Source organism: Triticum aestivum, chromosome 7D (assembly GCF_018294505.1).
Source record: "Triticum aestivum cultivar Chinese Spring chromosome 7D, IWGSC CS RefSeq v2.1, whole genome shotgun sequence".
NCBI classification, from domain to species: domain Eukaryota; kingdom Viridiplantae; phylum Streptophyta; class Magnoliopsida; order Poales; family Poaceae; genus Triticum; species Triticum aestivum.
In genome coordinates this window covers 576,772,620-576,844,708 of record NC_057814.1, presented here as the reverse complement: position 1 = coordinate 576,844,708, position 72,089 = coordinate 576,772,620, and the positions used below count along the sequence as shown (strand labels likewise).

Sequence of the window (72,089 nt, the reverse complement as noted above, 5' to 3'; positions counted from 1 at the left end):
TGCGGTTCTGTAATGAACAAAGATCTCAAGGATCCCGCGAGAGTGAGGCTCTTCCCCTATGTTGTGAATGCTTATAATATTTATGTCTTAATTAAAGAAATGGCAAGCCGTTGGCCCAGTATGAAAGAAAATGTGGGTCAGACCCTAGTTGAAAAGGGCAACAATGTCTAACTCCAGCTTACAAAAGGTACAAAAGCACAAGGATTAATTGTTCATTAGGTTTACACATAACCCAGATTGAATAGGACAATGACATCTAACTCAACCAAAGTTTTCGACAGTTACAATCAAATGGATCAGTCTGATCCATAAAATCAAGATCCCAACACAATAATTCTACTGCTCCATGATGACCACAAGCTGTTGTAAATAGAAGCCGAACACGCTCAGAAGCCCTTAGGTCCACCCGAAACTTCTTTTTATGCTCTTCAACACTTGCAGCCGTGAGTAATTTTTTGTTGAAAAACTTAATCCTCATGGACAATAGTGCCCTCACATTCAACATGAAGAATCTGACAAAGCTAGTGTTTGTGCTGTTGGATGAATATCGTTCCAACGTTACTTTCTTCAAACGAATGTCATGAGATCTGAGAAAATCCCCGTGCTTCATCAACCATCGATTGGTTATACCTTTTTCTCCATGTATTGTTGCCTAAATAGAGATGCAGATTGAAATAGTTAATGTCTAAAAAAGATTATGTTGAAAGAGTGATAGCTGAACGATTAATTATAGTACATTATATATGGGCTTTCAATGTGCGTGAAATCATCACCTTTATATACAAATTCTCCAAACATGGAAAGCATTGCAGCAAGCCAATAATGATGTTGAGATCAAAACACCACATACTGATATATAAGGTCTTGACAGAATCCACCACCACTGATACGATGGACAAGCACTTCATTGAGCATAGAACATAATATTAGCACGGAAAGTGTACTCCAAGATGATACTTAACTTATGCGCACAAATGAAAAATGCAAATTACAAAAGTGTACGTGAATAATATACAGTACCTCAGTAGGTGTGGAGGCAAACACCATCTCGAACCATTTAAACGGATCACGCACCCAAGGTCTCCAGTTTAGGCGCAGAGACCACATTTATTTGCTTAGGTTTATAACAACCATCAAGGACCAACCTTTGAAGTGAAGGGGCATCTTCGATGATGAGCTCCTGTCCTTCAAAACTAATTCCAATGCTTACAAGGTGAGGCGACTTTATTTTGAGACAAGGGATATCGATTCCTGCTCCAAAAACAAGCACCAAGCGCTCCAGTGCAGGGCAGCTGGAGTGGATGATGCTGTGTAGTGAGGCCTCTGACAGATGAACCAACACAAGCGCAAGTTTTTTCAGCAGTGGTAGTCGAAGAATTTGTACCAGATTGTCTGCTAAATGGCATCGGGTCAAGGTGGCGGTGCAGAGAGATGAGGAAAACCATGAGATGGGCATCGGTGGTGAGGGCACAGATGCAGCTATTGGTGGTAACCTATCGCTGTAGTAATGGTAGAACTCAAGCTGCTGGAGTTTATCGAATTGACGGGATGTCAGCCAGGCGGCCAGCGTGCAGGGTATGTCCCGCAGGTAGCATGCCGGGATGCAGATGCGTTGAACGGAGCCCCCGTGGGAGGAGATGATGGCTCCAGGGAGTTCAGAATCATCATCGACAGATAGCTGACGACAGTCGAGATTAAGAGGCACGGTGCACCACAGAGTGCCCCACCGATATGCGAGGACTTGTGTGCGGCATCCATCCATGGTGGGGAGAAGGGAGATGATCTCCCCAAGGATGTCGTCCGGGAGATCGCTGATGCGGTTCGCCAGAGATTCTATTGGTTCCTCAGGTCCACGGGGCGCTTCTAGCCGCACAGCCGGGTCCAAGATCTACATCCGGCGGCGGCGCTAGACGGAGCCTCATCTGTGTACTTACCAATCTGAAAGAAAAAATGGCATAACATGTAGGACATTTGAAATCAATTCTCAAGATCAGGAAGAAAATAGGCATAAACATATATGTAGGTGACTGACCGGTTTTTCGTCGGAGTCGCAGTTGTTGCCGGAGTTGCTGTTGACCTCCGGCTCTGGCTGGGGGGGGCACGATGTAGCGACCCGACCTCAGACGGTCAAGTCTCTGTGTATCTGTGCCATCCCTTGATCAGTATGCTGGCACACACAGTACATCAATGTATATATCAAAGTGCAATCACATGTATAAATTATGTAAAACTGATATATACCTCATAAGTCTCAGCGGAAACAGACAATCGGGTGTGGAGTCCCATCAACGCCATCGGCAGGTTGAGTGTAGACCGTAACCCAATCAATGAAACTCACTCGTCGTAGAAATAATCCTGCAACATGATACGTTGCAGCCGTGTAGGTCAATACATTGAATGTACCGGCAAGATCACTGTAATAAAAACAGATGATAAACTATACTATATGCAATATGGCTTTGTGGCTCTGTATCTGAGTTTTGTTTGCGTAAAAGCTGGTTTTATTTTCCTATAACAAAGGAACATCAGAAGTCTGTACTACGAAGTTTTCTATCATGACATGGTTCCGCCAACCGATGTCTCATAGCCCAAAATCATCATAACTTGCGCACAATTATGTTATCAATCCGGTGTTGAGAGTTCCGAGATAGATCCAAGTCCAGAGGCTCAAATTGTCCGTAACCGGGGACACGGCTAATCGATTAGGTTTTAACCCTATGCAGAGGTTTGTACACTTTACCCGCAAGATTCGATCCCTCTTTTTACGTTCTCGCACTTCAGGGTGTTTGAGAACAAGATGACCGAAACATGGTCTTCCAAAGAGTTCCTCTGACCACTGTCCGGTGCTCATCCAACCCTACCGTAGTTCTGCATCTGCTAGCACCGTCCCAGCCAGAGTCACCATTAAGGTCAACCAAGCCAGAGCCCATAGTGACTTGCAGTTGCACAGGTAAGCTTCCGGGCATGAAGTATTCTTCCGTCTCTTTGAGTCTGGATGAAGCTTTCCGCAAGATGTCATGGCGCTTCTCCATGCATCCCGGCCATCCACTGGTTTCTCCAGGGTGCCCGTCAACCATCCTTCACCCAGTAGTGTGTATTGAATTCTTGTCTCGAGTCTTGAAGTCTTGAGGCCTGGAAGATGTAGTCCTCGCATATGCCATCATTGAGTTGTCGTCATTGACGTAGAGTCCTCCTTCTTCACACCACTCTCGTGCACTCATACCAAACCCCGTCTACTATAGCGTAGCATTAAAATAAATAACGTCCCGGGCTTGGTAACAGGGTGATGGGTTCCTACCTCATGCATACTACTCAACTACAAGAATTCAATATCACTACTGGAGGGATTGTTGCAAAGATGACACTAAATGCAATAAAACATAGGTATGAAAAACATGGTCAAAGTGAACTTGCCTGGTAAGTTGATGAAGATAATAACGCTCTCGAAAATAGCTTGGTAGAACTATTCGTCACTCCGTTGAAAATCTATATAGTCCAACATAGCATTCATATAAGCAAACATACTAGCAAGCAATTCTAACACTCATCAACAAATAAAATGCAAACCAACAAGGGATACCAAATAAAAACCAAGGAAAACTACACGACGAAGACATAACACAAAATAGTTTTGTCCTAAGTAAAAACTTAACAACAATTAAAACACTAAACTAATTATCAGAAAAGAAATATAGTGTTTATTAAAATAACAGAAGGTATTTTTCATAAACTTTTACTAGCAAAAGGAAACACATAAAAAGCTAAATTAAAACTCTAACTATGCTTAAAACAAAACTAGTAAGAAAAATAAATAAAACATTTTAATTTCCTGTAAATAAAAGCTCACCCTCTATAACTACAGAAACAAAACTAAATTTGTCAAAAGTGACCAAAAAATAATAATTTAAAACTAATAAAAACAATAAAGAAAAGACTAAAACAAAACTATAACTAAAACAGTACTGTTTTGCTAAAAACTTAATTTAAAATAAACTAAAAATAAATCACTATATGCTACTGGATAGACAAAACTATAACAAAACAGTAGCAAAAAGAATCAATCAAAAATATTTTATAAAACTCAAGATACGACCAAATTGGTGATTTGAACAAATGTCATCAAATTCAATTTTGAACAACTCAAATATGAAATCCAATTGCACTAGAAGAAACTTCAATAAATTATAAAACTAATGCAAAAAGAAACACTAAATTTGGATCTAAAACATAAAAGTTATAAGCAATATAGAATCAGAACTATTCTGTTTTTAAAACAGAAACGAAAAAAAAATCGGGCACTAGCTACGTGGCCTACTGCTATCGGGCCAGGGAGGTGGGCGATCTGAACTATCTAGTGCTCGGTCGTAAAATAACACAAATGTGTACGGGCTAAAACAGAAAGACCGATTGGCTAAACCGGCTAGACTTGAACCGATCTAAACCGAATAAAAACCGTAACAAACCGGAACTAAACCGATCTAATTAAAAAAACGTAGCCGTTCGTTAGATCTAATCTATGCCGTCAATAACAGATCGGACGGTGGAGGTTGCTTACAGCGGTGGTGGCGTCTCCGGCGAGGTCGTCGTCGGCGGTGGCGGCTCGGACGTCGGTGGCGGTGGCGCTCCGGTCGTCGGCGATGAAGATGGAGGGGTCGGGGCGATGTAGCGGGCGACGACGAGTCCAACGGTGGTCGTGGAGTCGGAGGAGATGGTCGGCGGTGGTCGACGGCGAGCTCGAGGCGGCGGATGGCGTCGGTGATCAACGACGATGGCGATCCAGTGGTTTTGCGGCTCAGGCGAGTTGTTGGGAAGGTGTAGTCGAGGGAGGGGATCACGATGGTGGTGGCGGCGGGTCTCAGGGAGGTCGGAGGCGGGCTCTAGGGCATCAATGGTGCGGCGGCGGTGCTTGGCTCCAGCGAGAGATTACGGGCGAGGCAAGGGGTTTCGGTGAGGGGAAAGGATGGGAACGGGTCGAGGGGAGGAGTATATATAGGGGGAAGAGACTTGGAGCAGGGGACGGATCGGAAGATCGCGATCCCGAGAAGTTCGGGATTCCGGCGGCGGCGATGCCCTGCGTGGTTTGCGGGAGGAGGAAGAAGGGCGCGGGCGCAGGCTGGACCGCCGTGGGCCGCGGCGGAGGGAGAGAGAGATGGGCCTCGGGCTGGGCACTGCTGGCTTCGGCCTTTTTTTAAATAAGCACAGACAAGAAAATAAAGGGAAAACAATAAGACTTATATATAGACATATTCTATACCAAAATTTTCCTAAAAATAAATCCTAAAACTTGAACATATTTTCATGTACAAATAAAGTACACAAAAATTCACAAAACTCAAACAATGCTGTTGTTGAAAGAAAACCCAATAAAAATCATTTTTTTAAAACACCAGAATGATTTCAAATTTACTTTCCTCCAATTTTATATTGTAGGGAATCATTTTACCCAAATTTCCAAATAATTTATTTTTGGAGAAAAATAATTTGAATAAAACCCAAATAACTCCTAAATGGTTTTGAATTTGAATTTCAAACCACTTCCATCTCTATTTCATATAATTTGAAGAAGTCATTTTATCTTCTCTCATGAAAATCATTGAGTTGCATAAAGCTTCGGAATTTGAAATATGTCCAAATGGAATTCAAGTCTTTTCAAAACCCTTTTCATTTTTTTAAATGAAAGAAGTCATATTATCCTCACTCTAGGGTTTTGTGATGAAATGAATTTGAATTCATGAAGATCATAATGCAACGATGAAAGTTTTGGGAAAGTCCTTTTATTCCCTCTCGTTCAACTTTCAAAAAGTTTCAAATTTCACTCACTTTCAGTCAATCAATCACACAACAAACAAACAAACAATCATAAATATTTATTTAATATAACATTCCAAAATTTAGAATTTGGGGATGTTACACATGACGTCGCAGAGGAATTCAAGGTCGTGATGCTGCTCGCGCGAGACCTCGTCGGCGGCGACGAAAACCTCTGTAGCCAGCTTGACGCGTTGTGCGGGTGCTTCACTAGCCCCGATGTCGCCACTCCCTCCGATGATGCGCTTCGGCGGCATCGTCGTACACTCCGGAGTCCAGACGTCGGTGACCACTGTGGACCGGGGGTGCGGCCGCCTAATATGGCTGGCGGCTCGGGCGCGCAATTAATACGGACTAGTGGGAGCGAGGCAGGCTGCGGTCAAAAGTTGTCTCGCCTCCCGGTGAGCCTACGCGGCGGATGTCTGCCATTCCTACCATCATTTCACACAGCTACTCGCACGCCTCCCTGTCAATACACACACCTGCACGCACGCCTCCCGGTATGCCTGCGCGACGGACTGCTCGCATGCGTCCCGTGAACTGACGCCTGCTCGCACGGCACACGGGGCGTGTGGCAGCACGTATATTTTTTGGTTTATTTTCTGCCACTTTAGTGCTTCACTGAACCGTTTGCGTTGAAGAGATGCACAAATCCTGCGTTGAACATCTCGCACGCTTCCCGGTGAACCTGCGCACCGGACGAGTTTTGGATTAACTAGAATTTAAAAACCAGGCATCTCAATGTTTTGCCAGCAATCAACGGTGCCCCGGTGTTTGAAATTCATTCCCATTTCTTGCGTGGGACCTAAGCATGCACCCAATGACACATATTTGATTTTTCAACCAATTTATATGCACTGGAGCATGCACATGTAGTTCAAATTTGAATTATGCACATAAATGCATTGAAAACTCACTTAATGCATAAAAATGTCCAAACGAACCCTGAAAAATCACAAAAATTCACACAACACTCCTGTTGTTCTATGTTGACACAAGAAAAAAAATTGAAAGCAATAAGAGGCAATGGATATTGTTTCGTCCCCAAAGGTGGGACATTCCCTACCGAAAACCATCATGCTTGTTGTGAGAAGCTCCGGTTTGTGAGAAGCATATACCCCAACCTCCCCCAAATGGGACAAATTTGTACCACGACATGTTGATGCCGCTCCATGATAGCATGCCAAGTTTCATGAATTTCACACGAGTTTTGGATTTACTAGAATTTAAAAACGAGGCATCTCAATGTTTGGCCGGCAATCAACTGTGCCCCGATGTTTGAATTTCATTCCCATTACTTGGATGGGACCTAAGCATGCACCCAAGGACCCAAATTTGATTTTTCAACCAATTTATATGCACTGGAGCATGTGCATGTAGTTCAATTTTGAATTATGCACATAAAATGCATTGAAAACTCTTTTAATGCATAAAAATGTCCAAACGAACCCCGAAAAATCACAAAAATTCACACAACACTCCTGTTCTTCTATGTTGACACGAGAAAAAAATTTGAAAGCAATAAGAGGCAATGGATATCGTTTCGTCCCCAAAGGTGGGACATTCCATACCGAAAACCGTCATGCTTGTTGTGAGAAGCTCCGGTTTGTGAGAAGCATATACCCAAACATGCCCCAAAGGTACAAAATTTGTACCACGACATGTTGATGCCGCTCCATGATAGCATGCCAAGTTTCATGAATTTCAGACGAGTTTTGGATTTACTAGATTTTAAAAACCAGGCATCTCAATGTTTTGCCAGCAATCATCGGTGCCCCGGTGTTTGAAATTCATTCCCATTTCTTGCATGGGACCTAAGCATGCACCCAAGCACACAGATTTGATTTTTTAACCAATTTATATGCACTCGAGCATGCGCATGTAGTTCAAATTTTAATTATGCACATAAAATGCATTGAAAACTCAGTTAATGCATAAAAATGTCCAAACAAACCCCAAAAAATCACAAAAATTCACACAACACTCCTGTTGTTCTATGTTGACACGAGAAAAAAACTTGAAAGCAATAAGAGGCAATGGATATCGTTTCGTCCCCAAAGGTGGGACGTTCCCTACCGAAAACCGTCATGCTTGTTGTAAGAACCTCCGGTTTGTGAGAAGCATATCCCCAAACCTGCCCCAAAGGGACAAAATTTGTACCACGGCATGTTGATGCCGCTCCATGATAGCATGCCAAGTTTCATGAATTACAGACGAGTTTTGGATTTACTAGAATTTATAAACCAGGCATCTCAATGTTTTGCCGGCAATCAACGGTGCCCTGGTGTTTGAAATTCATTCCCATTTCTTGCATGGGACCTAAGCATGCACCCTAGGACACATATTTGATTTTTCAACCAATTTATATGCACCGGAGCATGCACATGTAGTTCAAATTTGAATTATGCACATAAATGCATTGAAAACTCACTTAATGCATAAAAATGTCCAAACGAACCCCGTAAAATCACAAAATTCACACAACACTCCTGTTGTTCTATGTTAACACGAGAAAAAAAACTTGAAAGCAATAAGAGGCAATGGATATCGTTTCGTCCCCAAAGGTGGGACGTTCCCTACCGAAAACCATCATGCTTGTTGTGAGAAGCTCCGGTTTGTGAGAAGCATATACCCAAACCTGCCCCAAATGGGACAAAATTTGTACCATGGAATGTTGATGCCACTCCATGATAGCATGCCAAGTTTCAGGAATTACAGACGAGTTTTGGATTTACTAGAATTTAAAACCAGGCATCTCAATGTTTTACCGGCAATCAACGGTGCCCCGGTGTTTGAAATTCATTCCCATTTCTTTCATGGGACCTAAGCATGCACCCAAGGACAAAGATTTGATTTTTCAGCCAATTTATATGCACTTGAGCATGCCCATGTAGTTCAAATTTGAATTATGCACATACATGCATTGAAAACTCACTTAATGCAGAAAAATGTCCAAACGAACCCCAAAAAATCACAAAAATTCACACAACACTCCTGTTGTTCTATGTTGACACGAGAAAAAAACTTGAAAGCAATAAGAGGCAATAGATATCGTTTCGTCCCCAAAGGTGGGATGTTCCCTACCTAAAACCATCATGCTTGTTGTGAGAAGCTCCCGTTTGTGAGAAGCATATACCCAAACCTGCCCCAAATGGGATAAAATTTGTACCACGACATGTTGATGACGCTCCATGATAGCATGCCCAGTTTTTCATGAATTTCAAATGAGTTTTGGATTTACTAGAATTTAAAAACCAGGCATCTCACTGTTCTGCCGGCAATCAACGGTGCCATGGTGTTTGAAATTCATTCCCATTTCTTGCATGGGACCTAAGCATGCACCCAAGGACAAAGATTTGATTTTTCAAAGAATTTATATGCACTGGAGCATCTGCATGTGCATGTAGTTCAAATTTGAATTATGCACATAAATGCATTGAAAACTCACTTAATGCATAAAAATGTCCAAACGAACCCTGAATAATTCCAATTCTTTTATGATCACTGTAGATAAAGGTCTAGCAATTCAAACACCGTCCATGGCTGCTGTGACCCCATTATGTAATTCAAATCAAGACCAAAAATCAAGTAGATCCCACACAGTTTATTATAACCAACCGTGTGAGATGCAACACAAAATATCTTTGGACCGTGTCTGAATAAGGGACCGTGTCTGATGACACTTTGTGCGCCAGTTTTTTGGCTGAAGCGATTCCAAATTTTCGGCTTCCGCGGAAATATCTACCTCCCCACCCCCTCCCCATTACCAAAAGCCACATTTCCCCTCTTTCCGCCTTCCTTTCCAAGTTGAAACCTTCACTCCTTGCTTGCAGCGCCGCCGCCTCCTCGCCGGCGACCCTCCTTCACGCTGCTCGGCCTCGCCTATCCAGGCAGGTAATCCACACCCGACCCCCATGCTCCTCCTCCTTCCACATCCCACATGCCCCGACCGCCGGCGCGAGCGCGACACCTTCCACCCAAATCACCGACCCCTCCACCAAATAAGCGCCGGCCTAAGCCATGGTGCACGCAGTATAGCCAGAACCTCAAGGAGTATTTGGTAGAAGAGAAGCAAATCGCGTCCGCACGCGCGGATGATGTCACGATGGCTGTCATTCGTGCCAACCCCTAGATCTTGGAGGAGCACCTCGCCGTCGATGCCACCATTGATGCCTCGCGGGCTGACGCCGGGACGCGGTTGGCTGCTTTAAACGACAGTTCGTGGCGTTTTCTCGAGGCCACCATCGGTGCCTTCGATGAAGATTACGAGGTGTTTTACCAGGGTGCACGTGCTTACGTCATCCAAGACCCAGCAGGTTGGTGCCCGGAGTGGCTCAGGTAACTCACCACTACAACGAGGGCACCCACGATGCGGAGGCCTCACCCTCTTCCATGTCCAAGGAGCCAATTGTCATCGATATCTCCGACAATGAGGAGTAGCTTGTCTTATTAGCTGACTATAAGGACCCACGTTCAGTTTGCTAGCTACCGCCTTTCCTTAACAAATTCTAGTGAATTGTGCTATCAACTTCTACCATGCAATCTTCTGCTATAGTGTATATGTTCTATATGTCGTGCAATGTGGTGTTCAATTAACTAATTGGTTCAATTCTGCAAATGTGATGTTCAATTCTTCAGGGTGCAATATTTCCAAGTTGTTAAGCATGCTTGGTTTGGTTAACTGTCTGATCTTCTATTAGGAGTATGTTATATTGTTCAATTGGTGTTTACTTAACTGCTCGGTTCATTTGTTGTGGCTTGGTTCACTTGTTGTGGCGTTTAGTTAACTGCTTGGTTCAATTCTGCAATGCGATGTTCAGTTGTTGTGGCTGCATTCTGTTATTGTTTACCATGTGAGGAATAAATCGAATTTGGCTGTACTAAATACATGAGAAACAAATACAATTGCTATATTTCCAAGTTGTTAAGCATGCTTGGTTTGGTTAACTATCTGATCTTCTATTAGGAGTATGTTATATTGTGCAATGTGGTGCTCAGTTAATGTTTGGTTCATTTGTTGTGGTGTTTAGTTAACTGCTTGGTTCAATTCTGCAATGCGATGTTCAATTGTTGTGGCTGCATTCTGTTATTGTATACCATGTGAGGAATAAATCGAATTTGGATTCAGTTAATACATGAGAAACATATACAAGTGCTATATTTCCTAGTTCTTAATCATGCTTGGTTTGGATAAATGGGTTTTCCATGTGGCTGGAATTAATCTGATGAATCCGCAATGTGCTTATTTATCATCAACATATTTTACTGATAGCATGCGAACCCTTACTTAACCTGATGACTAACTACCTTTTATGTGTTGCAGGGAAACAATGGGAAGCACTGAGGTTTACAATATGGTACTAACTATTATACCTCCCTTTTTGTATTCTTTTGCCCCATTTCCAATATAGAGAAGATATTCATGCACATCCTTGTTTTCAGGATTCACTGATGATTACCTCTCAAACGACCTCTATGGTCAGGAGGCGAGGAAAGTTTTCATACAACACCCACGGTTCAATATTGAAGTGTTCCTGAAGAGGCCGAAGGATGGACGGTCAATCATCCACAGGCACTGGCCTAAAGTTGCAAAGACCTTCAACATGAATGAAGGCTCAATATTCGCCTTCCGCTTCAGCAGTTTTCCAGATGAGATGCATCTCTCTATGTACCGTCTATGATGCTAATTTCAAAAGGTTCTAGATGTTGCATGTGAAACTTGCTGCTGGTGCAGTTGTGTAATGGGGTAGCTGGGTGCTGAAGCTATATCATGTTGTACTCTGATGTATTTCAATTATGAAATCCTGCTTCCTTGATATGGAAATGGAATAAATTATGTGCTTAATATGAATGTCAATTAGATTAGTAAATGGACTATTAATAATAGGGCAATTAGCCCGCTAATTGGCCAATTAGCTTGCTAATTGGGTTTTCCTATTGCAAACGGTTAATGAGAAACCACCGTGGGCGATGACCTCAGGCAACACACACAGTTTCTAGGAATAAACCGTGTTGGATCAATGAACAATCACACACGACATTCTCTTCAAAACTGTTTGTGTTACGCCACCTTGCGCAAACGTTTTCCTTGTAGTGACTGTGTGGGATGTATATATGAACGGAAACGTTTAGTGGTGACTGACTCTGTGGAATGTACTTATGACGGGAAATGATTTCTCCTGTATAATTGTATTTTTTAGCACTACTGTATGTATTTCTGTATTTGAGTGCTCGCTGGTCGCACACGACCTCATTTTGCCGAGCGTGTGTGTCAGGAGGGCATATCCCCAACGGTTTCTGGGTCGTGTGGGAAGGACCCCCCTATCGCCCACACTCACTTGGCGACGGTTCCGAATGCCGTCGCGGAAAGGGGTTTTAAACCGTTTGTTTAGGACCGACACGCACCAGTGTGAGGCAAGGGTGAAAGGAGGAAGATAAGGGTATCTGTGTCTCAAATTTAACATAATGGCATATAGAGGAGGATGGAAGAATTGTAATGGGATTTCCCAATGTGCAGAATTGTAATGGCATTTTTCTAACTCGTGGAAGTTGTAGTGGCATAGATCCAATTAACCCTTTGGTTTAAGGGGAGTTTCGCTACACCCACGGGTAGCTATTTGGCCGTGCTTAAATGGGCCTTAGTGGGTGTTGGGGAACGCATTATTTCAAAAAAAATTCTATGATCACGCAAGATCTATCTAGGTGATGCATAGCAACGAGAGGGGAGAGTGTGTCCACGTACCTTCGTAGACCGAAAGCGGAAGCGTTTAGTAACGCGATTGATGTAGTCGAACGTCTTCGCGATTCAGCCGATCTAAGCACCGAACGTACGGCACCTCCGTGTTCAGCACACGTTCTGCTCGATGACGTCCCTCGAGCTCTTGATCCAGTCGAGGACGAGGGAGAGTTTCGTCAGCACGACGGCGTGTTGACGGTGATGATGAAGTTACCGGCGCAGGGCTTCCTCTAAGCACTACAACGATATGACCGAGGTGTGTAACTGTGGAGGGGGGCACCGCACACGGCTAAGAGAAGACTTGGTGTGTCTTTGGGGTGCCCCCTTCCATGTATATAAAGGGGGAGGAGAGGAGGCTGGCCCAAGGGGGGCGTGCCAAGGGGGGAGTCCTACTTGGAATCCCGGTCCAAGTAGGATTCGGCCCCCTCCTTTCCTTTCCGGAGAAGGGGGGAAGGGGAAAGAGGTGGAGGAGAAGAAGGAAAGGCCCCCAACCCTAGTCCAATTTGGTTTGGGCTTGGGGGGAACGCGCCTCCACCTGGCCGCTGCCTCCTCTCTCCACTAGGGCCCAGAAGGCCCATTAAGCCCCCGGGGGTTCCGGTAACCCCTCGGTACTACGGAATATGTCTGAACCTTTCCGAAACCATACCGGTGTCCAAACATAACCTTCCAATATATCAATCTTTATGTATCGACCATTTCAAGACTCCTCGTCATGTCTGTGATCTCATCCGGGACATTGAACAAACTTCGATTCATCAAATCACATAACTCATAATACAAATCGTCATCGAACGTTAAGCGTGCGGACCCAACGGGTTCGAGAACTATGCAGACATGACCGAGACACATCTCCGGTCAATAAACAATAGCGGAACCTAGATGCTCATATTGGTTCCTACATATTCTACGAAGATCTTTATCGGTCAAACCGCATAGCAACATACGTTATTCCCTTTGTCATCGGTGTGTTACTTGCCCGAGATTTGATCGTTGGTATCCTCATACCTAGTTCAATCTCGTTATCGGCTAGTCTCTTTACTCGTTCCATAATGCATCATCCCGCAACTAACTCATTAGTCACATTGCTTGCAAGGCTCATATTGATGTGCATTACCGAGAGGGCCCAGAGATACCTCTCCGATACACAGAATGACAAATCCTAATCTCGATCTATGCCAACTCAACAAACACCATCGGAGACACCTGTAGATCATCTTTATAATCACCCAGTTACGTTGTGATGTTTGATAGCACACAAGGTGTTCCTCTGGTATTCGGGAGTTACATAATCTCATAGTCAGAGGAACATGTATAAGTCATGAAGAAAGCAATAGCAATAAAACTAAACGATCATTATGCTAAGCTAACAGATGGGTCTTATCCATCACATCATTCTCCAATGATGTGTGATCCCGTTCATCAAATGAGAACACATGTCTATGGTTAGGAAACTTAACCATGTTTGATTAATGAGCTAGTCAAGTAGAGGCATACTAGGGACACTCTGTTTGTCTATGTATTCACACATGTACCAAGTTTCCGGTTAATACAATTCTAGCATGAATAATAAACATTTATCATGATATAAGAAAATATAAATAACAAGGGTTAATTATCCTTTTTCCCTCAGTGGTGTCCATGTGCTCAGTTTTGCCCTCAGATGCGAATTGTGCTCAATTTTGCCCCTAGTCCGAGCGCACCGACTCGTTCCGTGAACTCAGCCGTCTCCGTCAGGTCAACCTTTTGACTCGGCCCTTACAGGTGGGACCAGGCGGCAGGGACGGCCAATTTTATTCAGACCATTGCACGCGTGGCTTGTGGGACCCAGCAGAGAGCCGTTGAGCAGAGAGCCGTTGCAGGTGTGCTATATAAGCGGGTGACAGCGGCGGTGACCACGGCGACAGAGAGCACGAAGGTGACCACGACGAGAGAGAGAGAGCACGGCGGTGGGAAGCTAGCTGTGGAGGGCGCGGCGGTGGGAAGCTAGCAGTGGAGGGCGCGGCGGCGTTGAGATCCCCTTCGGCTCCGAGCTCCATGTCTTCCTCAAGCTCCCGCGCCACCTCGCGGATGCAGAGCCGGGCGCGTGTGGACATGCCTGTCTTCGTCTGTCCGCGGTGCCGGGCGGGCGTTGATCGGAGGGTTTCTCACACACCGAGGAACCAGAATCGTCCGTTCTACGTGTGCAGCGAGAATGGGGTAAAAATCGGGGCAATTGCACCATTTTCGTGGTCGGGATCTTTGAGCAATGGGTTGATCTGTTTGGTGTTCATGCAGGTGACATGCTTCTTTCTTTGGGTCGATGCTCTGGCCAAGACTCTGATGAATGAACTGCAAGAAGAGCATGAAGAATGGTTGCGCATGCTGCCACGAATGGCAGTGGCCGCAGCACAAGCTCCGGAATAAGAGATGGAGGGCGAAGCACGCACTGACAGAGAGCTAGCTGTTGAGCTTAGGATGTTGAAGAAGAAGGTTAGGAAGCTTGAAGATCAAGCACTACCAATACCCATTTGCAAATACTTTTGGGCATTTGTAGGTATGGTAATCGCACTGGTTGTAATGTTGAAAATGTATGGAAAGGCATGAATTATGGAGGAATTTGTAATCTTGAAATTGTATGAGAAATTCACCTAGTTTAAATGTTGGTTAAAGTTGTTTAAATGTTGAAACAAAAAGAGAAGAAGTGACCAACATTTAAATATGTTGAAAAAAGAGAAGAAATTAGGAATTCAGAAACTTTTGATCAATGAAATGCAGCTCTCTGCTCTGCCTTTCTGTCCAAAAAAAGGTTGCTCTTGGGCCAAATTCAGAGCGTAGAGCCAAGTGCAGGCTAGACTAATGGGCCAACTGCATCCAATTAGGCCCATTCGGGGGTTCTCTTGCGTATTTTTCTGTTTTCTGTTCTGATTTAATTTAGGCAGTAAATCATAATGCTGAAACTTTTTGTGGAAGCTAATTGAATTATTCCGGAGCCAAACAATTAAGGTTAGAAATTTTTTGGAGCTGTTAATTAATCCAATTCAAATACACCGTGATTTAAATCAAAGACCAAAATGTCATGGAAAATGTGCCTCAGCTCTGGTAGAGGTTTACACCTGGTGCCAAAATAAATGAACATTTTTTAAGGGCATTACATTGAGAAAAAATAATTTGTCTAAAAAATGAAGGGTGGAAAATGCACAAAAAATTGGTGCGGCTGGGGACTCGAACCCAGGACCGCGTGGGTTTGTGGTGTTTAGGGCTGCGCTGGTAACCGCTAGGACAGATGGCAAGACTTTGACATGGGTAGGGAAGGAAGGTATACATAGTGAGACTGTGAATTTTTAAAAAAAATAGTGAGACCGTGAATGTTTGCACACGCGTGAGAGTGGTTTTCCTTTGTTTTGCACTGAAATTTTGGAGGGTTGGAAGGTTGAAAACGTATGTTTGCACTGCCACATGATTTTGGTTAGAGTGGCACTTGGTTTAGGGTTAGAGTGGCACTTGGTTTAGGATTTAAAGGGAATAAATTTGCATGTTAGTTCATGACTTTTTTTTTGAATGAAACAGAGGGCTTCTCACCCCCTCCGATTTTCATTAATGAAAACCACAAGTTCTCGAACTTCATGACTTGGTTTAGGGAAGAAATGATATGTTTGGGCACGGACATTTTTTAACACACATATTAAACCCTAATAACTTAGATAAGATGCAACACACCGTACCATTACAATAATAAGTTCACGGACAGTTCATAGACACATGACGAAACATGACACGACACGACACGACATAGAAAAGCAACAAAATAAAAAACGAAACATGACGAGCTTGACTCCGGGCTTGAACATCTTCATCTTGACCTCCTTCTTCCACCTTGGCCGCGCGCGCCCCTTCAACACCGTCTTCATCTTCACACCTCCTCCTCCTCGTCGTAGGGAAGGGAGTGCATCTGGCCTGGAGCGGGGAAGATGCGCTCGTAGTTGGTGTAGATGTTGTAGACGGTGAAGAAGATGGCCTCGCAGCCGCACCAAAAGACTTGGCCGAGGAGCTCGCGCGCGTCAAACGGGTTGGTGAAGGTGACCGTGAGCAGTAGGAGGATGCCGCCGCGGTCACGAACCTCGTTGAGGGTGAACATCCTCGGCGAGCCCCGTGGGAGGTGGGCATAGCCGGCTCTGAGGAAGGCGCGGGTGAGTTCGACGGAACCCCTCCACCTTGAAATAGCCCACACACGGAGCTCCCTCTCCACGAGCACGCCCGGTGGGTAGCGCAGCTCCGGCACGACAGGCGGACGGTTGAAGGTCGGCCCGTTGAACTGCATCTTCACTTGGTCTCGCTTTGGGAGGGCTCGGTCGCTTGGGTGTTTGAAGTTGGAGAGGATCGGATCTGGCTTGTGGGTGGGAGAGGAAGAGAGGCACCCCATTTATAGGCCTGTGGGTGGGAGAGGAAGAGAGAAAGGATGAGAACGGTGCGTGTGTGAATCCGGACGCGTGTGTGTATCCGGACGCGTGTGTGTATCCGTTACGTTTTGCACTCTTAAATTTTTGCATGAAAACGATGCATGGGGCGCGTGCGTGCATCTGAATCACTGCATAGCTCTTTGACCGGGCGGTGCGTGTGAATCGCTGCCCTGAACCACTGCCCTGAACCACCTAGCGCGCCTCGCTCGCCTCGCTCGCATGCATGCACGTCGCCGCCTCCCGCGCATGCAAACCCACGTCGCCGCCTCCCATGCATGCAAGGCCTGGAAAGGCTGACACGGGCTATTTACTGCGGTCTCAGGCCCAGACAAAGAGACGGCCCAACGGTCCATCTAGCGCGCCCGGTATTTGTTAAAAAAAAAACAATCTCCCAGCCAATCAGATTGCATCTCGCGGATCGCCCCCTCCTCCCCGCAGATTCCTTCTAGAAGGGTTAGATCGACGGCCCTTGATCGCCGCTAGGGTTAGATGAACGGTCCTTGTTCAGCGCTAGGGTTAGCGGGGTTTGGGAGGGGTTTGGAGCAGTCAAAGCTATGTTTGACCAGATTTCAAATGAGCATAATAAATTAAATAAAAATCAGAAAAATAAAAAACCTGCGCACATAGTCTTCTTATGTCATATACTAACGATTTAAGTTGATAAACAAGCTTTACATACATTTAAATGATAAGTTCATGTGTATTGTATGATATCTCGAGTATCTCAAACTCTCTTGTATGAAGTGAAGAGAAGTGTTTTGGGGAAATGAACATGAAAATTTCAAAAAACTCACCACAGCTTCATTTTGGAGTGACTAAGAAGGATCCAGGCTTAGTTTTTCATTTTGATGTTTTACACTTGTTTAAATCTTGGTCAAAGTTAAGTTTGACCAGAATTCAAATGAGCAAAACAAATTAAAAAAAATCAAAAAATGGAAAAACCAGCGCACATAGTCTGTACATATAGAATATATGTGTAAGAAAGTTATTTGGCTGATTTAGACAAGGTCGAAAAAAACCTTGGTTAGAAATGAGGTCGTTTACCCTACCTTTGGACCCCTCTTTTTAGCACATTTTTCATGAAAATTTCAAAAACCTCACCACAACTTCATTTTGGATTGACTAAGAAGTATCCAGGCTTAGTTTTTCATTTTGATGTTTTAGACTTGTTTAAATCTTGGTCAAAGTTAGGTTTGACCAGAATTTAAATGAGCAAAACAAAATTCAAAAAAATCAAAAAAAGGAAAAACCATGTGCTCATTCAAACATCATCCAACAGATATTTAAACATCATGTCAAACATACTTCTAACATAGGTCCAACATCATCCAACAGAAATACAACATGTCAAGTGATAAATGTTTCATAATACAACATCATCCCTTATTCATAATGTTTCATAATTATTCATAGATAGCGTTGGGGCTTCTGTCTGTTCCTTGAGCTTCTTGCCATCACTTTGCTCCTCGTGCACCTTGTGCTCATTGCTTCTTCTCTTCTTCTCTTGGTTGTCGGTACCTTGCGCGTCTTCTTCAAACCTACCATAGAGCTGTGCAAAACATAAACGGTAATGAGATCATGTCAAGTGATAGATGTACAGTAGTATTTGACCCTTGCAAGATTTACATACCTAGCAGAACTCACAACAACAGAAGGTTGGTCACCATTTGGAGCCTCACTTGGATCATCATTTGGAGCCTCACTTGGATCACCATGATCACCATTTAGAGCCTCACTTGGATCACCATTTGGAGCCTCACTTGAATCATTATTTGGAGGATATTTTGGATCATCGTCAAAATCATGCGGCTGTTGACCATCATCATTTGGAACCTCGTCAAAATCCTCATCTGATGCAACCGGCTGTTGACCATCATTTTCATCATCTGTTGAGGCAACCGGCTGCTGACCAACATTTTCATCGAAGCCTTCATCGAAACTCTCTCCGAACGCTGGATCTACTGTGTTATCACAATACTTACCAAAATGACCAGACCCACCACACCTTGTGCACTTACGCTTCCTCGCTCCAAGTCCAGCTCCTTCGCTGCGAGGTCTGATTCGACTCTTCCTTGGTCTACCTGCTGCTCTCTTCAGAACTGGAGCGCAAAGCTTGAATCCAGGGTCCACCATGTCCCATTGTTGTTTTCCCTCCATAGCAGGCAAGGCATAAGCATATGTGGCTTTGAACCTTGCAACAGAGTAGTAATCATGCACATACTGCTGTATGTTCCCTGCTGGACCTGGGAGAGAAGTGATGAAAAACAAGGCATGAATGCATGGCAACCCAGTTATCTGCCATTGCCTACAACTGCAAGTTCTAGCTTCTAAATCCACTGGATATCTCCATTCCCTCTTCTCTTTATCCAAATATGATATCTCTGCTGTGGTACCCGAGCAAAGAGTCATGTTCATTTCCAAGCCTGTTGTCTTCTGCTTCAGTTCATTCATCACGGCAGGGATGATAATGTGGCCCATGAATTTTGCCTCGGCTATTCCTGCACGATAATGAAATTTCTGCATGTATTCTATCCTTATCCTGTCAAGCAAATCCACCACATAATGACCCTTTAGTTTCCGGATCGTTGAGTTGAAAGACTCTGCTAGATTATTGTGCACATAGTCAACTTTGCTCACTTCACTGAATTGGCTTCTGGCCCATAACTTGGAGTGGTGTGTTTCCAAGTATTCTTTCACTTTGGGATTCATGTATAACTGCCTCAAGTGGTAGTTGTGCTTCTTCACACTGCATGTCAAAGATGCTGGCCATAAATTGTCGGTATACACCTTTCCTTTGAATTTCTTCATGAAATTTGCAGCAAGGTGACGCATGCATTCCCTATGCTCTACTCCAGGGAACACATTGTCCACGGCCACTTCTAAACCTTTGCAGGCATCTGTATGAATGACCAACCCATTGGGATGTGCAATAGCCCGGCGGAGATTATGCAAAAACCAAGTCCAGCTCTCCTCAGACTCTGTCTCCAGCACACCATAGGCAACTGGAAATACAAAACTATGTGCATCAACTGCACAAGCTGCTACTAACTGTCCTTTAAACCTCCCTGTGAGAAAAGTGGCATCAATAGCCAAATAAGGCCTGCAGCCTGCCAAAAAACCCCGGCGACAAGCCTCAAAGCAGACAAAAACCCTCCTAAAGCATTCCTTGGTCTTTGTCACTCCCCTGAATGTGTACTCCATGGTGTGGTGATCAATATCTACAATACTACCTGGGCTTGTCCTCTCCACTTCACCTTTGAATGAATACAACAATTGAAAACTTTCCTGCCAGTTACCATAAATAGAATCCATAGCATGTTGTTTACCATTGAACAACCTCATGTATGGTAAATCTATCTTGAACTTATCTTTGATGTTCTTCTGCAATTCCTTTGGACCCACTTGCTGGTTTTCTTTCACCCACTTCTTTACTTCTTCTGCCACCCATCTTGACTTGGCTCTACTGATTGTATCCTTCCTAAGGGTTGATTCCTGGCATGTGTGCTTAAAAGGGTTCACTTTGACCTGAACATTAGTGCTATTCCGCATTTTAGATGCAAGCAGCCTCCATGGACAACCCTCAGTCGGACAGTGCACTCTGTAACGTACTTGATCGCTCTTGTCAACTTTGAAAGTACGTTCTACCTTGATGCAGTATGTCACAAGTGCATTTCTACACTCATTCATGGATGCAAAAATTGTACCTTCTTCCATATGAGGGTTCAAAGGGTCCCATTCAACAGCTGCAAGGTCTTCGTCCTCACCCATCGCGTCATCATCCACACGGACTGCATTGTGAGCCTCATCTTGGTTTTCAGTCCGAGGTGCCCGTCGTAAATTCCGAATAACATCAGAATATAGCTTCTCTTCATCAACCCCAGAATTGTAGCCATCAGGCTCCACTTCAAGGGGACCCTACTGCTGTTGCCCACACTTGTCGAGCCACCACGTCGCCGTGCACCAACTGAACTGTTCTGGCTAGAGATGCCATTACGACGACTTGGTTCTCCCCGAGATGTTGCACCCGCCATCCTAGGTCCAAATGCCTGCTCAAGCACATCAACTTGCAGCCTCACATGAAAATTATCTTTCTCTTTATGCCTAACAAACATGGTAGCTAGCTCTTCATCATTACTAACTGTCACCCAATTCTTTTCCCCATCATAGTATTTGTATACCACTTCATCAAGCAAACCCCAAGGATATTGGCTACAAATTACCTCCCCAAATTGTCTGAAACTCCAATTACTAGCCATTGGCAACCGATAATCAAAACCTCCTTGGTATTTCTTCTTATCCTTTGCATCGAACATGTACCGGTCCCTTCTAATGTGCACTATGAAAGCAAACCGCAACTCCATCCTAACTGGCGAAAAACAGAGACGCAATCAGCACACTAATTGGGCAAACCTACTCGAATCGAGTGTTCAAATGCACAACTAAGCTCAATCTAAACAAGAGGCGAGACTTACCCCTCGGGAACCTAGTCGTGGACGCGGCGGATCTCCGGCCCGATGCCTGCCTCGCCAAATACTCCGGGGTCGAAGCTGCTCGCCATTTCGCCCTAGGGTTCTTCCTCCTAGTTCAAATAGCTTCGACAGCCCCCCACCTCTGAGCACTCCGGCCGGGCGCACGGAAGGAGGCCACGCCGCGGGTCGAGCAGGTGGTGGGCGCCCCACCCGTGGCATCACAGGAAGGTGGCGAGCGTCGTAGGTAGCCGTGGAGCGTAGGCGCAGGACGGTAGCGGCGGAGCGGGCCGTGCACCTGGTGGCGGGGCAGGTGCTGGCCGCGGCGCAGGTGGCGGCGGCGGTGCAGGACAGCCGGCCGGCGGATGGGCAAAGTGAGCTAGAATGATTTGGGGATTTAGTTGCATGGGCCTACATGTCAGCTCCGGAACCACGTCCACGCGGTCCCAGGTGTAAGCACCAGACCCACAACCAATAACGCCGGCGGACGGAATGGACTCAAATATGGCCGTTTGGCCTCGTAATAGTTGCTGTGCATGGACTAGGGGCAAAACTGAGCACAATTCGCATCTGAGGGCAAAACTGAGTACAAGGACACCACTGAGGGCAATAGGATAATTAACCCAAATAACAACTTTATTATTGCCTCTAGGGCATATTTCCTTCAGTCTCCCACTTGCACTAGAGTCAATAATCTAGATTACATAGTAATGATTCTAACACCCATGGAGTCTTGGTGCTGATCATGTTTTGCTCGTGAGAGAGGCTTAGTCAACGGATCTGCAACATTTAGATCCGTATGTATCTTGCAAATCTCTATGTCTCCCTCCTTGACTTGATCCCGGATGGAATTGAAGCGTCTCTTGATGTGCTTGGTTCTCTTGTGAAATCTGGATTCCTTTGCCAAGGCAATTGCACCAGTATTGTCACAAAAGATTTTCATTGGACCCGATGCACTAGGTATTACACCTAGATCTGATTTGAACTCCTTCATCCATACTCCTTCATTTGCTGCTTCCGAAGGAGCTATGTACTCCGCTTCACACGTAGATCCCGCCACGACGCTCTGCCTGGAACCGCACCAACTGACAGCTCCACTATTCAATATAAATACGTATCCTGTTTGCTACTTAGAGTCATCCAGATCAGTGTCAAAGCTTGCATCGACGTAACCATTTACGACGAGCTATTTGTCACCTCCACAAACGAGAAACATATCCTTAGTCCTTTTCAGGTATTTCAGGATGTTCTTGACCGTTGTCCAGTGATCCACTCCTGGATTACTTTGGTACCTTTGCTACCTCTTGAGCATGCATTGGTTTTCCCTTGAAGAGGAAAGGGTGATGCAGCAAAGTAGCGTAAGTATTTCCCTCATTTTGAGAACCAAGGTATCAGTCCAGTAGGAGACTACACGCAAATCCCTCGTACCTGCACAAACAATCAAGAACCTTGCAACCAACGTGATAAAGGTGTTGTCAATCCCTTCACGGCCACTTGCAAAAGTGAGATCTGATAAAGATAATAAGATAAATATTTTTGGTATTTTTGTTGTATAGATTGGAAAGTAAAGATTGCAAAAATAAACGGCGACAGAAATAGCACGTTGGCGGGAGATTAATATGATGGAAGATAGACCCGGGGGCCATAGGTTTCACTAGTGGCTTCTCTCAAGATAGCATAATCTACGGTGGGTGAACAAATTACTGTCGAGCAATTTATAGGAAAGCGCATAGTTATGAGAATATCTAGGCATTATCATGTATATAGGCATCACGTCCGTGACAAGTAGACCGGAACGATTCTGCATCTACTACAATTACTCCACACATCGACCGCTATCCAGCATGCGTCTAGAGTATTAAGTTCATAAGAACAGAGTAACGCATTAGGCAAGATGACATGATGTAGAGGGATAAACTCAAGCAATATGATATAAACCCCATCTTTTTATCCACGATGGCAACAATACAATATGTGCCTTGCTGCCCCTGCTGTCACTGGGAAAGGACACCGCAAGATTGAACCCAAAGCTAAGCACTTCTCCCATTGCAAGAAAGATCAATCTAGTAGGCCAAACCAAACCGATAATTCGAAGAGACTTGCAAAGATATTATATCATGTAATTCTCCCATTTGGACTCTAATTTGCATGATTTGAATGAAACTAACCCCGGACTGACGCTGTTTTCAGCAGAACTACCATGGTGTTGTTTTTGTGCAGAAATAGAAGTTCTCGGAATGGAACGAAAATTTTTGAGGATTTTTTATACCAATAATAAGAAGCTCTGGAGCCAAGACCCACCGGAGAGGGTCCCCTGGGTGGGCACAACCCACCACGGCGCGCCCCCTCCCCTGGCGCGCCTAGGTGGGTTGCACCCACCTGGTGGCCCTGCTGACGACCCCCTGATACTATAAAATGACATATTTCTAGAAAAAAATTAGGGTGAAAGAATTATCGCGATCCACGAGACGGAGCCGCCGCCAAGCCCCGTTCTTCCTCGGGAGGGCAGATCTGGAGTCCATTTGGGGCTCCGGCGGGGGGGGGGGGGTCTTTGATCTTCGTCATCACCAACCTATCTCCGTCGCGAATTCCATGATGCTCCCCACCGGGAGTGAGTAATTCCTTCGTAGGCTCGCTGGTCGGTGAGGATGTGGATTAGATTCATCATGTAATTGAGTTATTTTTGTTAGAACTTGATCCCTGGTATCAACTATGTTCTTAGATTGATGTTGCTATGACTTTGCTATGCTTAATGCTTGTCACTTTGGGGACGGGTGCCATGATTTCAGATGTGAACCGTTTGTGAATTCATCATTATATCCATGTTTTAGATCCGATCTTGCAAGTTATAGTTACCTACTACGGTTATGATCCGGCAACCCCAGAGTGACAACAACCGGGCCCACTCCCGGTGATGACCGTAGTTTGAGGAGTTCATCTATTGACTATGCATTAAGGCTTTGTTCCGGTTCTCTATTAAAAGGAGGCCTTAATATCCCTTAGTTTCCAATATGGACCCTGCTGCCACGGGAGGGTAGGACAAAAGATGTCATGCAAGTTCTTTCAGTAAAGCACGTATGACTATTTACGGAATACATGCCTACATTATATCGATGAACTGGAGCTAGTGCCGTATCGCCCTAGGTTATAACTGTCACATGACGAATATCATCCAACAAGTTGATACGTCTCCAACGTATCTATAATTTTTTATTGTTCCATGCTATTATATTATCTGTTTTGAATGTTTAATGGGCTTTATTAGGCACTTCTATATTATTTTTGGGACTAACCTATTAACCGAAGGCCTAGTACAAATTGCTGTTTTTTGCCTATTTCAGTGTTTCGCAGAAAAGGAATATCAAACGGAATCCAAAAGGAATGAAACCTTCACGAGGATCGTTTTTGGAACAAACGCAATCCAGGAGACTTAGAGTGGACGTCAAGGAAGCAATGAGGCGGCCATGAGATAGGGAGGCGCGCCCCCACCGTCGTGGGCCCCTCGTGGCTCCCCCGACCTACTTCTTTCGCCCATATATACTCTTATACCCCGAAAACATCCAGGAGCACCACAAAACCCTATTTCCACCGCCGCAACCTTCTGTACCCGTGAGATCCCATCTTGGGGCCTTTTTCGGCGCTCCGCCGGAGAGGGAATCAATCACGGAGGGCTTCTACATCAACACCATAGCCTCTCCGATGATGTGTGATTAGTTTACCATAGACCTTCGGGTCCATAGTTATTAGCTAGATGGCTTCTTCTCTCTCTTTGGATCTCAATACAAAGTTCTCCTCGATTCTCTTGGAGATCTATTCAATGTAATTCTTTTTGCGGTGTGTTTGTCGAGATCCGATGAATTGTGGGTTTATGATCAAGATTATCTATGAACAATATTTGATTCTCTTCTGAATTCTTTTATGCATGATTTAAATATCTTTGCAAGTCTCTTCGAATTATCTGTTTGGTTTGGCCTACTAGATTGATCTTTCTTGCAATGGGAGAAGTGCTTAGCTTTGGGTTCAATCTTGCGGTGTCCTTTCCCAGTGACAGCAGGGGCAACAAGGCACGTATTGTATTGTTGCCATAGAGAAGGAGTTTATATCATATCGCTTGAGTTTACCCCTCTACATCATGTCATCTTGCTTAATGCATTACTCTGTTCTTATGAACTTAATACTCTAGATGCATGCTGGATAGCAGTCGATGTGTGGAGTAATAGTAGTAGACGCAGAATCATTTTGGTCTACTTGTCACGGACGTGATGCCTATATACATGATCATGCGTAGATATTCTCATAAATATGCGCTTTTCTATCAATTGCTCGACAGTAATTCGTTCACCCACCGTAATTTATGGTATCTTTAGAGAAGCCACTAGTGAAACCTATGGCCCCCGGGTCTATCTTCCATCATATTAATCTCCCGTCAACTAGCTATTTCTGTCGCCGTTTATTTTGCAATCTTTACTTTCCCATCTATACAACAAAAATACCAAAAATATTTATCTTATTATGTTTATCAGATCTCACTTTTGCAAGTGGCCGTGAAGGGATTGACAACCCCTTTATCGCGTTGGTTGCAAGGTTCTTGATTGTTTGTGCAGGTACGAGGGACTTGCGTGTTGTCTCCTACTGGATTGGTAGCTTGGTCCTCAAAAACTGAGGGAAATACTCACGCTACTTTGCTGCATCAACCTTCCCTCTTCAAGGGAAAACCAACGCATGCTCAAGAGGTAGGAAGAAGGATTTCTGGCGCCGTTGCTGGGGAGGCTTACACCAAGTCAAGACAAGATTTGATCTCCCACCAACGTGCGATTTCTGGCACCATTGCCTGGGAGATCTACGCACAAGTCAAGACATACCAAGTACCAATCACAAACTCTTCTCCCTCGCATTAAATTATTTTACATTTGCCTCTCGCTTTCCTCTCCCCCACTTCACCTTTGTCGTTTTATTCGCCCTCTTTTTCCGTCCGTTCCTTTTCGCTTGCTTCTTGTGTGTCCAAGTGTTAGATCGTTTGTGCCGTCGTCATGGCTAGTCCTTCTATCATTGTTAGTACTCCCGATCATGAAGTTCTTAATTTGAAACAAAGGGAGGGAGAAAATCTAAAAGATGTTAGGCATAGAATTTGCAATGCTCAGAATAGATCTACTAGGAAGCAATCTACTTCCGTTCTTCTTCGCAATTTTTATGTAGGCATCACTCCTTGGAACAGATATATTCTTGATACCATTACCGGAGGGAACTTCTTGGGTAGCCATTCTTTTGATTCTTATAATGCTATGTTAGATTTGTTTGGCCCACCACCTCTTTTGGCTAATGGAACTATTTTAACTTTGGAACATGTGATGCAAAGGCTTGAAATTATTGAAAATAAAGTTGCCATTGTAGAGTTGACTGAAAAGTTGGATAAAAATATCCACAACCAAATTACAAAATACGGATCTAAGGTAGGAGTTGCTCTTAATTTTTTTAAAGAAAAGGAACCCATAGTTAACGAAAAGATAGATCAAGATTCCACAAGAATTGATAAACTTGAGGATATTATTACCAACTTAGGGTCTGCCTTTTCTTCCGTGAAAAATACCCCAATTCCTCCTACTACGAAAGTCGCCAAGTTTATGTATGTGCCTAAAAATAAAGGTGAATCTTCTAGTAAGGAAAATGCGGATCTCAAATCCATAAGTGTTCACCCCAACTTTTTCGCTATCATTAAGGAACCTTTTGCTACAAATGAATTCCTTGATTTCTTGCCTAGGAGTTTGACCATTAACAAAAATAAGGAAACTCCCAAAGGTTATAAGTGTTCTATTGAAGAATTGCCTACCAAAGATGACAATACCTAGATCTATCCTTGCTTTTATTCCTAGCTAGGGGCGTTAAAAGATAGCGCTTGTTGGGAGGCAACCCAATTTTATTTTTGTTCCTTGCTTTTCGTTCATGTTTAGTAATAAATAATTCATCTAGCCTCTGTTTAGATGTGGTTTTATGTTTTAAATTAGTGTTTGTGCCAAGTAGAACCTTTGGGAAGACTTTGGGGGAAGTCTTGTTGATCTTGCTGTAAAAAACAGAAACTTTAGCGCTCACGAGATTAGCTGCCAATTACTGGAGAGCGATATTAGGTTCATTATTTTTGAAGATGATTAATAGACAAATTCCTCACGTCCACCAATTTATTTCAGAATTTTTGGGGTTTCAGAAGTATACGTTTGATACAGATTACTACAGACTATTCTGTTTTTGACAGATTCTGTTTTTCGTGTGTTGTTTGCTTATTTTGATGAAACTATGGCTAGTATCGGGGGGTATGAACCATAGAGAAGTTGGAATACAGTAGGTTTAACACCACTATAAATAAAGAATGAGTTCATTACAGTACCTTAAAGTGGTGATTTGTTTTCTTATACTAACGGAGCTCATGAGATTTTCTGTTGAGTTTTGTGTTGTGAAGTTTTCAAGTTTTTGGGTAAAGATTTGATGGATTTCGGAATGAGGAGTGGCAAGAGCCTAAGCTTGGGATTCCCGAGGCACCCCAAGGTAAAATTCAAGGACAGCCAAAAGCCTAAGCTTGGGGATGCCCCGGAAGGCATCCCCTCTTTCATCTTCGTCCATCGGTAACTTTACTTGAGGCTATATTTTTTATTCACCACATGATATGTGTTTTGCTTGGAGAGTCTTGTATGATTTGAGTCTTTGCTTATTAGTTTACCACAATCATCCTTGTTGTACACACCTTTTGGAGAGACACACATGAATCGGAATTTATTAGAATCTCTATGTGCTTCACTTATAACTTTTGAGCTAGATAATTTTGCTCTAGTGCTTCACTTATATCTTTTAGTGCACGGTGGTGGTTTTATTTTATAGAAATTATTGATTTCTTGTTGGTGGGAAACGACACCTATGGGATCACTGCAATCCCTTCTGTGGTTGGCGGGCGCGAGGTTGTGCAAAGAGCGGGTCTAGGAGTCAGCACAAAGGTCGTTTTCCCAGGTTCGGGCCGCGAGGATGCGTAATACCCTAGTCCTGCTTTGGTGTATATTTGAGTGTTCTTGAGTTCTTGAACTAGCTACGGCGTGTCTCTTGTTCAAAAGATCCGAATCCTTCTCCCGTACGCCTCGGGCCTCCTTTTATAGACAAAAGGGGTTGCCACAGTGGCACACAGGAGGTGGAAAGGTATACAGTGGTTAAGTCTATCCTCTGGCACCGTCGGACAAACACATTTAATGCGCTGCCGACTTGCCCTTCTTGCTTTATCGGGGGCGGCAAGGAAGCTCGTCCCAGCTGTCGCCGCCTCGCCTGGCTCCGACGCGTGTCCGAGCTGATGAGGCGTTGTAGCGCCACGTTGGCTGGCTGCTGGGCTGGCGCGGTGGCAGTCTTCACGAAGATCTGCATGCCACCACGCAGGTGCTTGCTGAGTTGGCCTGGAGGCCGCACGTCACCACGGAGGTGCCTGCCCAGCTGGTTGGGCTGGTAGCTGTATGGGAACGACGGTGGAGTCTTGACAGACGTGAGCCTGGCTGTGGCCCCACAGGTGCCCTCAGCAAGGGTCTTGCTGGGGCGTCGGCAAGGGTCTTGCCGTGGCATCGCGGTCGTCCCCGGCAAGGATCTTGCCGGGGGTCTCGTGGATTTCCTCGGCAAGGATCTTGCCGAGGATCTTCATCTTCTGGTCCTCATCTGATCTTGTGTGCTTATGATCTTCACAAAGATCTGCATGCCACCATGGAGGTGCCTCCCGAGCCTTGGTTCCAAGGTGGTTGATGGTGTTGGAACCCTTGGGCTCAAGGGTGGCGCGCTCTGCTGGCGTTGGGCAAGTTGCCTCGGCAAGGCTCTTGTCGGGGCTACGAAGGCCGCCCCGGCAAGGCTCTTGCCGGGGGAGTCCACCTCGCCCTCTTGCTCTTTGTGTCTCTGGTCTTGGCTTGGCTTTGCCCGTCTTGTGCCTTTGGCTTCCCTCCTCTGCCCTACTTAGTGTAGCCGCGGGCGCGGCTCTGACTGCCCGTGCACAAGTAAAGGAGTAAAAAAGGGCCCCCACTTTTGTATACCGACAGGAGCCCCCGGGCCAGGGTCACACATAAGCACAATGCGTTGTTGGGATAGGCCCAGAACGGTGCGCGGGTAGGCGGGGCGGAGTTTTACCACAGTAACTCCTTCGCTCGCTGCGCTTCCCCACGACCTGCGTTGAATGCGCGACGTGGAGGGTCGTGCGTGACGTGGGGATCATGTGTGGGCCGGTTGCTGCTCTCATGCGTCACATCGCAGTAAATGGTAAATATGCGGCCCGTGCCTTCCCCATAATAAAGTGAAAAACCGCAGGCGCGCTGCTCATTTACCCTCTACGCCTTTTCCAATCTCGGAACCGCTATTCCACTCTTCTTCCTCAGGCGAAAGCTTCGAAGTTCTTGCTTCCATCCACCACCGCCACGCCCTCATTGCCTTCAATCTTCCATTACTCCCGATCCCTGACCTCTTTCCCGGCCGCCATGGCACCTAAAACCAGTAAGGGCAAGGGAGTGGCCAAGGATGTCGGGGAGAAGGAGGTGTCGGAGAGCGAGTTGGCAGTGTGGCGGATGCAGCTTGCCATCTTCCCCTCGACGGTCGATGCGGTCAATCTCAGGGACTATTTCAAGCCTCTATGGGGGTGAAGATGATGGGGCACCCGGCCACGCACATCATCCCCGCCGATTTTGCTTAGGCCGGCCCAAATCGGTACCCTTTCTTCGTTGACAACTTCTCCTGCGGGCTCTGCCCCCTTTCTCCGTTTTTTTCAATGATGTCATGCACACCTACGGCTTCCATCTTCTTGATTTCACACCGAATGCCGTGGCGTGCATGGCCCTTTTTGCCCACCTCTGCGAGGGCTTTGTCGGAATGCTTCCCAGCACGGCGCTCTTCCGCCACTACTTCTATCCCCGTATCCAGGCGGGGGGCACCATCTCCGGCTGCGTCACCTGGATCCCACGGACCCAGGAGAAGGGCACGTATCCGGAGGGCGCCCAGAAGGAGAGGTGGGAGGAGTGGCGGGGCCCGTGGCTATGGATCGAGGAGGAGGATCCGCATGAGTTCTGCCGAGTTCATGAGAGCCCGCCAGTCCGTCGCAGGGACTAGAGCGATTCCGACGCCGACGACAAGAAGCTCGGGGTCGCTACTACCAGAATCCATGCTTCAGCATGGCCGGGCTCACCCTCGAGATGATTGAGGCTAACTTCATCTGCCGCCGAATTGCTCCACTGCATAACAAGGAGAGGCCGGCCTGGCGCTTCCAGAACACGGTCGACATCATGAGGCTTCGCCCTGGCTTGAAGCACAACTTCATGGTGATGGGACACGCCCATTTCTGTCAAAGGCTCTTCCAGCTTGACGTGGATAGCAACGGCAGGGCGGAGAGGAACGGCAAGGCTGCGAAGGCCGGCAAGGTCGTCAAGGGGCCCCTGTTTGGGCTGCCGGCGGGACTAGTCCTGCTGAGCAACAATTCTCGGCCAACTGACATTATCGCCATGATGCCGGACTTCAACGCACATGGCCTTGACCCAAATTGGGCTGAGCCGGAGGCTGAGCAGGTGCAGGAGTTCTTCGACAGCCTGTCGGAGAGGTTCATCCACGATGAGCCACTGCTCGTCCAGGACACCACCCAGGCGGAGCTAGACTACATCGCCGCCAGGGCGGCGGAGGCGGCGCTTGCCAGGGAGACTGGCAGCGCCGGTTACGTGGAGGACGAGGCCGATGCGGCCGCGGAGGAGAAGGAGCTCGCCTAGTGGGCGGAGTCGGCCGGGGAGGCCAACGGCGCCAACGCCGAGGCCCCCTTGTCGAAGATGCGGACAACGAGTCGTCCGAAGAGGAGGTCGGGGTGAACGACCCCCCGGTCGCGGGGAGGCAGCGCGTCCTGAGGCGGGCCAGTTCTGGTGAGCAGGTCCGGCTCGGCAGGATCACGCAGTAGCAGCCGCCCCAGGAGCAGCTCGTGCGCGAGACGAGGGCGATGAAGGCTGCGGCAACGACGAAGCCGGCGATGGCCGCGATGGCGAGGAGGAAGGCGGCTGCTTCCTCCTCGACCAAGCGGTACCGGACCCCATCTCCTTCCCCTTCGGGCAGCACTTTGGAGGCCGAATTTGACCTCGGATCTTTCAGCCCGGCAACGAAGAGGAAGCTAGTGGAGGAGGAGGAGGAGGAGGAGGAGGAGGAGGAGGAAGAGTAAGTATTTCATTCCCCGCATCATCTCCTGACGTCACTCCAATGTTATCTTTCTTTGACTTGGCGTTGTCTTCACAGGGGCGTGGAGACGCTGACCCAACGGGTGGCGAAGAGGGCCAGGGCCTCGACGGGCGACAAGCCCCCGGCGGGTACTTCGCACACGCCGTTGGTGGTGGACAACAATTCAGACAGCAGCCCCCGGCGTAGCCCCCGCTTCAGCCCCCAGCGTAAGCTCGTCACTCACTCCTCCATCGATGAGCTTCGGGGTGTGATTCTTTGATGCTGATCTTGCCGAGCTTGGAGGAGAGGAAAGGCTGCACGAGGAGCCGCTGAGGGCCACCCCCAACACGCTGCCCCCCCCCCCCCCAACCACGCCGGCCCAAGGGGCGTCTCCGGCAAGGGCATCCACTACCGTGCCCACGCATATGGAAGAGGAGGAGGAGACGAATTTGGGTGCCAACGGTTCTGCCCCGGCACCAAAAGCTGGCGGGGAGGGCGCCACTTCTTCTCAGCCCGGCGTGGGTGAGTTAATTGCTTTTTATCCCTGTTCTTGCTTCTTCTTTTTGAACCTTGGTCTTGGCTTCGCCTGATTCCCCTCCTCGGTATCCAGACCCTTCCCCGGCAGACCGGGAGGACGTTGACACCGTCATTGAGGAGGTCTCCAGGGAAGCCGAGGCCGAGGCCGACAAGATCGCCGCCGAGGAGGCCGCCAAGACTGCCGCTGAAGTGGCCGCCAAGGGGCCTGCTGGGGCGGCCGGCAAGGCTGCTGCCGAGGAGGCCTGCACGGGGCCTGCCGAGGGGGCTGGCACGGTGCCTGCCGGGGAGGGGGTGGTCGACGACCAACCTTCCTCGACCGCCGCCTCTGGCTCGGGCAGGTACCTGAAGGTGAGCGATGACTTGTTCGTCCACCTCTCAGGGACGGCGAGCACCAGGGCGCCCACCGAGGGAGAGGTATTTGATGACGAGGTGCTCGCCGCTGCCGGGCTTGAGGTTGTTGACGAGCCGAGCACCGGTGGCGGCGGTTCCCAAGAGGAGCAGCTCCTTCGGGCCATGAGCGCCAACTTCCAGAAACTCTAGGTGCTTCACTGTGCCCGCCTGGACAAGGCAAAGTCCAAGATGGCAGCGGTGGACAAGGCAGAAGCAGATTTCAAGGAGCTGAGACGCAAGCCTGGCTCCGCGACGCCCACCAGGAACTGAAGGAGATACAAGGCGAGCTGGCCGAGCGCAAACAAGAGCTCCTCCTAAAGCAGGCTGACATCAAGAAGGCCCAGGAGCTGGCGAAGGAGCAGGCCGCCAAAGATGAGGCCGCCCGACAACAGCACCAAGCTCTGTTGAACTCCCAGGAGAAGGACCTTGCCGCCCGTGAGGAGAAGCTCGCCGCGACACTCCGCGGCAAGGATGAGGAGGTCGAGAAGCTCATCGTGCAGCGGACCTAGGAGCTGGAGCAGAGGCACGAGGAGGCACTCAATGCTCAGGCCCAGGTACAGGCCGGCAAGGTGAAAGAGCTAGAGGAGGAGCGGGATGGGCTGAACGAAGAGGTGCTGAAGCTGACGAAGGAGAAGGACACGCTCAACGGTGCCTTGGTGGAGGCGTAGGCGAAAGTCCTCGGCAAGGCCGAACTGCTCTCCAAGGCCAATGGCTCCATCAAAGACCTGCAGCTGAAGCTGGAGGGTCTTGAGGGGACGCTTTCGGAGGTCAGGACCCGGGAAGAGACCCTGACCAAAGCCCTCGAGGACGAGAAGAAGTTGCGGAGGAACGACACCGCCAACCACGAGGATTTCGTGAAGGGCGAAAACCGCTGGATCAGCCGCCTCGCCGACGTTGCCGCCAGGATCACCACGAAGCTGGCTACCATGGGGATGCCGAATGTGAGGTACGCCCCGGAGCCGAACTTGAGTCCCAACACCAGCCTGACTCTATTCTTCGAGAGCGTTCTTGGGGCTCTGGAGTAGCTCCGCTCCAACCGGGCAACTTATTTGGCCAACGAGTCCCGGAGGCTTTGCCGGGGAGCCCTGACCAAGGTACGCACCAAGGTAAGATAGTCTCATATCCATTTCGTGGGGAGAAAGGACGAGACTTGCCTGCTCCCTTCCCATGCTCCCATCCGTGCTCCCGCATACGTGGCTTGATTTGATTGGAAGAAAATAAGGCCCGGCCCCACCCCCTGAAAATCAGGGGGGGAGATGATTAGATTAGAAAAGAAAAAGGGAAAAGAACAGCCGTAGGATGAAGTGGGAGCACGGATAGGAGCATGGAGAGGGAGCAGGCAAGCCGGATCCGGGGAGAAAAGGGTGCAGGGATATGAATTGTAGCCCAAGTCACCAAATTCGGGCTGTACATGCATGTTGTATCAATCGGTTCCCATTTTGCCGCACATTTACATATATCATACTAGCAGGCTACCTCCTTCCTCAAAGCTCTCCAAGCCGATCATGTCAATGTCGGCTCTCCTGCCTGCCCTGCGCTGCGTCGGTCGGAAGCAACTCCCCGCTTCGACCATCTTCCCGAGGCATGCGACCGGCTCGCACCTACTTCGGATCAATGAGTTCACCAAAGTCAAGGACGTGGTGGTCGAAAAGGACTCCCGTGGCACTAGTAGAAAAAGAGGCTTCCATACGCCCCCATTAGTCCCCAAAATAATCGAACCGCGACCAAAGGGGTCTTTAGTCGCGGTTCGGGAGGAGACCCGCGACTAACTATCTGGGCCCAGCGCGCTCGGTCGACAGCTGGCGGACGGGAGGGGCTTTAGTCCCGGTTGGCCAGGCCAACCGGGACTAAAGGTTAGACCTTTAGTCCCGGTTGGTCTGGCCAACCGCGACTAAAGGGATTTGAGGCCTCATTTTCAAACTCTACACCCCCCCGATCGCCTTTTCAGTTTTAGAAAAAACAAAAGAAAATGATGGAAATGTCAAAAAAATAAAACAAAATAAGTTTCTCATGTGATATGTGGTCTAGTTGTTGGGAAAATTAACAAATATGAATTTCGACTTTATTTGCAAAATCTCTCTGGAAATTCTTAAAATGGGCATAACTTTTGCATACGAACTCGGATGAAAAAGTTTTTTATATGAAAAATTATCTACTCAAAAAGTTACATCCGAATTTAACCGGAGGAACCCTGTTAAACATTTTTAGAATCCCCAAAAACCTAACCGAAAAAAAGATACGGGGCTTTTAAGATCTGGAGAGGCAAAAAAATTCAAAAAAATTCAAATTGTGGTCAAACTGTGGTCAAACTAATTATTCTAGAATATTAGTGTTACTAAATAATTATTTCAGTTTTTTTAAATTTTGGTCAAATCTGGTCAAACTGTGGTCAAACAGTGGTCAAACAATGGTCAAACTAATTATTCCAGAAATATTAGTGTTACTGAATAATTATTGGTTTTTAAAACAATAGTTTCAAACTCAAACAGTGAAATGTGTCACTTCATGCTTAAGCTAAATTCCTGAGGGTTAATAGAATTGACATCCTACTATTGTCAGGAAAACAACAAGTGCAGACTTAGAAACGAGGGAGAATAGAACCCGGAAGTTAAGCGTGCTCAGGCTGGAGTAGTGAGAGGATGGATGACCGTCCGGGAAGTTAGATGATTTGGAATGATGAGGGGTGATTAGAGATTAGAGGATAAATTGAGCAGTGATGAGGGGTGGTGATTAGAGATTAGAGGTTAAAATAATTCAGAAATTTGAAAATAAAAAAAATAAAAAAAATTCGCAAAAAAACCAGGTTTAAACCTGCGGAGGAGGCCTTTAGTTCCGGTTAGCCACGAGAACCGGGACTAAAGGACGGGCCTTTAGTCCCGGTTAGCCACGAGAACCGGGACTGAAGCCTTTAATCGCGGTTCGTAGAGGCGCGACTAGGGGGGGTCTTTAGCCGCGCATATTTAGTCCCGATTGCACAGCCGGGACTAAAGACCTTTGCGAACCGGGACTAAAGGCCTTTTTTCTACCAGTGTGGGCTGGAGATGAGATCAAGCACATTCGCCGTCGGCGGCCACGACTGACGTATTTTGTGCTATCCAAAGGGACACTGGCGCGACGGCCACATCTCCCTTTTCCTCGAACATGGCGGTCGCCATGCTAGCCACAAACCGATCGGGGATATCATGGCAAAGATCCAGTTTAGTATACTTTTGGAATTGTTTGGATTGCTTACCACATGTGTCATGTGGTCCAGTTTAGTATACTTGACCAGGCCTTGGAGGCATCATACACCAAAACCATACTAATGCAGCGCTATGGCTCCCACTATCAATGGGGCGGATTCGAGTGGTTCATGACTGACGAGGATTTCGACAAAGAGAAGCATCTTAAGGATGACTGCCTGACCGTCCTGTGCGATCTCACCGTCGTCGTCACCGGAACTGAGGAGCGCATGGAGATTCTGCCGGTGGCGCCGCCCTTCGACTTGCATGGGCAATTCGGGGAAGCCATCTGGAACAAGGAAACACCGGACGTGGAGATCAAGGTCGGCCAGGAGAAGTTCTTTGCGCACCGGTGGATACTTGAGGCGCGTTCACCCGTCTTCAAGGCGGATCTCTCGCCCGCTTCTAGAATCTACGACAGCACCACTCAACTACTATGCGTGGAAGGCATGGACCCCGAGGTGTTCAAGGCTCTGCTCGAGTTCATCTACACGGACTCGCCTCCACATGCGAACCTGCTCGAGGAGGCGAAGACGGCCGAGATGCTGCTCGTCGCGGCGGACAGGTATGAACTGGAGAAGCTGAAACTGGTCTGCGAGGAGGCACTGTGCCGGCACATCGGCATGGGCTCCGTGTTTGCCACTTTGGCGTTGGCCGAGCGGCACGGCTGCCCCGTGTTGAAGGAGGCATGCATGCGATTCCTGTCTTCCCCCGGTAATCTGGAAGCTGTCATGGCAATGGATGGGTTTGAGCAGCTAAAGAAAGATTGCTCCTCTGCTCTCTTGGAGCTTGTCGTCAACAAGATGGTGCAACAAAGCTCCTCTGCTCCCTCGGGGCTTTAATTTTATCGTCAAAAAGATGATTCAACAGGAGCAGTAAGGCCGGTATTGTGTGGCATGCCCATGCCCCGGTATGCAATCTATATATCTATTATTATATGGTGTCGTTAGGTCTCAGTTGACTAAGCCTTAGTCAAGTGATAAAGAAAAAAGAAAAACTGAAAACAAATTTTTTAACAAATCTCCATGCAAAATCAAAGAAATATAGTATCGACTAAGACATAAACTGAGACTTAGCAAAACTGTTATTATATTCTATCTATATTAGAAGTGTTTGACGAGCTCATCAGAAAAAGAATAGGCTACAAAATTCCACAAACATCAGAAATACCCAATCATTTATTTATTAGATTAAAAACTTGTAGCCATTAGATGTGTTTTAAAGTGAAAAAATTTCACATTGCCATTATATATGACAGAAAATGTTTCATTCACACTGCTTTACTATCTCTACTTTTTCTTACTCAAGAAAAAAGTGCTCCTTTTTCTGCAAGGCGGAGTGCTTCGTTCAACAATTCATATTTTTCCTGATGATCATTCTTTAAAAACTGCCTTAATTATCTCATCTTTTATTGACTTACCAAATAAACTATATTTTATTTGACAAGTCAATAACTGATTACAAAATAAAATCACGGGCAGAATTTGATACATATATACGTATTTACATAATTATATAATACGGACAGATAAATAATAGACTAACATACTGGAATATTTATACCTCGTAATAACGCACGGGCGAGTACCAGCAAAAAAAAAACAATCTGGCTTAAGACCTCCCTTTGAAAAAAGGTACCTTATACTGAACAAAAATTACCGTGATGTGATCAGATTCCTCTATATGCACGCATGTATTTTCGTTCTTCAAATAATAACTACAGTTAAGGCATCTCCAAGGCGGACACGCAAACCTCCCGCAATTGTCTGAACTGCGAAAGCCATTCAACACAGTTCTATACCGATCCGCGGGAAGGTCCAGACGTGATTTCTCCTGTAAACCAGAGACAAACATGTGGAGGGGGGGGGGGGGCTTTGTGTGAGTCCGGACCGATCCCACGCCCGGTTCTGACCGTCCTGGCCCACCAAGACCCCTACTCCCTCTCCTGTGTGCGTTCCCGCCCGGCGCCAGCTGCCCGCATTCATGCCCCTATAGAGCCCGCCACTCAACATTGAAGATGGCTCAGGGCGGATGCGACCTCTCACTGCCTCCGCCATTGAAGCGGTTCGTCGGCCATTTGCTATATAAAGGCGGCTACACCCGGCTAACTCCACACCTGCACTATGGTGAGACCCAATGACGGCCGCAGAAACACTTCTTCTTTCAGCGTCAGTGGTTGCTTCAACCCGGTTTCGTGGATAGGGTGAATAAAATTTGGGTGGATGCGAGGCGAAACCGACCACACCGCTATAGCCCCTTATGCGACGTGTTGGACGAATGGCAGCACTGCATTCGGAGATTGCGTCATCACCTTAGGGGATGGGTGGCTAATGTGGGGATCCTTGTGCGAGTACGTAAAGAGGCCCTGATGGCCGAGACAAGGGATCTCGATGGCAAGGCAGATTCGATTGGGCTTTCCAATACGGAATGGGCTAGAAGATATGCCGCGGAGGATGAGATGATTTTCATTCTCACATGTGAGGAAATATACTGGCAACAGAGAGGGCAACAGAGATGGGTGCTTAAGGGAGATGCTAGTATGGAATTTTTTTCACGCCATGGCTAATGGTCGCCGTAGGAGATGCATTATCACTTCCCTAGAGAGAGGAGCATTGTTTATTCTGACAGGGAGGCCCTTAGATCCCATATTGACGTCTTTTATCGAGACTTATTGGGTTCCACTTCGGGAGGGGCGGCATCGCTTGGACCGAATATGAGGGAAGGCCAAAGGCTGGTATCCCCTCTAGATAACCTGGCGCTCACTCGGCCTTTCTCCTTTGATGAGATCACGAATAACCTTAATGCCATGAGAGGAAATACTACTCCCGGACCAGACGAGTTTCCGGTTACATTTTATAAGAAGTTATGGAGTTTGGTGGGGCCCCAATTTGCTACTCTGGTACATGAGTTAACATTGGGCAGGATGGATGTCAAACGCCTAAACTATGGGGTTCTCGCGCTGATTCCTAAAGTCCAGGGTGCGGATAATATTAGACAATACCGACCTTTAACCTTCATCAATGTGAACTTTTGCCTTCTGGCCAAAGGGTTCGTGAAATGGCTCGCTCCGGTAGCTAACAAGGTGATTGACACTAGCCAATCGGCCTTCATCTGTGGGAGAAGCATATTAGACGGGGTGGCGGTTCTACATGAGGTTCTACAAAAGATCAGACTAACCAAGGAAGAGGTGTTTATCCTCAAGATTGACTTCGAGAAAGCATACGATAGGGTCCGGTGGGATTTTCTCGAGGAGGTTTTGAGCCAAAAGGGCTTTGACCCTCTTTGGACCAGCTGGATGCGGCAACTGGTCTGGGGCGGCCAGACGGTTGTAAATATTAACGGCCACATCAGGTCGTTCTTTAGGAACAAACAGGGAGTCTGCCAAGGTGACCCAATCTCGCCTCTCCTATTCAATATCATTGTGGATGCCCTGGCAAGGAACCTCGACCGTGCAAAGGCAGCCGGACATATCTCGGGAGTGGCGTCTGGTATCATCCCAGGAGGGATTTCTCATCTCCAATACGCCGATAATACGTCAATCTTTATTAGAAACTCTGAGGGAAATTATTAACCTAAAATTTCTTCTGATGTGTTTTGAGGAGATGTCAGGCCTTAAGATAAATTTTGAGGAGCTTTTGTCATGGGGGGTGACCTTGAATCCCAGCTTCGTCCAGCACACATGATGAATTGCGGCGGTGTGCTGGAACAAATACGGCCGTGTACTGCAACCATGGCCGTGAAATGCTAGAACCATGGAGACCAAAAGCTGGGATGATCCACGTGCTGGAACCCCACGGCCGGGGAGCAGCGACCACGGCCACCACCACGACGGAGGTGAGGGCGTGCTGTGACCTCGACGCCGCGCGCTGGAACGCCGTGAACTGGGGTGTTGCGGCTACGTTGACAACGGCGAGCACATGCTGCGACTATGGCGGCCGCGTGCTGGCCGACAACGAGCAACGACGGAGCGCTACGAGATGGCGGTCGCGTGCTGGCCGGCGACGAGCAACGGCAGAGCGCTACGAGATGGCTGCCGCGAGGAGCGTGCGCACAAGGACGAGCAGTTTCGCTAATCACCGGCCAGATCGAAATGGCTGTGTGCGTTGTGGCCGAAAAGATCGTACGGGCGCGGTACGACCGGCCGTCGGCTAGTAGTGGCCAAAAAAAAATGAGAGCACCTAATTACCAGCACTTCATCTAATGGATGGGTATCAATCAATCCAATCAGCCGGATCGGATGACGCCTAGTGTGGCCCTTTAGCAAAGCCGAAATCTTTTCCTTTCCATATATCATACCGAAGGAGTAATGTTCTTGAAAAATACCAAAGGAGAGTAAGAGGAAAGATTTTGTGGGGCAAAAGGGGGTAGGGATGAATTGTAGCCCAAGTCACTACTATATTCAGGCTGTACATGCATGATGTATCAATCGGTTCCCATTTTGTCGCACATTTACATATAGTATTGTAGTAGTCTACCAGCTGCCTTTCTTCTCTTCTAAAAAAAGAAGACAGCAAGCCGCTGTCATCTCCTTCCTCAAAGCGCTCCTAGTCCTAGCTAGCCGATCCTGTCCAATGTTGGCTCTCCTGTCCGCCCTGCGTGGCGCCGGTCGGAAGCAACTCTTTGCTTCAACCATCTTCCCGCGGCAGGTGACTAGCTCCGGCTCGCACCTGCTCCGGATGAATGAGTTCAACAAAGTCAGGAACATGGGGGTCCCAGAGGACTTTGAGCACTTCCGTGGGCCGGAGATGAGATCGAGCACGTTCGCCGTCGGCGGCCACGACTGGCGTGTTTTGTGCTATCCAAACGGCCGCTGGCAGGAGGACCACATCTCCCTTTTCATTGAATATGCCGGCCGCCATGCTAGCCAGGAATTAATCGGGGATACAATGGCAAAGATCCAGTTTAGTATACTCAACCAGGCCTTGGAGCCATCCTACACTAAAACCACAATACTGCAGCCGATCCATGGTTCCCGGGAATGGGATGGGTTCGAGTCGTTCATCACCCACGAGGATTTCGACAAAGAGAAGCATCTCAAGGATGACTGCCTGACCATCCTGTGCGACCTCACCGTCGTCGTCACGGGAACCGACGAGCGCATGGAGATTCCGCCGGTGGTGCCGCCGTTCGATTTGCATGGGCAACTCGCGGAAGCCATCTGGAACAAGGGAAGCCCGGACGTGAAGATAAAGGTCGGCGGGGAGACGTTCCCTGCGCACCAGTGGATACTCGAGGCGCGCTCACCCGTCTTCAAGGCAGATCTCTCGGCCGCGTCAAGAATCTACGACTACGACTACAACAGCACCGCTCAACTACTACACGTCCGTGACATGAACCCGCATGTGTTCAAGGCTCTGCTCCAGTTCATCTACACAGACTCGCCTCCGGATACGAGCCTGCTCGAAGCGGCATCGACGGCGGAGAGTCTACTCGTCGCGGCGGACAGGTATGAGCTGGAGAAGCTGAAGCTCGTCTGCGAGGAGGCACTGTGTCGGCACATCGGTATGGGCTCGGTGTCTGACATTTTAACTTTGGCCGAGCGGCACCGCTGCCCCGTGCTGAAGGAGGCGTGCATGAGATTTCTGTTTTCTCCGGCTAATCTGGAAACTGTCATGGAAATGCATGGGTTTGAGCAGCTAAAGAAACATTGCTCCTCTGCTCTCTTGGACCTTGTCGTCAAGAAGATGACGCGACAGGAGAAGTAATAAGGTGCCATGCGCGGGAATGGAATAAATAAGTAAAATAAAAGACCTTTTACAGTAGAAAAAAGTCCATTTTACTACCTTGAATAAAGTGGGTGGTTCACTTTACCACCTGATCAATATTTCTGCTTCTTGTAGCCCCCAAACAAACTCAAACTGGACAAAACACCCCCTTGACTGGTTTGTCTCCACCCGCTGCTGATGTGGCAGTAGTCAACGGCGGTATTTGACTAGTGGGGCCCACTCGTCAGGTGACCCATCAATGTCTCCCGGCGGCGCTGTAGGTGGTTGTGGTGGCGCGGCTGACCGGAGCAGCAGCTATGGGCACGGACCGGAGGTGGAGGCCGATGGTGGGGTCGCTAGACGGCGGCGAGGTGCTGCAGGAGGCCCGGAGGTGGCCGGCGGCGAGCTCCTGGTTGGAGCAGGAGTGGTGAAGCGGCGGACCAGAGCTGGGAGTGAGAGGTCGTGGCCTCCCGTCGACCAGAGGTGGCCGGCCATGGGGGAACGGGGTGCAGGGGCGGTGGCGCTTCGCACCACGTCTCACCCCCGGCTGCGCGGGGCAGGAGGCGCTGGGCTGGGCCTTGCGGGGGCGTCGGACCAGCGGATCTGGCAGGGCGACGCGGGAATTGGCGCTGGAGCGAGCGTCGTCCTCCTGGCGGCGCAGTGCAGCTTGGGCGTTGCGGTTTGGGGAGGCCGGCGGGCGCGGCTTCCGGCGGGGAGGAGGAGATGGGGAGCATCCGGATTTGGGCGAGGAAGGCCGATTCTCACCGGAATCGGCGCTGGCGACGGCGGATGGAGCTCCATGGCGGCTCCTGGTGCTCCTGCGAGAAGAGAGGAGAGAGACGTGAGGGAAGGAAAGAGAGAGAGAAGAAGAGAGAGGAAGGGGAGGAAGAGAAAGAGGGGGAAGGGAGGAAGAGGGGCGGCGCGACTGGAGCTGCTGCTGATGCGGGCGCTCGTCGGCTGCGGCAGGGAGCCACCGGCGTGAGGAGGAGGGAGCCACCGGCAAATGTCCAGGGGGCATTTTGGACGATTATGGGTCAAAACCACCGTTGACTTGTGCCACGTTAGCAGGAAGTCGAGACAAACCACCCAGGGGTCTCTTTCAACCGGTATGGGTTTGTTCAGGGGGTGAAGGGAGCAGAAATATTGATCGGGGGTTAAAATGAACCACACGCTTTATTCAGGGTAGTAAAATGGACCTTTTTCTTTACAGTACATCAGAAGTGTTAATTTTTATGTTAGGACGGCCCAGATTTAATAATACTACAACAGATTTTCGGTAGTATATTTTGTGCCTAGGGGCTTTTTCGGTTGGCAAGTGCTTGGCCGGTTCCATCCGAAAACGACTGAAGGGCAGAACTGGCAAGATTTCATGTCTTCATTCCCCATTTCCCATCCCTTGTCCGCACCGCAAAACCCTTCAATAACTGTTCTACACCAAGCACAAACTAATCAATCAGTATCCATTGCACACACGCACACAAATCCCGCACTAACGAATTACAACCCCTGTTGTAACTTAATACCCTAAATTCACTTATCAAAACACAGTCTTCCCAAGTTATGTGTGCGCAGCCATGGCGGGTGGGGAGCAGCAGCACGCGCAGAGGTACTGCCGGTGGAGCAAGGCTGATTTCTTCCCGTTCCGTTCCTACTTCCTAGAAGCATGGACACTGCTACCAGCACTGACAAGGGCGGCTGCCTCGTTGCTAGGCCGCAGGGGAGGAAGATCACAGGACGGCGGCATGGGGCGGCTGCGTCGTCAGCTCGTCGCTAGGATGCACGAAAGGAAGATCTCAGGGCATCGATGGACGTTTGGCCCTGTGCGATCGAGGAGAAGGACGTCGGGACTCGGGCGGCTGCTTCGAGTGATGAATGGCAAGCAAACTAAGGGGGTGTTTGGTTCAGGGACTTTTTAGTCCCAGAGGCTAGAAAAAGTCTCTAAAAAGTCCCTAGGAACCAAACGGGAGGGACTTTTTCACAGGAACTAGAAAAAGACTCTACTAGAGAGTCTTTTTTTATTAGTCCCTGGGACTAGAAAAAGTCCTAGGACTTCTGAACCAAACACCCCCTAAGCTCTGTGTAGTCGAGAATGGTCAAATTGTAATTAATTGCATTATTTAAGAATTGTGATTAAATCTAAGAAAGAACAAATCTACCCTACGAGTGAATTACCGGAATGCGCTACCGCAAATATTGGAGGAATTAATATTGACCATTGGATCGACAATATACTACTCACATTTTTTGAGTAGTACGACGTACCATAAAAATTCTCTAAAATAAATGAAGGAAGAAGCTAGTGTTCATGATTTTTTAAATTTCAAAACTATTTTGAAAAATAAAAAATGTTCAATGTTCCAAGTTTAAAAAATAAAAAATATAACAATTTTCCTGGATTCAAAAGGATGTTCAACAAATTTTAAAAATGTCCAAAAAATAAAAAAATGTGCCAAGTTTTAAAAATCCTCAAGAATTTAAAGAGATTCATGGATATCCGCACTGAGGAGTCCAGTACGCCGACCAGCGCCGCGGCCAGACATCTGGTCGCGACCCCTGACATCTGCATCCTGCGAGGCCCCGGACATCCGGCCCCAGCCCGGACGCGTTCCATGTGGACCGTTGTATATAGACCTTCACCTCCTCGTAGTTGGGGTTAGGAAAGTATATTGAGCTCATCTATCCCTCCCCTTGAAGATGAAGACCTCCTAGGAGAAAGATCCCCAAGTGGATATCAAGACCTCCCTTGTGGAGAAGACTATCATCAAGACCTCACCTCCTTTGGAGTGGGAAGAACTCTACATTTGTGCTATTTTCTTGGATTGTTGTTGTATACTTGTGGATCTCATGTATGCTATCCTAGTAGATGGGTGATTTGGCTTTTGTTTGAGAGTTTCCTCCTATTGTTCTTGTTTATTCCCCCTCCCCCCTTCAAGTGTGAAAAGATCATCAAATTATGGTTCCACCCTACATCAAAGATGGTTTTGTTTTAATGTCCTCGTTGCAACGAGCTCAGTGTTGGCCGACTAAAAGGCGACATGTTCAATAGTTAGGTGTGGAAGAGATGCGTATGTTGAGATGGATGTGTGGTCACACGAGGAAGGATCGAATCTGGAATGATGATATACGAGATCGAGTTGGGGTAGCACCAATTGAAGAAAAGCTTGTTCAACATCGCCTGAGATGGTTTGGGCAGATTCAATGTAGGCCTCCAGAAGCTCCGGTGCATAGCGGACGGCTAAAGCGCGTGGAGAATGTCAAGAGAGGCCGGGGTAGACCGAAGTTGACATGGGAGGAGTCTGTTAAGAGAGATCTGGAGGATTGGAGTATCACCAAAGAACTACCTATGGACAGGGGTGCGTGGAAGCTTGCTATCCATGTGCCCGAACTATGAGTTGGTCGCGATTATGGGTTTTACCCCTAGCCTACCCCATTGTTGTTATTGTTGTTGTTGTTGTTGTTGTTGTTGTTGTTGTTGTTGTTGTTCAAAATTGAAAATAAAATGAAAATGCAAGAGGATGAAACTAGCATGATGTAGGTGGGTGAAGCATGAAATCCCTGGCAAAAACATGCATGCGTGGGATAAAGTTAATTGATGGGCTGACAAATCACATGTAGTGACTAATGCTCATCATATACATGGGAGACAAGCATGTGTGCATGGGAATCTCTAACATGATTGATGGTTGAGCCATGCACGGGATATCCGTGCATGGTAGAATTGCTTTTTCGGAGGGACTAGAAATCAGTCGACTGATTTCTATCCAAGTCTCAGTCGATCCCTCCATTGAATATTTTTTACGCTAGCTGCTTGTCAGGTTTAAATCGGCCTATTAGGATGATGCGTCCAGCATGTTTCTGTTTGTTTGTTTGTTGGGCGGTGGTTAGAAATAGATTGTGCAAATGCAAAGAGGAAGCGTGTTGTCTTGTTTTTTCTACTAGACCAGCATGTGTGTCCTCCACGCTCAGTGTCTTCCCCTATATCTTTTAGCATGTCAATTATCAATGCACACTCTTATTTTTCTCCACGTTTTTTATTTTCCTCCATGTTGTATGTCAATGTTTGCTCATATAAGATTTGGTTAAACGATAAACCGTTTAATCTATGGGCCAAGATTGGTGCAAATTTGTGTTGCATTTTCTTTTTCTGGTCGCAACATTGTTTATAATTTATTTTCAAAATGTCTTGAGCCAATTTATTTTGGATTACAAGGGTAGTTTTCGTTTTGAATTTTATTTTTGTTGCTTCTTTTGAAATTATTACTTATTTCCATTCTTCACATTCGTTTCTTGTTCTCTCATAATTCTTTCTTTGAAGTATGTTTGTGTGTTTTTTCATTTTTATTTTTATATTTTATTAATTCTTAATTGTTCACATTTATTTTTGTCATTTTTAAAATCATACTATCAGCTACATGTACATCCATCCACATGTGACTGCACACATCGTATCGGCGTGTAATTATGTTTTTATTTATTCTTTACTTTTTAGCCTCAAAGGAAATATTGATTGTATGTAGCAAGTTCGTTTATCCATGCAAAACTACACACATCTTGCTCCACATGCAATTGGTGAAGAACTGGCTTTTGCATATATTTCCTCCTTTCTTTATCGGGAGAAGGGGGCAGTTGCAACTGCAAGTGTTAATGGGCTATGGGGAGAGGCGGGTGTAACACTAGGCATGCAGTTGCAAGTGTTTCCCTCGACTGAAACTGCATTGACCTTTGTTTTGTAAGTGATTTGTTGGAGAGGGGGGGTGAGTTGCATGTCCAATACTAGGCATGCAACTATAAGTGTCACCCCGACTGAATGTCTCCCTCTCAATTGCAACTAGCCTTGTGTTTTTGTCGAAGGACGGTGGGAGAAGGGGGCAGTTGCATGTCCGGCAATAGGCTTGCAACTGCAAGTGTCGCCCTCGAGTGCAACTGCATGTACATACATCCGACAGCAACAGACCTTTTTTATGGTGGGCGGCGGGAGAGGAGCGGTAGTTCGATGTCCGACACTAGGATTGCAACTGCAAGTGTCGCCCTCGACTGCAACTGCATGCCTACATACTTGACTGCAACTGCCCTTTTTTGCATGTAAGCGGCGAGAGAGGTGGGCAATTGCATGTCCAACACTAGGCATGCAACTGCAAGTGTCACCCCAACCGCAACTTCATGTCTCCCAAAATGGCTGCAACTACAAGTGCCACCCTCAAATGCAATTGCATGCCTCCTTCCTGACTGCAGTTGGCCATGTGTTTTTGTTTGAGGGCGGAGGGAGAGAGGGGCAGTTGCATGCCAGACACTAGGCCTGCAACTCAAGTGTCGTCTTTGACTGCAACCGCATGTCAACACGCCCAACTGCAACCAACCTTTTGTTTGGTCGATGGGCAGCATGAGAGGTGGGGGGGGGGGGCAGTTGTATGCCCGACACTAGGCTTGCAACTCCATGTGTTGCCCTCGACTGCAATTGCACGCCTCCCTCCCAACTGCAACTATCCTTTGTGTTTTTGTCGGAGAGCAGCCGGGAGAGGAGGGGGTAGTTGCATGCCTGATACTACGCATGCAACTGCAAGTGTTGCCCCAGACTGCAACTCCATGTCTGAAACGCGACTGCAACTCTGTGGTGTTTTGTCGGGGAGGGAGAAGTTGCATGTTCGACACTTGGCATGCAACTGCATGTGTCGCCCACGACTGCAACTCTTGGTGTTTTGTCGGGAGATGGACAATTGCATGCCTACCACTAGACCTGCAACTGAAAGTGTCGCCTCAGGCTACACCTGCATGCCGCCATGATGCCAGCTGACCGAGACTTCCCTTTAAGTCTGAATCGACCGAGCTGTATCCACATCTATTATTAAATTTATTTAATATTTCATATTTTATTTTGTTCTGTTTTTATCTAAAAAGAGACATTTGGATTTTTTTTAAAGCATGCCTGATGTAGGGTGGAACCCTAGATGGCCGATCTTTCACGAAAGGAGTGGATCCCGCGAAGAACACGAAGAACACGAGGGGAATCACGAGGGGAAACACGAGAGAAACACTAAAACCAACAAGAACGATCACACATGTGCTAGATCCTCGAAACACAAAGAGATACAAGATCCGAATCCAACAAAGGACGATACATAGGGTAACCGGTTCTTCTCCGTGAGGAGGTCTTGATGTCTTCTCCGTGAGGAGGTCTTGTATCCAAGGTGGATCTTCTCCGTAGAGGGGCCACGGTCTCTCTCGTGGAGTAGATCCGATATGGATGAGCATAGATCTATCTCTCAAATGAGCTATCACAACACTAGCCCTAAAACGTAGGTGGAGGGGGAGTATATATAGTCTAAGGGGAGAAGGGGTACATGGGCCACGGCCCAGATGCGCTGCACACAGGCAGGGGGGCCGGATGTCCGGTCGTCGGGCCGGATGTCCGGGCCTTCCCGAGACGCCGGATGTCCGGGCGCTGGGGCCGGATGTCCGGGCTGGCAGGGTCCAGCCTTGTTGCTCTCTGGAATGGCGGGGTCCGGATTTCCGGGCTGGAGGCCGGATGTCCGGGGGCTCGGGACGCGCCGGATGTCCGGGCTGGTCGCCGGATTTCCGGGCCCTGTAGACTTGGCCGCTGGCTCCTTGCTGCTGGTGCCACTTCCAGGGGCCGAATGTCCGGGCCAGGGCCGGATGTCCGGGTCCTGGGAGCTGTCTCTGTCTTCTTCCGTCGCCGCTTCCATGCTTCCCTTGCGGATGGTGTAGTTGTTCCTTGGCGCTTGCACTCCCCTCGTCGTCCGTAGTGTTCCGACAATACCTATGCATGCACACGAGAGGGGTGTCAAGTAGTATACCATCCTCGAAGGGGTCAAGTGAACACGTGTACAGGAGAAGATTCACCTTTAGGTATGAGAAGTAGATGTCGCACGTGTCACTTGCCAAATGTACTCTTGACATGGCTTCATCGTGTAGTAGTGGAAATGGCAAGATGGGCATAGAATGATATATAATCGACAATAACCCATAGCCAAGTGAGGGCCATGTAGAAGAAATGCGTGAAGTATTTGCACGAAGAGAGCGGTGGGAAAGACAATCCATTGGATCCCAAGTCATCATTGCTCTCTAGAGCTCGTTTTGTCAACTCGTGGGATTGCGAGGTTGACAAGTATTCATGGGTACCTACACAAAAGAGACACAAACCAAAGCAATTATGCGCGTGGTATATGTACACATCATCCATCATGATGTGTATGTGCACGTGAGAGTTAGCACGAGATAAGCATCGCTCAAAGAAATTTGATGCATGGTATAAGAACATGTCATCCATCATGAAAGAATAGTTATTGTGTATAACACGATGGGGATGCAAATTGAGCATACAAATATATGGCACAGCAATATCATGGTCGTACATGGGGAGCATATTGTGCACATAAGTATGAGGATCATGCAATGGATTGGATGGATCAAAATCTCCTAAAATGTATGAGCAAACTTTGGGGTCTCCTCATGAGCAATAATGAAAACATCATATGGAGAAAATGGACAACATCCAAATTAATGCATATCCGAAGCTAGGTGGTAATGGCATGGCATATTAGAAAAATGATGCAAAGGAAGCATATCAATATCATCACAAGAAAAACAAATGCCAATAACCATGGGCTTGTCATCTATGCCATATGTGCAAATTGGGTTCATTTTAATGGCATATGCATAGTCACTACGATGAGATTGCAAATATGACATATGATTGATCTCATGTATAGCGTATGACAAGTCAAGCGGATTGTCAAACATGATGTGACCGAGAGAATTAGCACAAGAAATCCTATGTAACATGGCATCACAACTAATAGACTCCACATGGCAATCATCAAACTCATCATAAATGGGTAAATCATCTCATGGGGAAATCATACTAGCATCAAGCATGTCAATAGGGGGATCAACATCATGCAAGCAATCAATGTCATGAATGCCCACTAGTGGGACTAGAGCATCACCGTCACCTATGTTACCGTTTTCATTCCACTTATGTGGTCTAGGTGAGGTGGCAAAGACCAAATGGTGGTCATCTTCATCTTGATGGAACCATGTGGGGGGTGCATCATATTCCACCATGGCCATCGTCTTGTCCAAAGGGAGGACGTAGTCGTCGCGAATCGGTGCGTCATCATATAGGGGGCCTAGCACCAAATGAGAAGACACAATAGAGGTAGAGGTCAAGTTGTTAGAAATGCAAATGGCCTCACATGCCCTATCAACTATCACACTCTCTCTATGTGGTGGTTCACTCACTCCCTCAAGGTAGGTGCACTCAATCTCATATATGATGGAGTCACTCATCTCACTCAAGTGGTGGGGGTTGTGGCTCTCCTCACATGAGAATTGTGGTAACACATCATATATTGGGCTAGTGGTGAAGTCACTCTCACTCTCAATATGGTGGCAAAAGTCACTCAAGTCATCATATGTCGCCGTGGTCGAAGGGAAATCCCATGCTCAACCATCTCATCGCCGTCACTGTGGATGAAGGCCGAAGATGGCACATCATAACTCTCGCCTCCTAAGATGGAAGCATCATCCTTGCTCGTCACCATGTTGGCCGCCTCCAAAGCTTGGTCCTTGATGGTCTCCATAGTCGTAGTCGTCGCCGCACCATCTTGAAAAAGAGTCGAAGTAGACTCGGCATCATCAATGCCACAAAGAGGGATGGCGGTGAAGTCGAACTTGGGAGCATCGTCTTGGAGCTCGCCGGGCTTGGACATCATGGTGGTACTAGCCTCATGCTCGATCTCATGGAGCTTGGTCGTCGCGAAGTGAGCTTGGGGTGGATAACTTTGGCCTTGATGAGTTCTTGTTCTGCCTTGAGAGCACCAATGTAGTTGTCATCGAGGGACTTGTAGTTCTCGAGGAAGATCGTCTTGGAGATGTCATTGTGCAATCCCATCATGAAGTGGAACTTCATCGAAATGGGGTCGTCCATGCCGGCTCGTCGCAAGGCAATCTTCATCTCCGTGAAGTACTAGTCGATGGACTTGGATCCTTGGATGGTGTTCTCCAATTGGCGTTGAAGTTGTTCCGTGTAGGTTGGAGGCATGAACTCTCGCCGCAAAGCTCTCTTCGTCTTGGGCCAACTCATGTTGTAGGTCTCCGAAGGTGTGTGAAGCCACCATGTGGACGCGTAGTCGTGGAAGTTCCTTGTGGCACACTTCACTTGATCTTCGGGAGGACTTTGGTGTAGCTTGAGGTAGTCGTCCATCAAACACTCCCACTCGAGATACTCCTCGGGTTCTAGAGTCCCATAGAAAGGAATCGCGTGGTCGATGTCGAGGTCGTAGTAGCTTGTGGAAGTCGCGGACTTGAGCTTGGGGAGCTTCTCTTGAAGTGCTTGTGGGCGAAGATGCCGTATGTCCATAGGCGAAGATGCCTTGAAGTCGCTCGGCGAAGATGCCAAGGGAGATGGTGAAGTCGTTGAGCGGTTGTTGGTGTTGAGCTCTTGACCTTCACGTCCTTGTTGGTGATGGTGTCGATGCCGATTTGATTTTGCCAGAGATGGTAGCTCGGAGGCATGTGTTCTTGAGCGTCTTCTCGAAGATGAGGAAGACCGCTTGTAGGACTTGATGAGGGCTTTGATCTCCTCCATTTGAGCTTGCATCTTGGCGTCGTTGGAGTTGTTCATGGCATCGAACTCGTCATTGTTGTTGTAGATCAAAGATGAAATGCCTTGCCTATCCATCACAAGACTCGAGCAAATATGAGTGGAGAAAGGAGAAGAACTATACCAAATGTACCTTGACCGATGTTGAAGATGGATCAATGATCACTCAATGATGTAACAAGGAAATAGCACAATTGGTACCAATTATTGTCGGTTTCTCATACCTACACAAATAAGGCTTATGGTGGAGCTCAGTGAGGATAGTGGCACAAAAATTTGATGCAAAATGTTAGTAAGAGTCAATAATGTTGAAAGAGATTCACAAATTCGCAAGTGTAACAAGTAGACCAATAGCAATATGTGGCACACGGGAACACACACACGGATAGATAAATGGGGTCGTGAAACCAAGGATGAGCACAAAATGTGGAATCCACGAAAAACGCTCGTGTTGCACAACTCAAGAGAGACGCTAGCACGATTGCTCTATAGGCGGATACGACACTTGTGCACAACCTATAAGATGCAAAATGTAACAACTTCTATCCCAAGTATGCTATGTGTATGATGTTCCGGTGGTATGATCCAAGATGATCGGATATGACAATCTTATATGCAATGAGGTATGATGCTATGGCACTTGCTTACAAGCTTCTTTGCTCTTTCTCTTTTGCTTAAAAGCTTATTCTTCTTCTTTTTTTGTATATGGCCACAATGCGAAATGCACAAACCAAGATAGCAATTGGGTATATACGGGAACAATCTTGTGACACAAGGGATGATATGATACCAATATGATATGGTATGTATGTAATGGAAGGTGTAGACCACTAATGTGCACAAGTAACGTTGCCGGCAATACTCAAATGGCTAGTCTCGATAGACAAGTGACGCAAAATGGGCTAGGGGCTATCAATGCAATGTCAAGGGAATATACAATGGAAGGATACCACGATACCAAGATGATATGGAGGTTACCGTCCGTGGCGATGATGAGTGGCGGTGATCTTGAGGGAGATACCAAGATGATGGAGACTCGTCCCTAAGTAGCCGAAACACCTTAGGAAACGGAAAAACCGCAAACTCAAAATCTCAAATGTCAAATGGTGGTAGCGGGATGCGGTGGTGGTTTTGTGGAAGCTCAATGGAAATGCGGAATGGCAATGATGGGTTGTGGAGTACGCAATGCGGAAGTCGAGGGTAAGGTGGTGGACTATACACGGTGTCGGAGTTGGAAGCACGGTCCCTAAGTAGCCGAAACACCTTAGGAGACACAACTCACAACACAAACAAAATTGGGTTAAGTTGGGGTGGTGGAAGTGTATGGTGGATAAGCCTATGCGGAAGTGGTGGTGGTTGATGAAGAAGCAACCGTCCCTAAGTAGCCTAAACACCTTAGGAGACTCGAATCACTCCTCAAGCAACCACTAATGCGATGGGGAACAAAATTGGTTAGGTTGTGGAAGTCGGTGGTGGTTATGCGGAGGTTGTGGTGGAAGCCCTAGGCAAAGATGCCAAAGTTCCAAAAATTTGATGGAGTCAAATGGTGATGGTAGTATTTTTGTGGGAAGGGGGATGTCAAGAGCTTCTCAACGAGCTAAAGAACGCGAAAATCGGACTCCGGATGAATTAGTTATGGACAAAACGGTGAAACGGGGATGGCTGAAATGTCAGGGGCCGGATATCCGGGGGTGGGGGCCGAATATCCGGGGGTGTATGTCCAGAACCGTGCAGATTTGGCGCGCCAGGAGCCGGATGTCCGGCTTGGGGCCTGGATGTCCGGCCCGATGGCCCGGATGTCCGGCCCAACGATTCCAGATCGGGATTTGGACTTCGAAACTCGATTTGGGTCGGAAATTGATGATTTTGGGGGCAAAATTGATGGGATTTCGTGGATGGAAAGTGGGGAAACTTGGGGATATGCTAGATCCACTCGAAACCAAGCAAATCCATGGATCAAAATCAACAAAACTTCCTCAAACCAACAAATCACAAAAAAAAATTGGGGCTATTTTTTGGTGGGGATTTTCGAATTTAGGACGAAATCAACAAAATAAGGTTAGAAAACACAACGGGGAGGCTCCGAAATCGTGATCAACGTGGCTCTAGATACCAAGATGATGTAGGGTGAAACCCTAGATGGCCGATCTTTCACGAAAGGAGCGGATCCCGCGAAGAACACGAAGAACACGAGGGGGAAAACGAGGGGAATCACGAGGGGAAACACGAGAGAAACAATAAAACCAACAAGAACGATCACACATGTGCTAGATCCTCGAAACACAAAGAGATACAAGATCCGAATCCAACAAAGGACGATACATAGGGTAACCGGTTCTTCTCTGTGAGGAGGTCTTGATGTCTTCTCCGTGAGGAGGTCTTGAATCCAAGGTGGATCTTCTCCGTAGAGGGGCTGCGGTCTCCCTCGTGGAGTAGATCCGATATGGATGAGCGTAGCTCTATCTCTCAAATGAGCTATCACAACGCTAGCCCTAAAACGTAGGTGGAGGGGGAGTATATATAGTCTAAGGGGCGAAGGGGTACATGGGCCACGGCCCAGATGCGCTGCACGCAGGCAGGGGGGCCGGATGTCCAGGCGTCGGGCCGGATGTCCGGGCCTTCCCAAGACGCCGGATGTCCGGGCTGGCAGGGTCCAGCCTTTTTGCTCTCTGGAATGGCGGGGTCCGGATTTCCGGGCTGGAGGACAATACCTATGCATGCACACGAGAGGGGTGTCAAGTAGTATACCATCCTTGAAGGGGTCAACTGAACACGTGTAAAGGAGAAGATTCAGCTTTAGGTATGAGAAGTAGATGTCACACGTGTCACTTGCCAAATGGACTCTTGACATGGTGATGTCCGTAGAATGCTCCGCATCAATGCCACATAAACCTAGTTGCACGTCCGCATCGCATGTGAAATAACATACATGAGCTCTCTTACTTTTTAATTTGTGGATGATAGCAAAATTACAAACAGACAAGTAAAACAATGCCCGACTCAACCCAATCAAATAAATAAAATGCAAGCTAAAAACCAGTGTTAACTAACATTGAACATTTTTCTAATGGCATGACGAATATTTTTAAATAATATTGAACATTTTCTAATGGCACGTTAGATATTTTTCAAATACACGATGAGTATTTATGAAAATGCACGAACACATTTTATAAAAAAATTGAATAATGTTTACAATTTTTAGAAACAAAATATGAAAATGTAAATAAAAATGAAAAAGAAATCCAAAAAAACAAAAGAAATAGCATGTTAAGAAAATTGTAGGAACAACAGCTAATATAGCTGGCCGGTGCACCACACAGTTAATAGTCGAACAATAGCTAAAAGTTTCAGAAAAAAATGCTCAAACAATAGCTAAAGCTTACACAATCAATGAGCAGCAGCACCGAACAAAAAAACCTGCCCAAAATGTCCGGCCCAACACAACTTGATAACGCACAGACCAAAGACAAAAAAACAGGGCCAGCCCAAAAAGCCACAAGATGCAACGATGGGGACATGGGTTGGACATAAACGAAAAAAATAAACAGGTGACATCAGCCTACTTAGACTTCGTGAAGTCTAAGTCGACTGAGTCCTAGACAAATCTTTGCTTTTTTTCTGGAATGCAAAGTAACTCTTGTTACAAGTTGAAAACCAAATTGAGACGATGCTAATTGTTCTTGTGTTTGAGTGGTGGAGAACAATGCAAATGGCGGAGAGGCGAAGCATTGGTCACCGTTGCTGAGAGGCGAAGGCAGTGCAATGATCTCACAAAAAGAATAGAACAATCCTTCGATACAGGCTTGCATGTTTGTTTTATGGGTGTATCTAGATCTCAGTTGACTAGATATAACCAAGTTTCAATCAAGTGACATAACATGTACAGTAAAAGATAAAAAGAAAAAAATTGAAAATAATTTTTTACACAGATCTCAATATAAGAACTCACGGATATAGCTTCGACAAAAACTTAGCAAGATTATTTTTTTATTCCCCTCTGCTACACGATTCCGGCTCTACTGCTCCTCCCGGATCATCTTCTTCACCACGAGTTCCAACAGATCAGACTGGCAACATTTCTTCAGCAGCTCAAACCCATCCGTTGCAACATTCCCAGGAGAAGAAAGGAACCGCATGCACGCCTCACGCAGCACCGGGCAATCATGTTGCTCTGCCAACGTCAGAGTGGCGGCCACTGAGCCCACGTCGATGTGCCGGCACAGCGCCTCCTCACAGGCTCGTTTCAGCTTCTCCAGCTCGTACCTGTCCGCCGCGATGAGCAGCCTCTCCGCCATCATGGCCGTCTCTATCAGGTTTCTAGAAGGAGGCGAGTCTGTGTATATGAACTGAAGCAGAGCCTTGAACACCTCAACTTCGATGCCGTCAACCCTTAGTTGGACAGTGTCCTCGTCGGTCGTGGCTGCAGAGGCGCGCGAGATGTCCGCCTTCAAGACGGGGGATCGGGCCTCGAGCAACGACCGGTGCGCGGACAATATCTCTCCGCCGACCCGTATCGTGACGTCCGGTCTCTCCTTGTTCCAGATGGCTTCCACGAATTGCCGGTGCAAGTGCAAGTCGAATGGCGGCTGCCCAACTGTGGGTTCCTGCTCCGTGCCAACCTCTGTGCACTCCTCCGTGACCACGGTGAGGTCGTACAGGATGGTCAGGCAGTCGTCCTTGAGATGCTTCTGCTTGTCGAGATGATGAAGTCCCTCCATCCTCGTGGTAGATCGCGAAGGCCGAGGTCTGGCATGGTTCGGGTGTAGGATGGCACCCCGGCCTGGTCGAGTATACTCGCCTGAGCCTTTGTCGTGGCATCCTCGTCGTCCCATGAACGACGGCCGTCATGCTCGAGGAAGAGGGAGACGTGGGAGCCCTCGTGCTCCTCCCCGCAGCCGTTGGGATAGTATAAAAGACGCCAGCCGTGGCCGCCAACGTTGAACGTGTCAGATCTCATCGACTCGTCCACCATCTTGCTGACTTTCGTGTACCCGTCGATTCGGAGCACGTAGGAGCCGGTCGACTGCCTCGCGGCGGCTGTTGAAGCTGAGAGCTGCTGCCGGCCGGCGCCGTGAAGGACGGACAGGAGCGTGGACATGGACATGGAAATGGTGGTGATGACCTGATGGGGGCAAATTTGACAAATTTGACCTATAGACGAAATCAAATCACAGAATGAACTGTCCGTGAAACTATTTCACGCGGCTGACCCGTGGCGCCTAGCTCTCAGGCTAGGCGCTGCACTAGTGCAACGTCTAGGAGCTAGGCGCTACACTGTATAGTATGGCGCCTAGCTCTCAGGCGCTGCACACTGGCTTAGTAATTTTCGGATCACACGGGTGCGACACTGGCCGTGTAGCGCCTATCTGTGAGGCGTTGCACAGTGTAGTGTGATGCCTTCGTGTCGGGCGTCACACAAAAAGGTCAGCCGCGTGAAATAGTTTCACGGACAGTTTATTTTGTGATTTGATTTTGTCCATAAGTCAAATTTGTCAAATTTGCCTGATGGGGGCAGGGGCCGGTCGGCTGCAGCCTTGCAAATGACAAATGCAGCTGGTACGATTTTACTATGTAAACGTGCGGAAAATCATGAGTGTATGGCTATATCGTATTTGCAGAGATTGTAGGGAACCGGTTGATATGCAGCAGATCGCACTTGCAGATAGGAACTGTAGTAAAATGGGGACCAAACTATATAGCCATGACTTGGGCTACAATTAATGGCAGACAATTTTTGTAAAGGGAAGGCCAGCATGGCAATGTTTATTTACGACACAAATATTGCGGCGTGGACCGAGAGTGGGGCTCTCAAAAAATAATTCACAGAATGAATACTTCTTTTTCTAACAACGCTTGCTGGTTTGGAAAGATATATTGTAAGGAAAATGTTTTGTTTTCTTCCCCAAGTAATGGTGGATTGTCCCCTAAAAAGGTAAAGGTTGATAATTTGTTCCATGAACTCTGAAACCACATATGCAGCCTAATAACTTTTGCTACACTCATGGACTAAGGACATCTCCAACGCGGCCGCTCAAATCGGACTCACTAGACGCGTCTGCGGACATGGATATGGGAGCCGATTATCCAACTGTATATCTCAAATGTCCGCCTCTGAAATAAAAAAATAGTGTATTTCAACAACGTTCCTCAAATGGCAGCGCTCAGCTAAATAGCCTTCCATCAAACATGCCAAATATTATTCCGCCAACTACATGATGCCCTTAAAGAAACTACGTGATTAATTAGTAGTCGATTTTTGTTTGGCAGGAAGCTACTAATCTTGGTGCTTCTAGCGTAGCTTCCGCCAAATCTAGTAGCCAAGTAGCCTACTTTCGTCAAATCTTGTAGCATATGAAGAAAATAAAGTGAAACAAAGTGATTTGTGGCTTCCGCGAACTTCAGACATGTTATCCGCCATAGCCAAGCATGCTAATCATCTTCCGCCAAACCCAAATAACAATGCATCCCAGCGGCGGCCTTCCGCCAAACCCAAATAGCAACGCATCCCCAGCGGAGAGAGGGGTACGTGGTGGCTGTTGATTGGCCAGAAGGATGTTCGGACTCTCCCAGAACTTCTCCGGGTTTGCTTCCGGTTTGCGAGAATTCAGAAAAGCGGTCGCGTCGACGAACGAATACTGATCCATGTTGGATGGCCAATTACGACAGCTCTGTCCAGACATATGCTAGCATTTTGAGGGTTGCCGTTGAAGATTTTTTTTTGCATAGAGGTTGCCGTTGGAGATGCGACCTTATAGAATGAGGTATCATGCCAAAATCCCCGTAGGTCTATGACATCCTCTCCGTGGATCTAGGATATTCACACCCTAAAAGTACTATGAAGAAAATTGTCTTTCCTGAGTATATTTCATAGCCTTTGATTTGCGCATAGAGGAAAAAAATCGGCAAAAAAAGTTGACAAAGCATGTCTTTCGCAAATGTTTTTTGTAAGACACTTGCCAAAGAATAAAAAAAAATAAAAAAATGCATGTGTTAATTTGGATTTTCAATAGCAACATGTTGAATTTTGCTTTTATTTACAAAGCTGGAAATATATATGAGTATCCAAATCTAGTTTTTTTCTTGAAGTTATAGCCCAACTTTTATGTACATGTAGTTCAAAATTGAATATTGCCCCGTAAATAGCTAGAAATACAATTAATGTCTTAAAATTAGCAAATGGTTCCACAAAATGTCAGTAGTGATGTAATTAATATGTTTAATGAGGAAAATTAGGGATGTTTTACATAAAAAAATCCTACTATTTTAAGGCATTAACTGCATTTATGGGCATTTTATGGACATCGAGATATAGGGATTCCACTTTATTTATCCATGTTAAAAAAAATCAAGTGGCCAGCTTGATAAGCTACCAATAAAAAAAGAAACTGAAAATTAAGAATAAAAATGATTTTTATGACATGGATCGATGACATCTTCAAGCTGGCAGTTGACTGGCCGCTAGAAAACTGCTCAATTCCTATTAGATGAGACATGTGTCCAAGGATTGATGGCATGGTGTTTGGTTAGAGCATCTACAGCCGGACGCCCCAAACCATCGCTCATACACCCGCGGACGCGCTCGGTCAGTGACCGGACAGGAAGGAGAAGGAAGAACATGACCCAACCGGAACCCTCATATCATCCCTATATGTCCGGGCTGTCCGCGAGTCCTCATATCCATCTCAAATATGGGAAGGATACGAGGGCTCATGGACCCGCCCGGGCAATCCGCCACGTACGACGCGGCCCCACCCCGAACCACCTTTTCTCTTTCTTTATTCATTTTTTTATTTCTCTCTTCGTCTCCATCAATCACATGCAAGTGACCAGATATATGAGGAGAAAAATGAGAAGTAGGACTGCGCGGATGGAAAGATGAGGGCTCAAAACGGATACACCCTGTCACTGACCGAGCGCGTCCGCGGGCGTTTGAGGGGTCATATTTGCTATGTTCGGTTGTAGACCTGCGCGACCGCCTCCTTTTTCTCAAGGCAAGGCTAGCGCTAGGCACGCGCCGGCCGGTCCAAACTTTCAGCAGGTCAGCGTCCTAGCCGCCAGATACAATGATTCCAAGCAGCTCGATAAGGCTTCGCCTCTGCCCCACTAACAGCTTTGCCCTCCAAACCATGAGAGCGCGCACCGATGAGAGAGTGGCCAATAGAGTGCCGCTGACCCGCCATGGACGAGCACCGCTAACGTTGCCGCAGAATAGCTTGCTGGCCTTGCTGTCTGGTATCAGTAAACCACCCCCGTCGCCGGTCGAACTCACTGTCCATCAGCACGGTCAGTTGTGAATTTGCAGCAAAATCACCTCGCGCAGCACACCCTCGCTACCGGTCGTCATTGCAGCATACCCAATTCTGGCCATTGCCGCTGCCAGCAGCTGAACGCCCCCTTCCTCCCTCTTCATTACCGCGCGCTCCCCCTGGCAACCATGGTTGTAGCATACCATAGCCGGCTCTAGTAAAAAAAGGTCGTGGTCGTAGCATCCCGCACAATGGTTGAGACCGCTGAAGGCCACCGCGACGGAGACCCTCCTCCACGTACCCACTCTTGAGCTCATCCCTTTGACTATTCCCTTCCATTTTGCCGTCCCGGCCACTCTCAACACCCGTCCAGCCGCCGTGGATGTGACGCCCCCGCCACGACAAACGCGGCTTCCCGCCACCATCGATGCAATGGCGGATGGCTAGAGGGCGGATGATGAAGTCCCCGTATGAGGTGCTCAACATGGAAGCCTTTGGCGCTTGCTTCGGTGAGGTGGTGACCAGGAACGATCCGACTCCGACGACCTCGTGCATGTTGTATTCTCATGGCAGGGGTTATCGGCCTCCCAAAATTGCATCGATGGCAACTGGTTGATTGGGGCAATGCGCGTGCTTCTTTCTTGTTCATGCTCAACCGTTTTGCCAAGTGTTTACACTCAGCAAAGCGTCAACCCTTGCCAAGTGTTTACACTCGGCAAACCGGCCAGTACCATCATTTCCGGTCCGCCCTGAGTTTTTCTCATTGAGCTCAATTTGTTGTTGAGTATCTAGGAAAACACATGGCAAATTCTTAGCCGAAGTGTCTATAAAAGAACATTCGGGAAAAGGCTTTGCTTTGCTTGAAGGGTGTATGCCGAGTGTTGTTTGCTGAGTGTAACACTCGGTGAAGGCTTTGCCGAGTGTTTTTCGTCCTTTGCCTAGTGTATTTGATACTCGACAAACAATGTTTCCAATAGTGACGTTTAAAATCAGACAAAACAGGACGGGTAACCTGAGTTGCGATGAAATAGCTATGGTTTCACACAAGTGACAATGGATAACATATATCCTAATTTACTTTCTTTATTTATGGCTTTCTCCATATTTCTTAATGGTGTGAAACTAAACAAAATGACGCGCACAAAGCGTCAACCTTTTCAGGTGGCTCAACAACCATATCATCCTTCGCATACCATCTCGTGAAACTCACTTCACCTACAATATTAATCATAAATGTTAGGTGCGGCACCAAACAAGGACAGACTAAGCTTGACAATTGTTCGACTATATATGTGTTTGTATAATTTTGTGAGTCAATCTAAAATGTCAAATCTTATTTTGCCCATCTGGAAGAGAAACATATCTTTTGGGAATATCGCTTTTTCCGGCTCATCGTCTCACTCTTATGTATAGAGTCGAGTGGGAATATTTAGGTGTAAATGACAAGACATTAGCCAGGAAATACCTAACCCTAAACCTCCTTGATCCCCGCCATGAAAAGATTGAAGAACGAGGTACTCCCTCTATCCATCTATACAGAGCTTAATGCTTTTTTCAAGGCTAATTTTGACCACATGTTAGAGCAATAATACTCCCTCCGTTTCATAATGTAATGCCTATAGATTTTTACAAAAGTCAAACATTACAAATTTTGACCATATTTATAAAGAAAACTAGATACATCTAGAATACCAAATGCACATCACTGAATACATCATGAGTTATATTTTCAGAATGCACATGTTTGATATTGTAGATGTAGACAATTTTCTCTATACACTTGATCAAAGTTGGCAAAGTTTGACTTTCACAAAAATCTATAGGCACTACATTGTGGAATGAAGGGAGTATATGACATGCAAGTTACACAAAACAGGGCTCATGCATTAGTCCCGGTTCACCCGGTTCACCTGGACCGCCTTTTCAGTTTTAGAAAAAACAAAAGAAAATGATGGAAATGCCAAAAAAATAAAATAAAATAAGTTTCCCATGTGATATGTGGTCTAGTTGTTGGGAAAATTAACAAATATGAATTTCGACTTTATTTGCAAAATCTCTCTGGAATTTTTTAAAATGGGCATAACTTTTGCATACGAACTCTGATGAAAAAGTTTTTTATATGAAAAATCATCTACTCAAAAAGTTACATCCGAATTTAACCGGGGGACCCCGTTAAACATTTTCAAAATCCTCAAAAACCTAACAGAAAAAAGATACGGGGCTTTTAAGATCTGGAGAGGCAAAAAAATTCAAAAAATTTCAAATTGTGGTCAAACAATGGTCAAACTAATTATTCTAGAATATTAGTGTTACTAAATAATTATTTTAGTTTTTTTGAATTTTGGTCAAATCTGGTCAAACTGTGGTCAAACAGTGGCCAAACAGTGGTCAAACAATGGTCAAACTAATTATTCCAGAAATATTAGTGTTACTAAATAATTATTATTGTTTTTTAAAATAATAGTTTCAAACTCAAACAGTGAAATGTGTCACTTCATGCTCAAGCTAAATTCCTGAGGGTTAATAGAATTGACATCTTACTATTGTCAGGAAAACAACAAGTGCAGACTTGGAAACGAGGGAGAATAGAACCCGGAAGTTAAGCGTGCTCAGGCTGGAGTAGTGAGAGGATGGGTGACCGTCCGGTAAGTTAGATGATTTGGAATGATGAGGGGTGATTAGAGATTAGAGGATAAATTGAGCAGTGATGGGGGGTGGTGATTAGAGATTAGAGGTTAAAATAATTCAGAAATTTGAAAATCAAAAAGAAAATTAAAAAATTCGCAAAAAAAATTTCAAAAAAAATATCATAAAATTTCCTTTAGTCCCGGTTGGTAGGTGGAGCTCCAGGCTGCTTCCAAGTGGACGGCCTTTAGTCCCGGTTCGTGTAAGAACCGGGACTAAAGGGGGGAGGCATTAGTAACGACCCTTTAGTGCCGGTTCAAAAACCGGCACTAAAGGACCTTACCAACCGGGACAAAAGCCCCATTTTCTACTAGTGTGATATATTCTTGACATTTTAGATGTAAATGTTTTTCCCCACAAACATGGACAAATTTTGTGAGGTTTGGTTTTCAAAAATTATATATGAACTACATTATGAAATGGAGGCAGTAGTAAGATAGATTCGGCAACACGTTTCTTCACAGCAAATAGACTTATACCACATTAAATCAAGCTGTGTTCTATTATCTCAAACAAACTAGTCGACACATCTTCATATAACTAATTATTGAATCTATATGTTCTAACATGTGTAAATACTAAATATCTTGCCTAATATGGGGAGTAAATAATTATACGTAGCTATAGCTTGTACTCGATGTCCCCGCAAAAAAAAAAAAAACTTGTACTCGATGCCTACCCTATCATTGCTGTTCACGCATCATCTTCTTCACGAGGAGCTCCAACAGAGCAGAGGGACAACCTGTCTTTAGTTGTTCAAATCCACCCGATGCCATGAATGCTTCCAGGTTACCGGGAGAAGAGAGGAACTGCACGCATGCGGTCCTCAGCACGGAGCAATGATGCCGCTCGGCCAACGCTAGAGCAGCAGCCACGGAGCTCAGATCAACGTGCCGCAACAACGCTGCCTCGCAGATGAGCTTCAACTTCTCCAGCTCATACCTGTCCGCCGCGACGAGCAGCCTCTCTGCCATTGTTTTCTCGAGGGGCCGGGGAGGCGAGTCCAAGTATATAAACTGGAGCAGGGCCTTGAACACCTCGGCGTCCATGTCGTCAACGCGTAGTAAGGCGGTGTTGCAGCCGCCGCCGCCGCCGCCGGTGGTTGCCGAGGCGAGCGAGAGGTGCGCCTTGAGGACGGGTGATGCGGCCTCGAGTATCCGCCGGTGCGCGGGGAGCGTCTCACCGCCGACGTCGATCTGCACGTCCACTTCCTTCTTGTTCCAGATGAATTCCGCGAGTAGCCCGCGCATGCCGAACGGAGGCTCCACGACAGTAGGCTCCGGTGCGGCAGCCTCGACGTGGTCTTCGATACCCAGTGCGGTGACGGTGACGTCGCACAGGATGGTCAGGCAATCGTCCTTGAGATGCTTCTCCTCGTCCAGATCCTCGTGCTTGATGAAGTCTCTCCAGCCCCAGTTGAGGGAAGTGGCGTTGGAGAAGCGGTAATCTGCTTTGGTTTGTGTGTGCGATGGCTTGGAGGCTTGGTCGAGTATGCTCAGCTCCACCTTTGCCATGGTATCCCCGGTCTTTGCGTGGCTGGCATGCTCCAGGCAGGCCCGTCGATGGCCAAGGCCAAATTGGCCGACCGCACAGGCCCCCAAAATTTGGGGGCCCCAGTCCAGGTATATGTATGTGTGTGTGTATATATAAGGCCCAATAAAAAATGCATTCCCAGGCAGCCAGGCAGCCCATATACACGTACGCATGCAGTGCAGCCCTCCAGCCCGTAGCTTAGCAGTTTTAGCATCCGATCTAATCCCAATGACCTAATCGATCAGCGCTCGTGAACGACGAGAAGGCACACAGGGGCGACGGCGGCTGGGCGCCTAGGTGACGGCAATAGAGCAAGGCAACGGCGGCAGAGCAAACACGTCAGTTCAGCCTTTCGTACGTGGCCGCCGGCCACCGAAGCCCCACGGCGGATCATTCATCCCTCGCCGGCGTAATTCCTTGTAGACAAAACCCTATTTTTATTTTGCCAGCGTAGGCATTAGGCGGTAAACTATTTTTTGTTAAACAATATTTTCTAATATTTCATCTGGGTGAAGTCTTTATCTATTTTCTTAGCTATACAGTGCTACAAATTTCTAGAGTTTGAATTGACTCAGATTACTTTTTGTTTCATTGAACAGAAATATTCATGCATCCAGGGAGGAAGTATGATTCTGGTGCTTCGAAGCGTAGGAAGAAACAAAAGCTAGAAGAAGATGCTCGGACCCAAAAGGGCGCTCTCGATAAATTTGTTGTGAAAGAACCTCAAAGCAATTTTGAAAACCAAACTGTTGATGCTAATATTGATGATGCACATGGTGGTGATCCAGTAGAGGTTGAGGCTCACATTGCAGAATCTGATGAACATGATGATACTAACACTGTAGTCGAAGGTGATGATTCTATTCATGTTGATGAAGGTGATGATGCTAATATTGTTGCTGAAGGTAATGTTGCTGATAACATTAATAATTCTGTTCAACCGGATATATTTGATCCAAGAACTTGGGATGCACTTGTTCCTACAATGATTGATATTTTGGCGCAAAGTGGTCCTAAAAGAGACCCGTCTATTGAGCATGGTCGTACAGACAAATTTGGTAGAAGGTTTTCTGCATTATCATACACTAGAGTTCTCTCGAATGGAGAAAAGTGTGATAGAGAGTGGCTTGTGTACAGCAAAGATCTTGACAAAGTATTTTGTTTTTGCTGCAAATTATTTAGGAAGGGACATGTTAGAGGCCAATTAGCAAATGATGGCTTCAGTGACTGGCATCATCTTATCAGTAGACTCAAAGAGCATGAAAATGGCAGAGAACATGTCACAAATATGAACTAATAAATTTGCTCGCTGTTGCAATCAGGTCTGAAATCATTAGAAAGGTAAAAGAAGCAAAGTACTTCTCTGTTTTACTTGACTGTACTCCCGATGCAAGCCACCAAGAGCAGATGTCTTTGATAATTAGGTATGTTGATGCATCTTCTGGTTCTTTTTGCATTGAGGAATCATTCTTAGGTTTTTTGGATGTGAATGATACCACCGGGCAAGGATTGTTTGATGTTCTAAAAAATGAATTGAAAAGTCTTGACCTTGATATTGATAATCTGAGAGGGCAGGGATATGATAATGGGTCAAATATGAAAGGAAGACATCAAGGGGTAAAAAGTAAAGTTTTGAAAATAAACCGGAGAGCTTTTTATTCGGCTTGTGGTTGCCATAGTCTAAATTTGACATTATGTGATATGGCAAAGTCTTGTCGTAAAGCATCTGATTTTTTTTGGCATTATTCAACGCATCTACACAACATTTGCTAATTCTACTAAAAGATGGCAAATTCTCAAAAATAATATAACAGGAGTAACACTCAAGTCATTGTCAGCTACTCGTTGGGAGAGTCGTGTTGATTGTGTTAAGGCTATAAGGATTCAACTACCAGAAATAAGGGAGGCTTTACTACAAGTGGCTGAAAATGATAAAGATCCATCGACAAGTAGTGAAGCTCAATCATTGGCAGAAAATGATCTTTGTGGCTTTGAATTCTTAGTGTCAATAATCATATGGTATGAAATATTATCAGCTATTAATTTGATCCGCAAAGAGTTGCAGTCAAAGGATATGCTTATTGATATCACAATTGAGTCTGTAAAGGGCTTGATTTCCTTCTTCACCAAGTACGGAGAATCTGGCTTTTCAAAAGCATTGGAAGATGCAAAAAAAATTGCAATGGAGATGGATATTGATCCAGAGTTCCGCACCAAGCGTCAAATCAAGAGGAAAAGGCAATTTGGTGAGGGTGCAGATGATCCATCTATTGTTTCACAATCGGCAGAGGAGTCATTTAGGGTCAATTATTTTCTGCATATTGTTGATCAAGCTATAGTTTATTTAACACGAGATTTCAACAGTATGAAGGGTATGAAAAAATATTTGGTTTCTTGTTTACTTCAGATAGGCTGCGATCCTTGGATGATAAGAGTTTGTTGGCTGCTTGTGTTAATCTTGAAGGTGCACTTAAGAGTGGAGAAAATAAAGATATTGATGGACTTGAGTTGTGTTGCGAGCTACTTTTTCTCCAAGACTCACTTCAGACATCTATGGGCCCACTTGATATTCTGAATTTTTTGAAGAAGCGCTCCTTAATCTATCCTAATGCTGTTATTGCATACAAAATTTTGTTAACCATTCCTGTGACGGTTGCATCCGCAGAAAGGAGCTTTTCTAAACTCAAGTTGTTGAAATCCTACTTGCGTTCTACTATGTCACAAGAAAGACTCAATGGATTGGCAACTATAGCACTTGAAAATGATATCTTGGAGAAGATTAATTATGAAGATTTGATCGAAGATTTCATTTCAAGAAATACTAGAAGAATGTTGCTTTTTGGTAGAAAATGAGGTCAGTTTAGAAGTTTACGACGAGAAGTTTAAACTTGGGTAGGCATTGGCATTAGAGGTGTAGGTGAATGCCAACTGATTTTGTTAGAGTTGTGTCGAATATTATTATACAAGTTAGGTTACAGTTGGACTTGGAGTCGTACGGTGTGTAGACAGGATACGGAGTCGTGTCCAAGTAGGACACTTGTATCATAGGCCTCTCATATATAGCAGGGATAGACACACGATGTAACCTGTGCCAACATAATAGCACGGGCACGCGGGGGAGCCGGCGCCCGGGCGGCCGGGGTGCGATATTGTGACGGTGTCACGGGGAGGAGCGCCCGTAGTCAGGCCCCGAGGATGTAACCATGATGGTGAACCTCGTTAACAAATCTCGGTGATTGCTTGGTACTCGGTAGATCGACGGAGTGCCTCGGATTATTCTAACAAGTGGTATCATGAGCAAGGTTCGAAGAGGCCGCGTGGTACGTTGATTTAGAGGATGGATGGTTATCAAGTTCATTGCGAAGACGGTGTGGTGGAGAATTGATCGAAGCTAAAGCTGGTCGGTTGAAGTATCTCTTTCGCGGAAGTCGTCTGGTCGCGTCTGGACGAGATTGGAAACCGGCATAGCAATCGGAAGCATCGGCGACGCGGTCTGGTCTGTGTTTGGGAACTCGGCCGAATCATGATGCAGCAACACGTGCAACAGATCACTCGGAACGGCGGCGACGGGATGGATCGATCCAGCGCATGCCTTGTGCGTGCGAGCACGGGCGCTGCGGGCAGGTGGCCAGGCGCTAGCGAAGCGGGTGGCGGCGTGTGCGTCGATGGGCGGCGGCCGAGGCAGATCGATTGAGTGCCTCCGATTATTCTAACAAATTTGAGCTATGTTGGATTAGGGGGAAACATATTTCGATAGGAGTTGGGAGTTTTAGATAAAAACTAGGGTTGGGGTTCTTTCTCAAAGTTGCACCGATTAATCCTATTTTCTTACACATATATATGATATATATGGCTCACATAGCAAGAACTTGCTACCATGAATTTATAGAGATTTTTAGAGCAATGGAAAAGTGCGTGTTACTTCTGCAACCTTATTCCAACCTACAGAAATTTCTCCACCGTGCATCCTCGTCTAGCGCCGCACCTTGCACGATTTCACATCACTCACCTTGCCTGCTCCATGGCCACTAAAAACTAGTCCAGGAAAGGTCGTTGATGTCTCCTCCCTCCATGTGTGCCACTACTGGTGCAAAGAGGTCGGTCGGAAAACCCGTAACCAGCCAAGGCTCCTGCTGTCGCGTGCCGCAAGCCATCGTCCAGGTTGCTTGTCATTGTTGCACAATCGAAGAACCACGCACACGACCGCCAATGCAGGCGGTACAATTGCTGCCACCCCCCATGTTGTGAGCCTCTACAGGTGAGGCCGCGTTTCTTGAGCCATGTGCGCTCAGCTGTGACCGGCAACACGAGAGCCGACCGTCAACGGGATGAGGCATAGACATGTGTGGCCGATGATGTCACGAGTCGGCTCCAACTGCCGCGTGCTGCAAGCCATTGGCTAGGCTGCTTGTCATTGTTGCGGCATTGAACCACCACATATAAAGCTACCAACGCTCGTGTTGTTGCTGCTGCCACCATGTGATGTGAACCGCTACGGGAGAGGCCGTGTTGCTCGAGCAATGGGATGGTCGACCAGCGACCGGTGACCGGAACGACCGGAAAGTCGGCCGGCAACTGGATGAGGCACGTGTGGCCAGCGATGCTGCGAACCGGCCGGTGATGGGACGCACTTGGCCAATCCATGCCTCATATGGGCCGGCCGACCCATGGTGTTATCCTTTGACAAAGGGGTAAACACGAACAATTTTGTTAGTGGATGGAGTTTGGCTAATCATGATCTATGAGAAAAACTTGGACATTAGGGTGAATTGGTCATGAAATCCTATTTTGCAACCAGCAGTTGTCCTTTTTATTTTTATTCTTATATGCAAACTTGTTGAAAGCCTAGACATTTTGATTAATAAAGTGATTGTGTGCATTACAAACGACAATGATGCAGAGACCGGGGTTAATCCCCTTTTCGATTTTTCAGTCAAATAACCAAGGCAACACAAGAATGAAAGATGCTTTTAGCTGAAAGCATAAAATCAAAAAGAAAGATAAGTATGTCGCAGTTTTATACATAAAAGATGGAACCCAGCGGTTTTTGACAAATTTGACCTCAACTGGGTGCTCTTTTTTCTCTAAATACTACAGTTACACAAATAACACACGGCGAAGGGACTCCTAATAACATTTCTATATAGTAATAAAAAATGAGTCATCGAGAAGCAAACAATACTACTCCAGCTAATCGGCCGTACGATATAGGCCGATGATGCTGACGTCGCAGCGGAGGGTGAGGCAATCGTTCTTGACATGATTCACCGGTGGCTTCTCGAGGCCGTCCTGGAATCTGACGATGAAATTGGTCCACCAGTCTGCGGAAGTGTCCTTGGACGGCGTCTTGGAGCCGATCTGCTTTGGTTCTGGGTCCCCTCGCAGCTGCTCGTGGCTGATGAAGTCGTTCCAGCCCCAGGTGTCGCCGCACTTCTTGAAGCGGTACTCCTCTCTGGTTAGACTGAACGCGTGGACTTCGAATACTTGCCGGGCAGTATGCTCATCTGGACCTTTGCAATGGGATTGATGTCCCTGACGCTGAGATACTCGAGGAAGACGGAGACGTAGCCCTCGTACATCTCGCTGGAGCCGTTTGGGCAGCACAGGATGCGAAATCTATAGTCGCCGACGTAGAAGTCGTCTGATGTCGTGTCCTGCCCGACGCCCAAAATCCTCTTGATGTCCGTGTAGTCCTTGATCTGGAACACGCAGGCGCCGCTCGCCCTCGAGGCGATGGTTGAAGTGTAGAGCTGCCGCCGGCCGGCGCCGCGCAGGGCGGATGGGGCGGCGGTGGAAGTGGAAGTGGAGAGCTGCCGGCGTGCGCCCCGCAGGGCGGACAGGGTGGCGGTGGAGGTGGAGAGCTGCCGGCCGGCGCCGCGCAGGGCGGACACGACGGACATGAGAGGACCAACGGGGCTTGTGGCTTGTCCTTGCAGCAGACGCAATGTGCTGCAAATCAGGAGGCACAATCGAGGCGATAGGTATGCAGCAGATCTCGGACTGTGACGTGTAAACCCTGGACACATGCACGAATATAATCGTGACTTGGCTACTGCTATCAAACGTCATATTTTATGTGCACGCCTCAGGAAAATTGGTTTCACAAAATAGATATCTCTCCCCGATTTGCATCACCGACCCATTATAAACGCAGTTTTTTTGTCTATCTGTGTTTCCTGTTCCTGCGTTGATCTCGAAAACCGCAACCCCTTAAAGATCGGGAACATCCAGCCAATGCCTGTCACAGCATGCAGGAAAGGCGGGAATAAGGCTCGCGCTACTTTTCGGCCGGTTGACCTTTTGCAAAGATCGACCGGCCGCGGGTCGGCAGCCGTTCTATCTCTATCTCGTGTTTAGATCCGTTGGAAGAGAGCGGGTCGAGGCCAGCATCCGTGGCTGGATCAACCGTGTGGGGAAGAAAGGATGTGGACACTGGACACGGCTGATTTCTAGACAAATCAATTGGTTGAGAATCATTTCGCCAACAACAAAAAAAGCTAAAGGCATAAAATCAGAAAAAAAAAAAGATGAATGCGGGTGTAGATGAGTCTGGACATCGAATTGAATTTTCGAGATATATCACAGTTTCATACGAAAATGATGAAACCAAACCTGTAGTGGTTTTTTTGACAAATTTGACCACAACTGCGGTGCTTCTTTTTCTTTGCTACTCCTATAATATATTAGTACTACCACTCATATATATTTAGGAAGGGCAAAAATGTTTGTATTTAGGAACAGAGGGAGTACTAGATAAACCCGGTCGATCTCTAACACTTTATAATCAACACAAATGACCCGGACCAAGCAATTCTTCTAACGGGTAAGACAAGGGGGATATCCTGTGCTCCGAAGGCTTGGGTGCTCCGGCTGCACCGTGTATAGTCCAACCGTTAGATACAAAATCCAGGGACATGATTTCACCCGAACGCCTCACCCTTTGAAATTTGCAAAAATCAACCCACAAGTATAGAATAGCTGGTTTCTCCAACAAGTGTTGCGCCTGGTTTGGAGGAAGATGAACACGAACAGATAGTAAGACTTCCGGGCTCCGGCGACGGATCTTGCCGTGAGCTGCGCTGCGACCTCGGGCGATCAATCTCGCTATGGTGCTTTGCCGTCTAGCATACAGCCCGCCCGCCCCTCTCGGACATTCTTCACCTTGCCGCCATCCCCTGCCCACATCCGGCGCCAGATCCGCCATCCGCCGACGCCAGAGAAGAGAACTCCAACCTTCAGGTATCCTTTTGAATGTTAGAACGAGTCCCCTGGTTAGAACCTTGTGTTTTCATTGTGTATTTTGGTTTTAATCCATCGCCCCCTTTATGCTGGTGAGATGTAGCCAATCCTATCTATGTAAAATGTGGTGGGCGAAGGAAAAATAATCACTGAAACAACTTGTTGTATTTTGCTTGGACTACATATTCGAGCAATTAGGAAAATAAAAATGTCAACAACCTATGGCCTGAGATAAGTACAAAGTAACTTTATCTAACTGTATCTGCATGTTTGCTGTTGTACCAAAGAATTTTGCTACCTGTTTCTGATCTCCCAATACCAAGGGGAAAGAATAATACTCTTGACACTGCCTTGGCCAGGGTGAGATTATCCATCAGAAAATGACCTGCTTGCATTTGAATTTGGAAATTATTTCTGCAGCAACCTGAAGGGCCATAGCCTCTGCTTCTAATAGGGAAGTGACATGTTTGCCATCTGCTGAAACAAAGATGTATGTACTTCATTTTCTTCAACTTCTATATGTATTCCAATGCCTGCTTTGGTTGATCCTGCCTTGGCCTTTCTTATTCAAGTGAAAAAATGGCACTACATTCCTACAAATTTAGCATTTTGGTGATAATGCCATGATGCCCATGCTAAATGTATGCTGCTGGACCCAGGAATGTTTTTTCTTGGCACCATACCATTTTCACAACTCTTTTTTTTTCTTAGTACATCTAAATGCGAATGCGCTAGACATTTTCTTTCCTACTTTTTTAGACTTCATTGTGCTACAGCTCTCACAACAAGTTAAAGTTACTCCTGCATGTAATATCTCACCTTTTTCTGCACCGAGCAGGAAATGATGGAGTCAATGGCAAGTATTCCTCCAAGTGCCACGTCAACTACAACGACAGGGCTTGAACTTGTTTGATGTTTTGCAACACAACCCAGCCCAAGGGAGCAGACATCATTTACCTTGGTTAAATACTGGATATGAACCTAGTTCCATTGTTGCAGACTTCTGCTACAACTTGTACGCCTAGTTAAATAATATCGCCTTGGTTGTAAATAATATTTGGATTGCAACTCCAGTTATGTGCTTCAAGGTAGATTTATGTGTTGACATGATGATATCACTGTCGTACTATTCACAAGGCATATATACATGATATCACTGTCGTACTATGAACTATGAAGTGTTGAGATGATGATGTGTTCGCTTCTAATTTGACAAAGGTGGTTAATACACTTTTGTTGCCCACTTTGCATTCTTGGTGTAGATTTTTTTATCAGTT

At 46.8% G+C, this 72,089-nt stretch overlaps 2 protein-coding genes and 2 pseudogenes across 2 annotated transcripts; 2 read left to right on the top strand and 2 right to left on the bottom strand.

The window, feature by feature from the left end:
* Positions 1 to 30,613: 30,613 nt before the first annotated feature.
* On the top strand, positions 30,614 to 36,621 carry LOC123171319 (BTB/POZ and MATH domain-containing protein 1-like; annotated as a pseudogene).
* Positions 36,622 to 40,362: 3,741 nt separating this feature from the next.
* LOC123164800 (BTB/POZ and MATH domain-containing protein 2-like) lies at positions 40,363 to 41,484 on the top strand. Its single transcript, XM_044582373.1, has one exon. The coding sequence runs from the start codon at positions 40,456 to 40,458 to the stop codon at positions 41,482 to 41,484; it is 1,029 nt and encodes a 342-aa protein (XP_044438308.1). The 5' UTR covers positions 40,363 to 40,455.
* A 13,641-nt stretch (positions 41,485 to 55,125) lies between these two features.
* Positions 55,126 to 56,066, bottom strand: LOC123164585 (BTB/POZ and MATH domain-containing protein 2-like; annotated as a pseudogene).
* A 6,657-nt stretch (positions 56,067 to 62,723) lies between these two features.
* LOC123171318 (BTB/POZ and MATH domain-containing protein 2-like) lies at positions 62,724 to 69,585 on the bottom strand. Its single transcript, XM_044588870.1, has 3 exons — positions 69,111 to 69,585; positions 63,236 to 63,584; positions 62,724 to 63,136 (listed from the first exon to the last, which is right to left on the bottom strand). Exons 1-3 carry the CDS (start codon positions 69,471 to 69,473, stop codon positions 62,724 to 62,726), a joined length of 1,125 nt encoding a protein of 374 aa, XP_044444805.1. The 5' UTR covers positions 69,474 to 69,585.
* Positions 69,586 to 72,089: the final 2,504 nt, after the last annotated feature.

Coding starts and splice junctions, on each gene's coding strand:
- LOC123171318 (XM_044588870.1), bottom strand. CDS start 69,473: ATGTCCGTCGTGTCCGCCCTGCGCGGCGCCGGCCGGCAGCTCTCCACC. Junction 63,585..69,110: donor TCTTCCTCGAGTATCTCAGC/GTCAGGGACATC, acceptor GCCTGCCTGGAG/CATGCCAGCCACGCAAAGAC. Junction 63,137..63,235: donor GAAGGAAGTGGACGTGCAGA/TCGACGTCGGCG, acceptor CGGCAACCACCG/GCGGCGGCGGCGGCGGCTGC.
- LOC123164800 (XM_044582373.1), top strand. CDS start 40,456: ATGAATGAGTTCAACAAAGTCAGGAACATGGGGGTCCCAGAGGACTTT.